The 72,089-nt window shown below is 31.4% G+C and overlaps 2 protein-coding genes and 1 non-coding gene across 4 annotated transcripts in view; 1 reads left to right on the plus strand and 2 right to left on the minus strand.

Annotated features, from left to right (window-relative positions):
- Positions 1-23,680: 23,680 nt before the first annotated feature.
- On the minus strand, positions 23,681-23,753 carry TRNAA-CGC (transfer RNA alanine (anticodon CGC)). The gene has a single exon. It is a non-coding gene; the product is annotated as a tRNA-Ala (tRNA).
- Positions 23,754-25,787: 2,034 nt separating this feature from the next.
- LOC132271623 (protein BOBBER 1-like) lies at positions 25,788-31,300 on the plus strand. 2 transcript variants are annotated; one of them, XM_059773069.1, is made up of 6 exons: positions 25,788-26,407; positions 29,980-30,155; positions 30,238-30,286; positions 30,545-30,711; positions 30,826-30,909; positions 31,022-31,300. In XM_059773069.1, exons 1-6 carry the CDS (start codon positions 25,996-25,998, stop codon positions 31,058-31,060), a joined length of 927 nt encoding a protein of 308 aa, XP_059629052.1. In that variant the 5' UTR covers positions 25,788-25,995; the 3' UTR covers positions 31,061-31,300. The 2 variants fall into 2 exon arrangements, with proteins under 2 accessions (XP_059629052.1, XP_059629053.1); XM_059773070.1 differs by having other exon boundaries at positions 25,791-26,407; positions 29,983-30,155.
- Positions 31,301-72,001: 40,701 nt separating this feature from the next.
- The window catches only part of LOC132270190 (uncharacterized), a 1,020-nt gene continuing 932 nt past the window's right edge, over positions 72,002-72,089 (minus strand). The window contains exon 2 of the mRNA XM_059771388.1: positions 72,002-72,089. This exon is cut by the window's right edge and continues 536 nt beyond it. Within this exon, the coding sequence (XP_059627371.1) occupies positions 72,002-72,089 (88 nt within the window).

The following is a 72,089-nucleotide window of genomic DNA, read 5'->3' on the forward strand; positions in this document are numbered from 1 at the left end:
TTGGAAGACCCTAGGTTATATTTTATTTTTTTTAAATATGTAATTTGTGGTAGAATTTTATAGAAATTATTTTATTTTATTTAGATATATCTTTGTAAAATTAGATTTTCTTTTATTAAAAAACTCATAAAAAATAGATGTGTTCAAGGGTTATATACTTATATGTGATAGAGTTCTCTTTTTGTATTAATTAATAAATATTTTTTATATTACAAAATAAATACTTAAATGTTCAAATTCTTTAACATTTTTATTTTATTTATATGTAGTATTATATTATTATATATTTTCTTTAAATATATCCTTGTCTAATGTAATAGAGTTATAGAAATTGTTTTATTTTTTTTAAATATATCCTTATTTAATTAGATTTTATTTTATTAGAAAACTCATAATAAATAGATAAATACAGGTTATATATGATAGAGTTTTAAAGAAAATAAAATACTTAATTTGTGGTAAAGTTTTGGTAATTTGTGTTAGAGTTTTATAAAAACTATTTAAATATATTTTTATCTAATGTGATAGAATTTCATTCCAAATAAAATATGTAATTTGTGGTACAATTTTATATAAATTATTTATTTTCTTTAAATATATATATACTTATCTAATTAGATTTTTTTATATTAAAAAACTCATAATAAAATATAATTTGTGATAGAGTTTTAAAAAAATTATTTTATTTTTTATACCAATTATTAAATATTTTTTATATTAATAATTCTTGTCTAGTTATATTATATTTTATTAAAAAATTCATAATAAATACATAAATAGGTAATTTTTATTAGAATTTTATATAAACTCTATTTAAAAAGTATTTTATTTTCTTTAAATATATCATTGTCTAATTAGATTTCCTTCATAAAAAAACTCACAGTAAATAGATAAAAACAAGTTATATGTGATAGAGTTTTAAAGAAAATAAAATAGATAATTTGTGGTAGAGTTTTATAAAAATTATTATATTTTCTGAAAATTTATTTATAATAAATAAAAAAATAGGTAATTTGTGTTACAGTTTAATAGAAATTCTTTAAAAAAAACACTTTTTATATCAATTAATAAATATTTTTTTATATTAATAATTCTTGTCTAATTAGATTTCATTTTATTAAAAAAAACTCATAATAAATAGATAAATAGGTAATTTATGTTAGAGTTTTATAGAAACTCTTTTCAAATCTTTTTTTATATTAATTAATAAATATTTTTTTTATCTTAATAATGCTTGTCTAATTAGATTTTCTTTTATTAAAAAAATTCATAATAAATATATAAATAGGTAATTTGTGATATAGTTTTATGAAAACTCTTTTAAAAACTCTTTTTAGACCAATTAATAAATAATTATTTATATTAATAATACTGGTCTAATTATATCTCCTTTTATTAAAAAACACTTAATAAATATATAAATAGAAAATTCGAGTTAAAATTTTTTAGAAACTCTTTAAATATTATATCTTTGTCTACTGTGAGAAAGTTTTATTGAAAATATAATTTGTGATTTGTGATAGAGTTTTATAAAAATTATTTTATTTTCTTTAAATATATCCTTATTTAATTAGATTTAATTTTATTCAGAAACTCATAATAAAAGTTCATTTGTGGTAGAATTTTAGAAAAAATATTTTATTTTATATATCAATTAATAAATATTTTTTATATTAATAATTCTAGTCTAATTAGATTTTCTTTTATTAAAAAATTCATAATAATAAATAGGTTAATTTGAATTTTATTAGGTAGATTTTATAATTTTATAGAAGTTTTTTTTCTATAAAAACTCTTTTCATATCAATTAATGAATATTTTTTTATATAAATAAATAAATACCGAAATACTGAAACTCTTTTCACATTTAATAAATATTTTTTAAATAAATAAATAAATACTGAAACTTAAGATTTACTTTATTAACAAATTCATAATAATAAATAGATAAATAGGTTAATTTGAATTTTATTAGGTAGATTTTAGAGTTTTATTAAGTTTTTTTTTTCTTTTATTTATTTTTTTATATAAAAACTCATTTCATATCAATTAATAAATATTTTTTATATAAATAAATAAATACTGAAATACTGAAACTCTTTGCACATTTAATATTTTATTTTCTTTAAATATATCCTTATCTAATTAAATTTAATTTTATTAAGAAACTCATAATAAAAGTTAATTTGTAGTAGAGTTTTAGAAAAATTATTTTATTTTATATATCAATTAATAAGTATTTTTTATATTAATAATTCTTGTCTAATTCAATTTTCTTTTATTAAAAAATTCAAAATAATAAATAGATAAATAGGTTAATTTAAATTTTATTAGATAGATTTTGGAGTTGATAGATTTTTTTTTTTTAAATACTTTTCATATCAATTAATAAGTATATTTTTTTATAAATAGATACTTAAATACCGAAACTATTTGCACATTTAATAGTAGTATAATAAAATATTTTTTTATATTAATTAATAAATATTTTTTTATATAATTAAATAAATACTGAAACACTTTGGTAGAACTTCTATATTTTACTCTGAAAATTAAATTTTCTTGTATTAAAAAATTTTAATTTGTAATACGTGTTAGAGTATTATAGAAAATATTTTTAAACTCCTTTTACATGAATTAATAAATATTTTTATATTTTAATAATTCCTATCTAATTAGATTATCTTTTATTAAAAAAAAAAAAAAAAAAAAAAAACTCATAATAAAAGGTAATTTGTGGTGGAATTTTAGAAAAATTATTTTATTTTTTATATTCATTAAAAATATTTTTTATATTAGTAATTCTTGTCTACTAAGATTTTCTTTTATTAAAAAACTTATAATAAATAAATAGGTAATTTGTGTTAGTGTTTAATATAAACTCTTTTTATATCAATTAACAAGGATTTTTTATTTTAATAATTATTGTCCAATTACATTTAATTTCATTAAAAAAACTAATAATAAATAAATAAATAGGTAATTTGTGTTAGAGTTTTTTAAAAACTCTTTTAAAATTTCTTTTTGTATCAGTTAATAAATAATTTTTTATATTAATAAAAGTTGTTTAATTAGGTTTCTTTTTATTAAAAAATTTATAATAAATAGATAAACAGGTAATTTGTGTTAAAGTTTATAGAAACTCTGTTGATAGAGTTTTATGGAAAATAAATAAGTAATTTGTAATAAAGTTTTATAGAAATTATTTTATTTCCTTTAAATATATACTTATCTAATTAGATTTAATTTTATTAAGAAACTCATAGTAGAGTTATATAAAAATTATTTTCTTTTATATATCAATTAATAAATATTTTTTATATTAATAATTCTTGTCTAATTAGATTTATTTTATTAAAAAATTGATAATAATAAATAAATAAATAGGTTAATTTAAATTTTATTATGTAGATTTTAGTGTTTTATTATATTATTTAATAAATATTTTTTTACATAAATAAATAAATACTGAAACTCTTTACACAGCTAATAATAGTATAGATAGACAGAGTTTCTGTATTTTACTCTGGAATTCAACAAATAAATAAATACTAGAATTCTGTGGCAGAACTTCTGTATTTTACCCTGGAATTCTAGATTTCTAGAATTCTCAATTTCTGTACCCCTTCCTCCTTCCTCCATGCCACTATTTATAAGCTTATTGGATAAATAGGATAATAACATGTGTCCTTTTCTGATAATGACATAATCATAACTGGGCCGGGCCGGTTATATTGTGATAATTATTCATAAAAAATAACTAAAAATAAGAGTTTTATATAGAATATGATTGATTTTATTAGGTAATTTTTATATTTTTATAAAAACTATAATTATCAATAAAAAAAAACTAAAAATAAGAGTTTTATATATAATGTGATTGGTTTTATTAGGTAAATTAGATTTTCTTTTATTAAAAAACTTGTAATAAATAAATAAATAGGTAATTGTGTTAGAGTTTAATATAAACTCTTTTAAAAACTCTTTTTATATCAATTAATAAATATTTTTTATTTTAATAATTATTGTCTAATTAGATTTACTTTTAGTAAAAAAAAAACTCAAAATAAATAGATAAATAGGTAATTTGTGTTTTAAAACTCTTTAAAAACCTCCTTTTGTATCAGTTAATAAATAATTTTTTATATTAATAATACTTGTCTAATTAGGTTTCATTTTATCATATTTATTTTCTTTAAATATATACTTGTTTAATTAGTTTTAATTTTATTAAGATACTCATAATAAAAGCTAATTTGTGGTAGAGTTTTATAAAAATTATTTTATTTTATATATCAATTAATAAATATTTTTTATATGAATAAACCTTGTCTAATTAGATTTTCTTTTATTAAAAATGGATAATAATGAATAGATAAATAGGTTAATTTAAAATTTATTATGTAGATTTTACTGCTTTATAGATTTTTTTTTTTTTTTGTTTTAGTAAAAACTCTTTTCATATCATTTAATAAATATTTTTTTTTATATAAATAAATAATGAAACTCTTTACACATCTAATAATAATATAGATAAAAACTTTTTTTATATCAATTAATAAATATTTTTTTATATAAATAAATAAATACTGAAAACTCTCGACAGAGCTTTTGTATTTTATTCTGAAATTCAACTCAATTAATAAATATTTTTTATATAAATAAATAAATACTAAAACTCTTTGGCAGAGCTTCTGTATTTTACTCTGGGATTCTGGATTTCTAGAATTCTTAATTTCTGATGATAATATGTGTCATTTTCTGATAATGACATAATCATAATTGGGCTAGGCCGGTTATATTGTGATAATTATCTATAAAAAAATAACTAAAAATAACAGTTTTATATAGAATGTGATTGATTTTTTTAGGTAATTTTTAGAGTTTTATAGAAACTATAATTATCCATAAAAAATAACTAAAAATAAGAGTTTTATATAGAATGTGATTGATTTTATTTGGTAATTTTTAAAGTTTTATAGAAACTATTTTTACAAAAACTATTTTTATATCAATTAATAAATATTTTTTTATATAAATAAATAAATATTGAAATACTGAAACACTGAAACACTTTGCACATTTAATAATAGTATAGATTTTTTTTATAAATAAATAAATACTGAAATACTGAAACTCGCCTCTGTAATTTATTCTGGAATTCTGGATTTCTAGAATTCTCAATTTCTGTACCCCTTCCTACTTCCTCCATGCCTCTATTTATAGGCTTCTTAGATGAATAGGATGATGACATGTGTCCTTTTCTGATAATGACATAATCATAATTGGGCCGGGTTGGTTATATTGTGATAATTATCTATAAAAAATAACTAAAAATAAGAGTTTTATATAAATGTGATTGAATTTTTTTAGGTAATTTTTAGAGTTTTATAGAAATTATAATTATCCATAAAAAATAACTAAAAATAAGAGTTTTATATAGAATGTGATTGATTTTATTAGGTAATTTTTAAAGTTTTATAGAAACTATTTTTACAAAAATTATTTTTATATCAATTAATAAATATTTTTTTTATATAAATAAATAAATACTGAAATACTGGTTTTATAGAAACTATTTTTACAAAAACTATTTTTATATCAGTATGAAGAGCACCAATATGAGGAGGTGCACTTTGTTTGGTTATCCGGAAAATTGCAAATTTGTCATTAAATTTTCATCTCAAATTTAGAATTTATTAATGTGATATGTATTCAGTAAAATAAATTAATATTTTAAAATTAAAATTGAAAAAAAATTATTTAAATTTTACCGAACATAGTTTAAGAGTATATTTTTTCATCATTTCATTGAAATTGCAAAATCGCGTTGAAGGCGAGTCATTAATTTCATTTTAATTAATATTGTGACTTTTAAATTATACACCTAGTTCAAAATAAACAATTCTCTTATATATTCCGGCAAAATAAAAAAAAAAAAAAAAAAAACAATTCTCTTATTCAATCAAACCTGATTTTATTATTATTATTTTTTTTTCACCTTATCAATAAAAATTTGTATTATTGTATTCAACAATTGCCTTACTAACTTAATACAGAGTAACTTTTTAACTACCAAATACGCTAGTTTATTTTTATCTCCTCTTTTTTATTTTTTTGTGAAAGTCTACAATGTTTTTGAGTACTTTATTTATGAAAATTTTAACCGTTGGATGTGATGATAGAACTCACTTAATTAATGATTCAACAGTGATGTGATGATAAAACTCACTTAATGAATGATCCAACAGTAAATAAATCTCGATATACAATTTTCTTGTAATATTGTAAACTTTCTCTTACTTTTTAAAAGAAATGATAAGAATTTGAGTAAGTGCGAAGAAGTAAGAATGCTTAAGTTCTTTTTGTACGTTGAAAAAAATATATATAAACTTTTAAAAAAATATTTATCAAACTTATTAATTTTTTGATTGACTGGAAATTAGGCCCACTTTTCCTGTTTGTAATTTTTTGTCCAAAGTCTGTGTGACCCTGATTTTGCCACGTGTCTTGTCCAAAATAGAACGGAGCCAAGCGTGGGGCTGAGATCGAGTGGGAATAGCTAAGGTTAGGAAAGCTACGAGAAAGGGTGGAGGAAGAAGTACAGGACGATTAATTTACGATTTTGTCCCTATGGAAAAGTCATAGTTACTGGACGACAAAATTGATCTTACAAGTTACACAGAGCATGTCTTCTCTTTGCTTTTATTATTATTCTACCGACAACGAATACGTCTAGCACACACTGATTTGTAATAGATGGTTATAGCAACACTTCAATCAGGGCCGTACAATCCCATGACAAAGTCCCACCAATTTTTCATTGACCCTCCACTCGGGTGTGATTAAGGGTCACTAGATTATCCCAACCTTTTCCAACAAGATGTAAATCATTGGAAAATTAGGAAGTAAGGAAAACAGGAACGAATAAATAAATTTCTCCTTCGGTAGGGAGAAGAGAAAGATGATGAATTGTGGTAATTTTGTGGGCAAGTATGTGTTAGCGTGTGTCGGTGGTATCAGTAAACTATTACACTGGACGAGTTTTAGGTCTACAATACCACATATTATGGGTGTGAATAGAACAAGTGTTATATGTAAATTCAATATCCTTCTATGAACCTACTTGAATTTCAGAATTAAACGAGATTAACTTAAAATAGTACCTGTATGGGTGACTCTGAAAAGTCTCTAGTTTGGGGAGAATCATTCTTTCTTTCATCTAAATATGGATTGAATACAAAAAAATAAAAAAACTATTATAAAAAAAATTAAATTACAAAATTTTTCCTTCATATATATAAAAAAATTTAATTACAAAATTTTTCAATTATATTAACACATTCTCTTCTTTTTTCTCTTATTATCTCATTCTCTTTTCTTTTATTCAACCAAACAAAAAGAAAGAGGGAATGATATAATATTTTCCCTAAAAATATATAATTCATATTTGTTTTTCTCTCCCTTTCATCTAATTTTTTTTCTCCAGATAAGAGTCTTTATCATGAAACTATCCCTCAATCCTTTACAATTAACAGTAACACATTATTCATTTATGAGAATACGATTATTTTATTTATAAGATTTACCACTTGAATTCATAAAAGTGACTCGTTATTCACTTATGAGAACGACTTACTGTCATTTTATCCATAAAATTTACCACTTTAAAGAATTAATAGTGAAAGTAAAATGTGATGAAATTACACTGCGAAAAAAAAAAATTAATTATACTAGAAAATTTTGATTTTATGCTTACTACTGTGTTCTGCCATTAAAAAAAAAAAAAAAAAAAAAAACCATGTATATAAATAATAAAAAAATGTGGGATAAAAATAATAGAGTAAATGAAAATAACTTTTTAATTAATTTTGGCCAAATGATTTGCATTCACATGTTTGGAAATTTACATTTAAATTTTATACTAAAATGATAGGTGAGTGTAGCCCAAAATTATTAAGTAATTTGAATCCCATTACTCGTAGTTTGTAGTCGCTTACTTAGCTTCTGGAAATATATGAAAATGGTAAACTTTAACAAAATGAGAGTCGGTGAGTGAAAGAAATTAAAAAAAAAAAAAAAATTTAATTAGAATACCAATTTATGTAGCTCATATATTTTTAAGAAATGAATTACATATAAAGAACATTATTATCAAAGAGTCCAGTTGTACCGACCCTAAAAAGAAAGTCTAAAGTTCAAACTTTAATAGATGCACTTAGACGTTTTTGTGGTTAAACTTATTGAAAAAACCAAGGTCACAAGGGCAAGGGACCCTTTCACCACACAACACTTTAGATCAGAACATCATCCCTAGGGACAAAAGAAATGTTTGTCGAATTCATTAAATGAAATGGAATAACCAAAAAAATAAATAAATTTTTTGATCAACCAAGGTTAATAAGAATGAAGAAATAGGGTTACATTACAATTATTTTTTTCTTTCTTTTTAATCTTTTTTTGTAGGACAAACACATGAATTGGCAGTCTAACTAACACATAAATTAGCATGTGCACACTTCCAAGGTGGTGGGGAACATTAGACCAGCTAGTCCCAAGGTGATCACATGGTGGGTTCATACATTTTCTCGACATTTTTTCATGTAGGTCTAAAAAATCATGTTGAATTAGCATTTCTCTTTGTTGGTTGCTAGCTAAGACATGGTGGTGTTGTGCAAAACTACAAATGATTTGGTTGTAAGAACCACCACCCCCTTGATGTTGACACGGTGGTCAAGGAGATATTTTTACGTGTTCCGGAAGTATATAGTCTTTGCCGGTCATAACTTGTTATGCAAATAAAAACCTAAATTGAACTGATATATTTATTTGCATATCGAATTGTAATAGGTTAAAATTATGTAATCTCGAATCATGTAATAATTTCTACTCATCAATAATTTATTAAAAGATATACAAACATTATTGTATATGAAAACTTTTTTTTTGTTTTGCTTTCTTGTACTAATTCAATATATGGCCGCTATGTGAATTATTATTGAGAAACCGCTAAAAAAAATAATAATAATAAAAAAAAGCTTTTAAGACTTGATTTTTAAGATACACCCACCTATTTGTGCAAATAATAATAATAATAATAATAATTTTTTATCTATTTTGGGGGTGTGGTACAATGTTAATTTGATTTGGTTTTATGAGCCACCACCACCTTTGGTGTTGACAATGACACCCTCCTTAATAACTTTTTAAAAGATGAACAAACGATTATATATGAAAATTTATACAAATTTCTGTTTTCTTGTACGAATTCAGTACAAAAAAAGAAATTAATAATAATAATAATAATAAAAACACCACTTTTTAAGACCTTGGATTATGAAGACACACCCACCCTATTTGTGGTCATGATGCTATATCTATCTTCAAATTGATAATAATAATAATAAGAAAAATGATAATCTTTACTACTCAAAAACTTCAATAAAAAATCGACTCAATATGCGACTGAATGTTATTAATTACTTAAACACGTTTAATTAATACCAATATATAAGAAAAAAAAAATAGAGTTTCACAATTCCTTCATTACTGGTGGTCCACCTTCTTTAAAAATCACCATGGCCTTATTACTCTGCCACCGGCGACACCTATTCGTTCAAATTTTTTTTTTCTTCTTATTAGTTCATCACCATGGATATAGAGAGATCTACTTTATGGGACAACAAATTTGTTAACGTTTCTCAACCACCAAAAAAAAAAAAAAAAAAAAAAAAAAAACCCCTTTTTAACAAGAATGTTCGTGTCCGGGTGTTATGTATGTGGTTATGATTGAGTACTGCGTTGCGGCTTTGGGAAGAGAAAGTGAGTGTGTATTTGAGATTCTATGATAAATGAATCTGTGTGTATCTGGTATTCTATGAACAAAAGATAGAAATTTGAATGTGTTTGCTTGGGATTGTACGAACAGAAGACGAATTTGAGTAGTGTGTTGGGAGTTCTTCTGTAGGTCTTGTTAGATCACCGATGGTTGGATTAATGAAACGACTACCATGTTTTGTAACCAAAGTTGTTTTTTAAACCCCCATCCGACGCCTTCACAAGATGACGAATGCAAAACTTTGATAACTGTGATATTTGCATGAGTAATGATAAGGGAACCGAAAAGGAATTCTCGAATTAACATCGAATTTGACGTGGTTAGTTATACTTATCACGTGTTAAATAATTATTTTTTGGAAACTGTTTAAGTAGATGAGGTGGACAAAAACACATCAGATTTGAGACTTATTCGGGAAAATCATTCGGTGATCCTATCATTTTTCTATTTGCATACGCAATTCACATATAGAGTCGGTTATAACTTGGTTTTTTTAAATCGGGCTAAATAGCAATACGCTAATAATAATGTTATAACTATCTTCAAATTCACTCAATATCTGAATCCAGACAGTAGATTGAATTTTCAAATTTTTGACTTATTTTTATTTTAGGTTTTTTTTTTCTCTCCAAAATTTGTATCATAGATAGTGTATTATTGCAACTTTCTTTAATTTTGAAACGATAAATTTTGAAGCCACAAAGTTAAGAGATAAATTTTACAGAGAAAATATGATATTGCATTGATAATAGGCATTCTGCAAAATCCTAAATTATAAAGAAATTAACTAACTTTGTAACATAAGGAACCTAATCTCAAAAGAAAACAAATACTAAAAAATACGCACAAAAAGAAAATTTTCTCAAAAATTTCTGAAAAAAATTGACTATAGAACAAAATGAATAAAAACTACTAAATATAATAATTGAGAGCAAGTCCGTTTAGGCCACAAACAAAAAATCGTGAAATAATCAACATGTCTCCGATATGATAAGAAAAACCCCATTTTGAGGTTCTAAACAAAGGAATTCAGACGAAAAATGGCGTACATCATAGCGTAGTAGTGAGTATTACTCATTGGGCCATTTCGGTCACTTCGGCGTTGCCCCAAAAAACCAATCAGCATGCCTATTTGCCCCTCCGACGATCCAAACGAGCCATATAGTGTTCGACAATCAATACATATATATCTTACCTATATATATATATATATATATATATATATCTTACCTTCTGCAATCAAGAAAATAAGCAATTTTGAGACCATGAAAGGTCTCCCTTGCAATAAAAAAATTTGAATCCTTGGCATCATGTGTTGTCCCCTATGTATCAATTGTGTAACACACTACATCATAGTGCAATAATTTTATGATGAAGTATACCACCGTGAAATAAGTTCAGCGGGGGCATCATCTAATGAAATTTTTTGTTATTGTATTTTATACATTTACATTTGTACCTTTTTACGTTTATAGTTATAAAATTTTAAAGTCGCCTCTAATGAAATTATAAAAAAAATCACTCTGTATAAATTAATCCTCCTACTTTTATGAATTTCTAGATCCCGGAGTAAGTGATGGAAAGTTATTACATGCTTACACACAGTGACGGACCCAGAAAATTGGGTGAAGGGAGGCGAATTTTTAATTTGTGGGTACAAAATTATATGATGGGTTCATTTTTGTAATTTTAATAGGGTTTTTTCCATAAATTTTAAAAAAAATTAAGTATAAAATGAAAAAAAAAAAAAATCAGTGGGGCAAATTATAATTATAGCAGGGGCATCTTCATAAATTATCAAAATTTGAAGTATAAAATGCTAAAAAAAAAATAGAGAGAATCCAGTAGGTGCAAATTGTAATTTTAGGGTGGGGGCATTTTCATAAATTTTAAAAACATTAGAATATAAAATGAAAATATTAAAAATCCCCCCCCCCCCCCCCCCCCCCGGATCCATCCCTGCTTACACAAGTGATATGCATGGTTGCATCAAAGTACCAACAATAATTTATCGTTCGAAAAAAAAAAAAGTACCAACAATAATGGTAATTGATTTGTCATAATGTGAATGGTCAATGATGTACTTGAAAAAAGTTATTGGTTTACAGTGGAGCTCATCCCCTGGAGCAGGAAAAAGACAACTCACGGTTCCTTTCAAAACACAGGATGAGTCGGGTGGTAAGTCGGGTCATGCACTTTTGGATGTCTTCCAATTGGTGGTGAGTGGATCAATGTCTTGTGCAGTAATCATGATGACTGCACTCGTGTTCATCGTGCTCCACTTCCATTAACATCAGCTTCAGTAGTCAAGAGATAATATTCTGTCTTAGCACACAACCCTTTTCATACCCACTTGCTTTATCACATGCATTATGCTGTTCCTGCGTACTTATACAACTAGTTATGTATGGGGGAGAAGTTTTTAAGTATTTCGGAATCATTGGCCATGATTAATCATCATTGGAGATGTAAAGGGAGAAAAAAGAATTAAAAAAACAAATACATTTCTAACATATTTGCTTACATGTTTAATGACAATTGTTCCGGACAATTAATTCTAAGATCATGTGATAATTTCTCATATATATAGTCAAATTAATAATTCCTTTTTGAACCTATCATTGATTATGTGGTAGAGTGAGATCTGAGTTGGGAATGTCAATTTAACCCGTCATACCCTATTGGGATATTGGGATGAGTTTGAGTTCATTCTAATTGCCGTAGGTGCGGGTTTAAAAAAATAATTTAAAACTCGCAAAAACTCTGAATCCCGATTAATAATTATTATATAAATAAATATTATTTATTATTAGCTATATATATATATTTTAATTTCTTATGATAATTTTAGATTTTGACAACATTTTTGTTATTATTATTGTTGTTTAATAATGGAATAGACTATAACAAATTTAGAAATTTTATCTTAATTTTTTTCAAGTTTGAACTGTTTTTCTTAAAAATATGTATAACGGGGCACTCCAAACCCACCCGAATCGGGTTTGGGAAAACATTTTTATTGGTGAGACAGGTCTGGAAAAAAGGTACCCTGTCCTGAACACGCCCTGTTGATATCAAAATATAAAATCGTAGCAACTGTGCAAATTCAATCCTTAAATCTTGTGAATTTCATGGTAAAATTCACATATTTAAGAAGTGAGATTGTGCAATTCTTCATTGATCCCAACTCACATTAAAACTATAGAACTTGGGTAGAGAGGGGGTTTAATCCCATAAGTAAATTCTAGAAAACAATTGTAAATATTAGGATATATATAAATGCATTATCAAGAAATTAAATTTTTTTTTTAAAGGTTGAGCCTAAAATAAATCTAAATTTAAAGGAAAAGTATAATTAAAGTTATAAATATATTAAAAATCAAACTAGAAATCAAGTTCGGGCTAGTAATAGAATAAACGTTGAATAAGTTAAATAGAGAAGGGCATTTTGTATATTGTGTGATAAGCGTGTTTTGTTGTGATTGAAAAAGAAAAAAAATATGTGAATGAATGAATATTTTGATAGTTACATGAAAATGAATGAATATTAAACATTTTCGAAGTAACAATCTCGAGAGTAATTGTACTCTAGAGGATCATCTCCCCAAAATTCTAAAAACACCCCTAAATTCTTCACTTTATTTAGTACTTTCTTTTTCTCGAATTCTCTCTCCTTTATCATAAGGTCCTTCTATAACGGTCTTCCACCGTCTTGAAATTTATCTCTCAGCTCGACAAAAGTCTATTTTGGTTTCTATCAATGTCTCTCTTTTTGACTATCTCAATATCTCTCCAAGAAGAAGAAAACATGGAGGGTACAATTCTGCATTTAAAACAATAATCAATGTATGCATATAGGATGTTTTCATCTTACCTACCAAAAAGGCAAAAGCAAAAACCCTAATTATTTTTTTTTCAGTATTATTATTATTATTATTATTTTTGCAAAATAAAAATATTATCAATCAATATTTAGACTCTTGTATATATTATTAATTCTTTTGATTTAGAAATTTTTATATTGTTATTATCCATAATTGAACCCTACTAGAAAAATAATAATAATAATAATAATAATAATAATAATTTTGTGACCATATATGGCCGCAGCATTCCTTAGTCTGGTCCATCACAAAAATAAATAAAAAAATTTAAAGGGTAAAAATTACACTAACCTCCCCGAAGTTTGGACAAATTACACTAGATTGATTGTTTAGCATTTATTATTTTAGCTTCTCCTAAACCTCCATCACAAAGCGACTTTAAATATGAAAAGTCAGTAATGTTTTTTATTATATTAAATATATTATATTGCGTTATATAAAAAGGAATGATAAAATTTTCATTTTATAAAAATAAGTTAATAGGTCCGTCCGAAAGAGAACATAGGGGTATCATTAAGTACACCTTTTCAATTTTTGGCGTTCGGCAAGCGAATTTAGAGGGATTAAAATAATAAACTCTAAACGGTCTTTTCATGTGTAATGTATCCCAACTTAAGAGAAGGTTAATGTAATTTAATTTTTTAAAATGAATGGTCTGAGCATTATAATTAATATTAATCATTAAGAAAATATATAACAATCACCATCAAAATCACAATCATAAAATAATTTCATTACATAAAGCATCAGGCTTTGCCAAATCACTATCGATATACTATTAACGAAAACCATATTATTTTAATGAGAATCCGAGAAAGGTACTGCTTGCGTTGAAAGTGAACCAGACCTCATTATCTTTCACAATAGCAGAGAATATGACTTTATTATTATTATTATTAAAATAAAGCAACATATCAATTCATGCGTAATAAGTCTTAGCTTAGTTCCCATAATGGGGACAGGAAAACAACTTGTTTAGTGGGGGTAATCAACGTAAGAGTAATGACACCGACCTCGAAGAAATTTTCAAATTAACACCTAATTTAATATAGTTGGTTAAATTAATTATTTATTAAATAATTATTTTTTTAAAATTATTTAAGTAAATGAGTTGGACAAAAACATGTCAGATTATGTGTTTATTCAGGGTTAATACTTCGGTCTTTTTATCATTATTCTTAACTTAATTAAGCATCACTTCCTTTTAAAATTTGAGTTTATTTGGACACAACCTCAGTCAACGTACTGTTTAATATAATAATAAACACAATATGTATAGGGAGGCGGTTTTAATTCTCATAGCTTGAATAATTCTCTCTTTGACAAGGAAGATTATTTATTTATTTATTTGATGATAGTGGTATCGGGTCTCTTGGAGTACCTCATAATCTATCATTAGGTCCGTGTAGTCCTCTCATCCCAACATCCCACATGCACCGAGCAAACTACTAAAAATATTTAGCCCATATTAGTGTTTTTTGGGATGTTTCAGTGCACGATATTTCTAAAATTGTAATTTGAAAAGAGTCAAATGTATACGATCTTACCTCTACATGTTGAAGGACAATTTCATGTTTTGAACGAGTGAAGTTGAGAAATTACCATGCATGAGAAATTGAGAATTCATATTAAAAAAAAAAATACCCTTGAGATAATAGAGCTGCTTTCTTGCTTTACATTATATTAAAAAAATAAATAAATAAAATAAAATAATAATAATAATCAAGTACGTTGTACCTATAGTAAAATAATTATTTTGATTGAACACACCATCTTCCATCCTTGACATTATGCATATACCACACTTAAATTATGCAGATTTATGAATATAACCAACCATGCATAATGAGGAGATTAAGAACCTTTTCTTTCTCGCAATACTGTCTTTGGAACATTTATGAACAGGAAAGATATGCATATATGACTAAGACAATATAATTATATATATATATATATATATATATACAGAAAAGAAGAAAAAGAGAAGGCAATAATGTGACGAAACTAAAGTTAAATACTTAAAATAATCATCAAACACAAGTTGGAGAAAAATCTACAGTATTATTGATAAATGATTGAAGATGTTCGACACTACATGCATTATTATTATAGAAAAAATAAGAAAAAACAAGAACAGCCCAAAATGGCATTTATCTGGAAAAGTCAGGAATAAAAAAGAAAAAGAGAGAAGCTAATCACTAAAAATAGATAAATACCAAAAATCAGATCAACTCGAGTCTAGATTAAACACTAACAAAAATTATGAAAATTTGGATCCTAAAAACCAAACAAATGTAATTTGGCTGAAAAACAACTTATCTCACACAACATATGAGTGTTTATAATTGACTTGATTTTCATTGTGAGTCTCTAAAAATTGAAACGGGCTCGTCCAAATTGCCTCGAATTTTCGAGATCTAAATAGTGTTCATATAATTATTGGTAATCCATAGTGCATCAGCATGAATAGGCTCTATTCAAGCAAAGTGGTTCAAACATCTAAAGTGGTCCTAATGCTGATCGAACAACAATCAACAAAACGTGACAGAGTTAGCTGGGAATTCTTTTCAAGCTGGTTATGGCCAAAGCTAATCACTTCATGATTCTATTATAACCATATTTAATACTTAAAATGACATTATTGGATAAAAGTGTCATTCAGTGATGAGATGATTGACACAGAAAGGGACCCACAAAAATAGATTCTGAATTTTTCAAGGTAAAAAGTCTATACCCACAGTTATTATACTGTTTATATATGGTAAAAGATAAAATAAAAAATACTACTAATAAAAAGTACAATAGGAAACATTCCAAGTCTTTAAAGAAAGTTGAGATTATGAATATTGTAAATGAAATCCAGTACTTAGTGGGACATTTTGGATTAAAAAGTTGATAAAGACCCTAAATGAATGTTAATTAAAGAGCTAGGTTGCTATAATGATCACAATTCGTGGCATTCTTGCTTTGGCTGCAATTAAAAAGTGATCCTCATTCAACTTGACTTTTGGTTGCTTTGGCTTTGGATTCTTCTATCTCTTTCTGTTTAGTTTTCTTTTAATTTGCTCCACCCAAAAACAAAAAAAAAAACCTTTACTTGAAGAATGACTTTTCAACAACATTGATAAAATAATTAAACTACAGCTCGAGTAAATATTGGTTGGGTCGGACATTATTGGTATTGTCCACTCAATCAAAATTCACCATTCTAGTTGATTGAGAAAAGGTTTTATAATTGGGTGGAATCAATATTTGGATAATTGGATGGTGTATTTTGATTGGATACTGTATCTAAAGTTATTAATGCACTAATTAGTTACCTCATTTTAACAGTGATAAGTGGTGGGAAACATAAGATATTAATTAAGAACCATAAGTTTATTCATTAATATATATATATATACACACACACATGTTTGGCATAAAATTCTTGGTGTTTGGTCTTGAATATATGCTGGTGTGTCAGGATTTACCGTGAATTCAATGAAGAAATATGAGACAATTTTAGAAGAAAAAATGGAATTTTTATGCCTCGTAACTAGGACTTTAGCAATGAAGGAGAATATGGTAGAAAATACAAACAAAGCTGAAAATCTGAGATTTTATTGACTAATCGAAAACCGGAATCAAACTATGTTGAAAATTACACTATGTTCCAAGAACTGAAATTAAAATGCACTGAAATTACACTATCATATTCAGGTCATGCTGCGAACATCAGCGGTTGGGTTGCTCTTCGTTGTCCTGGGAGCTCGGCTTCAAATATTCTCACTTCTAACTTTTAATCTAATATTCTTGTCCTGAAAACATAAAATAAATAAAAAATAAAAAATCAGGTAGTGCATCAATTGGGAATACACAACTATTGTTAAGGTTTGGTAAGCCATCATTCATCATATTTTGGACATAGCCCACTACCAATTTGTTTTTATGGCATGTATTGACAGGGTACCAATTGCAAATGGATCACAAAGTCAAGCCCATCATAAAAAATACAAAGATGATTTTAAAATAGATGTCCAAGAGGCCCAAAATCAGCTAGAAAGTTGAGTTCTAACAGCGAGTCATTCCCTAAATTCAATTTCTCATGATTGGATTTGGCCTTACTTCTTCCTAACCCAGAGCTGGTGTAGGTTATTATAAAGGGTTAAAACCAGCCATGTGAGAAGAGAACCCAAAAGAAAGAATTAACAAAAAAAAAAAAAAAAAATAGGTCACCATTATATTAGTTGGAGCAGTTGTGATCAAGATTACATAGTAGAATCAATTATCGTATGCGCACAATAAGTGCAAAATGCACTGATACACATAGGGACGGATCCAGAAACATAAAGGGGGGCAATGTGAAATTTTTGACTAATTTTAGGAGGGGGAGGGGGTGATATTAGGGTATAATACTAAAAAAAAATTTAGTTGCCCCCACTGGGCACACAATAGATCTGTGCCTGGATATACATCTTTCTACAACATAATGCAATAAAGATAAATTTTTAGAACTGAACATTCATAATAACATGTAAGAAGAGGTAATATATAATGAACATAATTCAATTTTTTTTTGGTGAATAATTTTTATTGAATTTTCTAAGACCATCTAAGACAAGTAGTGTAATATTTATAAGTAGTTAAAATAAATACGAGTTTTCAGACACGGGAAGCAATCCAACCATTCGAGTAACATGACACTTGCATTGTTACTCTTATATTGTGAATTGGAGGATGGCTTAACAAAAAAAAAAAAAAAAGTGAGAAAGAAAAAGCGAAATTGAGAAGACAAATGGGTTGTTGCGTGTTGGCTGTCAAGACTCATTTTGTCTTAAGGACTGGAGAAGAGGAGATCGTTGAAGAAGAAGAGCAAAGGAAGAGTAATTCATAAGTCCCATTTTGTCTATAGAACTAGAGAAGAGTAAATTGCTGAAGAAAACAAAAGCAAAGAGAGAGAAATTTAAAACAACCATCTTTGCTGATTGTTTTTATTTATTTCTTTTGTAGTAACTAAGATTCCGTTGCCAAATCGGCTAATTCTAAGGGAAAACCGGCCGATTCAAGGCCGCAACGCCATTACAAACATAATATCGATGGATTTCATAAAAACGGACTAATTATGATATGAGTATCAACACTCACCGGTATACTGGTGAGTATCAGTATTAGTGCCCCAAATTCATTATGAACTGATTGATTTGCCGAATTCAAAGTTAGCCCACCTCATTCAGAAATGCTGAATACCCCTTGTGCTGAACCATGTATGTGATTTAAAGTGTCAACATCTATTAAAGAGATTCTAACCTATTAAATGGCACCCACATAAAAAAAATAATAAATAAATAAATAAATATGAAGCCCATGTAACAATCACTAGTATTTCATCATGTTTATATGAAGCCCAAATCTACAGTCCTTAACAATAATTTTCCCATCATTCTTGGTGATAACTGATTAAAAAAAATTTCCTGGCAACTTTCAGTGTGCATTATAGTTACGGTGTTTATTGTAGTATGCATCAAAATATGCAGCATGCTTGATAAAATTTCGTCTACAAGGATAAATTTGCCAAAAGATTAAATTGTTACATATTTACATGAAGTGATGTAGTAGCATAGACCGCAATTAATTAGAATTTCAGTCTCTACCATTGGTGGATTCCACAAGATTGTTTAAAATTGTTGACCAATTAAGTTATTTCCAATGCGATCAATTCTAAGGTTTGGACTCTCCTTGAGCATAAACAATTTTTTAGAATCACGTCTTTGTGTGAAAGGTTGAACTTTACCCAGTCTATGTGGAAGGGGCACTTTGTACGATGTCTTAAATATTTATGCTTAGTATATATAAAGTTATTAATGCACTAATTAGTTACCTCATTTTAACAATGATAAGTGGTGGGAAACATAAGATATTAATTAAGAACCATAAGTTTATTCATTAATACACACACACACACATGTTTGGCATAAAATTCTTGGTGTTTGGTCTTGAATATATGCTGGTGTGTCAGGATTCACTGCGAATTCAATGAAGAAAGATGAGACAATTTTAGAAGAAAAAATGGAATTTTTATGCCTCGTAACTAGGACTTTAACAATGAAGGAGAATAGGGTAGAAAACACAAACAAAGTTGAAAATCTGATATTTTATTGACTTATCGAAAACTAGAATCAAACTGATGTTGCAAATTACACTATGTTCCAAGAACTGAAATTAAAATGCACAAAAATTACACTATCATATTCAGGTCATGCTGCGAACGTCAGTGGTTGGGTTGCTCTTCGTTGTCCTAGGGAGCTCGGCTTCAAATATTCCCACTTCTAACTTTTATATAATATTCTAAAAAATAAAAAAATAAAAAATCAGGTAGTGCATCAATAGGGGATACACAACTATAGTTAAGGTTTGGTAAGCTATCATTCATCATATTTTGGACATAGCCCACTACCACTTTGTTTTTATGGCATGTATTGACAGGGTACCAAATGCAAATGGATCACAAAGTCAAGCCCATCATATAAAAATACAAAGAGGATTTTCAAATAAATGGCCAAGAGGCCCAAAATCAGCTAGAAAGTTGAGTTCTAACAGCAAGTCATTCCCTAAATTCAATTTCTCATGATTGGATTTGGCCTTACTTCTTCCTAACCCAGAGCCTGTGTAGGTTATTATAAAGGGTTAAAACCAGCCATGTAAGAAGAGCACCCAAAAGAAAGAATTTTTTTTTCAAAAAAAAATAGGTCACCATTATATTAGTTGGAGCAATGGTGATCAAGGTTCGCGGTTGTGGTATCAGTCATGGACGCCGTATAATGGAATCAGACATGTATCAACGTTATATAGTAGAATCGATTATCGCATGCGCTCAATAAGTGCAAAATGCACTGATACACACAGGGACGTATCCAGAAACATAAATTAGGGGGGCAATGTGAAATTTTTGACTAATTTCAGGGGGGGCAATAGTATAATTTTATAGATATATATATATATATATATATATATATATATATATATATATATCAAAATTCTAAAAATATTAGTATATAATACTAAAAAAAAAATTTAGTTGCCCCCCCTGGGCACACAAGGGATCTGTGCTTGGATACACATCTTTCTACAACATAATTCAATAAAGATAAATTTTTAGAACTGAACATTCATAATAACATGTAAGAAGAGGTAATATATAATGAACATAATTCAATTTTTTTTTGGTGAATAGTTTTTATTGAATTTTCTAAGACCATCTACGACAAGTGGTGATATATTTATAAGTAGTTAATATAAATATAATAAATACGAGCTTTTAGACACGGGAAGCAACCCAACCATTCGAGTAACACCAGACTTGCATTGTTACTCTTATTAAAAAGTATGATAATAATTTTTAAAATAAATTATATTATATTTAAATATTAAAATTAATTTTTTCATGAGAATTGGAGGATGGTTTAGCCAAAAAAAAAAAAAAAAAAAAAAAAGGGGAGAGAAATTGAGAAGACAAATGGGTTGTTGCTTGTTGGCTGTCAAGACTCATCTTGTCTTAAGGACTGGAGAAGAGGAGATCGTTGAAGAAGAAGAGCAATGGAAGAGTAATTCATAAGTCCCATTTTGTCTATAGAACTAGAGAAGAGTAAATTGCTGAAGAAAACAAAAGCAAAGAAAGAGAAATTTAAAACAACTATCTTTGCTGATTGTTTTTATTTATTTCTTTTGTACTACGTAACTAAGATTCCGTAGCCGAAATGGCTAATTCTGGGAGAAAATCGGCCGGTTCAAGGCCATAATGCCATTACAAGCATAATATCAGTGAATTTCATAAGAACAGGCTAATTAAGATGTGAGTATCAACACTCACCAGTATACTGGTGAGTATCGGCATTGGTGTCCTAAATTCATTATGAACTGAACGATTTGCCAAACCAAAGGCGGATCTAGCCAAATTTATTTTATTTTTTTTACCAAATTAGGAATGGTAGCCCACTCCAAATTAGCTCAATCCAAAGTTAGCCCACCTCATTCAGAAATGCTGAATACCCCTTGTGTCGAACCATGTATGTGATTTATAGTGTCAACATCTATTAAAGAGATTCTAACCTATTAAATGGCACCCACATAAAAATAATAATAAATAAATAATTATGAAGCCCATGTAACAATTACTAGTATTTCATCATGTTTATATGAAGCCCAAATCTACAGAGTCCTTAACAATAATTTTCCCATCATTCTTGGTGATAACTGATTAAAAAAAAATTCCTGGCAACTTTCAGTGTGCATTAAGTTACGGTGTTTATTGAAGTATGCATCAAAATATGCAGCATGCTTGATAAAATTTCGTCCACAAGGATAAATTTGCCAAACGATTAAATTGCTACAAACTTACACGAAGTGTAGTAGCAGCATAGACTGCAATTAATTAGAATTTCAGTCTCTACCATTGGTGGATTCCACAAGATTGTTTAAAATTGTTTTGACCAATTAAGTTATTTCCAAATGAGTAATGTTGTGGGTGACCAATCCTTAAGGTTTGGACTCTCTTTGAGTGTAAACAATTTTTTAGAATCACGCCTGCGTGTGAAAGGTTGAACTTTACCGGGCTTAAGTGGAAGGGGCATTTTGTATGGCGTCTTAAAGATTTATGCTTAGTTTGGTTGAACTAATGGAAAAATAAATCGAAGAGATAGGGGGAGGGGTGGATGAGACATCCCTAAGGAAGGGAAAGTGATTCTCCCATTTTTCGCTTGGTTGAATGAAATTGATAGTCGAAAGGAAGGATGAAGTGATTCTTTTTTTTGTTAGGTTGAATGGAAGGAAAATATATTTTTTTATATATTTTTTACCAATATGCTTTCACTGTATAAAATAATAAAAGATAGATATCAGTTTCTCTCTCCTCTCTTCCTTCAAGAAATGAGAGATGTTTCATCTCTCCAATCATCTATCCCTATCTTCTTTTCCTCCAACCAAACACAAAAAGATTCTTCCATCCTTCCTCAATTATACTCTTCAACCAAACATAGCGTTAGTCAAATCAAATTTAATCGAAAAAGATCAAGAAAAGAAGATTAACACACAAATCTGCCGCATACACAGTAAAAAATGAAAATTTTATGAATCACAATAGCCAAGAAACAGGCTTGCACCATTGGGCTACATGTCCTTTGGTTGAAGTAGTCAAGCCTCAACAATCATTTTATTTGGATGGGGTTGGGCTCATTGATGGGCCTCAATTAGGCCCTTGAAACTCTTATTTTGTTTGTCTTTGGGCTATGGTCTGACTGTCCAAGCCTGTTTGGTAGTCAGGCCCATTACTTATATAAGTTACACTGTACAGCTTTTCTTTCTTTTTATACAATTTTCTGAATATATTACCTCCATCTCATATTAATTGTCAAATTTAAAAATTTTGACTCATCACCATCTTTTATATTTTGGTCATTTGAGGTAATTTTCAGTTATATTCTTTTTATATACTTATATATTACCTATATTTCATATTAGATGTCTACTTCAGTGATTGTGAGTCAAAATTTTTGAAGTGGACAATTAATATGGGAGGGAGGTAGTATATGTGTGTGTGTGTGTGTGTGTATATGTAGCAAGAAGTGACTAATTTACTGGGAAGAAAAACGAAATGACCCAATTAAAGCTGATTTCATCATCCTAAATAAACTCCCAAATAATCCAACTCCAAGCATTGTAGCTTCTTTCTGCAGAGTTTTGACAGATGAGAAGATGATTAATGACCATCAACAAATTGCAAAAAAAAATTGGATGAATCATGAATGAGAATTAGTGTTTTTTATTTATTAAAAAAAAGGGTAAATCCGGTCACTAATTTGATACAAATATAATGTGATATCATTATGTATGGGTATGTTTCTTATTAGAGAGATCTGAGTAATGCCAAAAAAAACAAAAGGTCAGGAATAGTATAAGTGAAGCAAAGCAAAACAAACAGAAGTGGAGGTGCGGGGAATCGAACCCCGTGCCTCTCGCATGCGAAGCGAGCGCTCTACCATATGAGCTACACCCCCCTTGAGTTAGTGTCTCACAAATATATAAAAATTAATTATTATTTTCAAGATATGTCCACGTAAATAGGATTCTATGCTAAGATTTTTTTTTTGACAAGTTAATTTTACATGTCCACCGACTGAATTTTTTTTTTTTTTTTAAGTACCATATAGCAGTGATGTTTCCTTTTTTTTTTTTAAATTATATATGATAATATATCTATGAAAATTTTATATTGTCTGTCCCCTTTGAAATTATAAAAGAAAATTCCTCAATTGCCCCCTCCTCCCACCCAATTCTCTGAGTCCATTATACTCATCATTGTCAAATATCTGCACAGAGATGGAATTCCCTGATGGGATTATTATTTTTTTTCCCCCAATAATTGTCAAGATATGTGCACATAGCTAAATTATACTTGCTATATTTTTTTATAAATAAATTATACATAATAATTCTAAACTTGATTCTCAATAGTACTCTACAATGACAAAAATTTCGTGAACTAAAATTTTTCCTTTTCGGACTTGAATTAAGACATTGGGTTTGACAGGATGATAGTGGAATGTGAAAGCCATAAATCTTATTCCATCCTACTTTTTCCTTGAAATTATGAAAATGTTTAGACAAGTAAAAATTAATCTTCCATTATTGAATGCAATCAAGCAAATTCTGACTTATGCTAAATTCTTGAACTTGATTTTGAGGGGCGTGTGCAGTGAGTGAGATAGCTGAGTCACTCACTATCTCACTCACTAGCTCACTATCTTCACTTGCTGTATGCTCCGAGTGTACTATTCACTCCATTTGAATTCTAACTTGATATTCTTGATTTACAAGCCATATAGTTTCACATATATTTGATTTAGAATATTTGGTTAAGTTTTAAACGCGCCTAATGCTCCTTTTGGCTGATGTGGCATGCTGTCATTCGCTGGATGCATGCTTGTCCTTATGCGCGCGTCGCACAGGATTATCTCACCGCATCTCTATTCGCCTCCTACGATCCATACACAAATCCGATACGCAAATACATCTTATATAACTCAATAATATCTCAAATAGTCCATATATGTATAATTATACACTATAAAACGCTCACTAGTCCAATAGGGATTTAAACATTCTGTACAAACGAATACTTTGTTACACTTTGGGATGTGAAGCCCATTCAAGTTATGTACGGTACCTTTAGATTACGTGTGGAATAATTCCTTTTCCTTTAATCATAATGATTGTAGTACAATTTCATATATATATATATATATATATATATATATAGCTTGGTTGATTAGTTTCACACCACTATTGCCAAGCAGAAGTTGGATCATAATAAATAAAATTCTTTAATTAATAAAATTTAGATTACAAGACAAGATAAAAAATAAAAGAGTATAATGTTTCAACTTTTAAAAATTTTGAGATATAGTCTATTTGATAAAGTGCTTAACTTTCTAATATTCCTATGTTTGAGTCTCTTTTCTCTAATTGGTCAAGATAAAATAAAAAAATAATCAAATATTCTACACATTTTTTTATGAAAACAACTTATAGAGCATGTCATGGTGAAATTAAAGCTATGTATTGAAATTAAAATTGGAGAAAATATAGGTTAAAGTTTAAATTTTTTTTAAGTGTAATGCAAACGTAAATGATAAGTCCTATGGGTGGTAATTTTTTGTTTTGTTTTTATTAACGGGTCAATGTCTAGCGGTACCAGTTTTTTACTTCCCAAAGGAACGTCAGGGATTTAAGTCTCTAAAGAAACAAGTGTGTGTAAGTACCTATTAGGAAAAAAAAAAAAAAATAGTTTTTAATTTTCAATATGCCAGTTAAAATGAAAATAGTTCTAGGCTTCTAGCAAATAATAATATTTGCACTGATTTAAACAATGAAAGGGGGTATTATCGTAATTCTGAAAATAAAATATATATATTTTAAAAAATACTATAAAGTAAGAAATTAAAGAACTTTTTGTTTTTTTTTTGGAAGGTAAGAAATTAAAGAACTTGCTCACAAAGAAACCCAAATGGCCTTTTCTGTAAATGCACACACATAAAGCCTTCTGGAACTCTCTGCTAGCTGTGCCAAGCGTATATAGAAACCAGAGGGACTCTCTTCTTTCCGTGTCTTTATTTAAAGCCTTTACCTCTATCCCTATTATATATAATCCAAAAAATAGAGGCGAAATCGAAACCCTAAATTCAATAGGCGAAATCGAAACCCTAATTTGATTTCGAAGAAGAAAACTTGTCTGAAACTATGGCCATACTCTCTGAATACGAAGAAGAAGATCAGAGGCCTATGGAGTCATCGTCGTCAACGACGACGAAGCCTTTCAATGCCGAGTTCGATCCGTCGAACCCCCTAGGGTTCGTCAAGAACGTGTTCGAATTCGTTTCTCTAGAGTCGAATCTCTTTAGAAGCGAGTCGGTGATTAGAGACGTGACGGCGTTGGCTCGTTCGGTTAAAGAGAAGGTGGATGCGGAGGAGAGGAAGAGGAAGGAGAAGGAGCTGAAGGAGAAGGAGAAGGAGAAGGAGAAGGAGGTGAAGGCGAAGGAGTCTGTGTCCGCGTCTTCGCCGGCGGTGGCCGTCAAGGAAAAACCCAAGAAGGCGTCGGAGGAGGGCGAGAAGACGACCGGCGACAAGGAGGATGGGAAAAGTGGCCCACTAGGTTTGATTCTTGAACCTTGGAACTTTCTCAGCTCTAACATTAGATATATATTCAGTATTATATGCGCATTCCTAGTTTTTATTGTGTTATTACTGAGAAAATCAGATTAGTTTTTATTGTTTTATTACTGAGAAAATCAGATTACTTGAAAGTTGCTTTAGGGTTTATATGAATTGTGTTTATTTGATTTATGTAATTTTTATTTATTTATTTTTTTCTTCTGTCTGGTTAATTTTGAGAGAATAGGATAAGTAGGAGGGAAAGGAGAGAGTGCTATTTGTCGTTTGGGAAAGAAAGTAAAGTAGATGATAGTGTTAATTAAAAGTGAGATAAGCCCTAGTTTAACCGAGTTTTTGTGGTGTTTGCTGTCAAGTTGCGTTAGGGTTTATATATGAATTGTGTTTATTTGACTTATGTAATTTTTTTCCCCATTCTCTCTCGTTAATTTGAGAGAATAGGAGACATACATTGCCTTTCAATAACTAGGAGGGAAAGGAGAGAGTGCTATTAGCTCTTAGGGAAAGAAAGTAAATTAGATTGATTGTTTTAATTAAAAATGAGATAAGCCCTAGCTTAACAGAGTTTAATGGTGTGTGTGAAACTGTTTGTGGTGTTTGCTGTCAAGATAGTATAGTAAAGAAGGGAATTGGAAATTTTCTCTAGTTTTATTTAAATATTCAATGTAAATAAATTTTGTTTTTGGTATTGCTATTATCACACCCCAGAAGTAATAAAAAAAAGTAACCAAACTACACAAAAACACCTTTTCCCTTCCAAAAAAGAATGAAATAACAGAATTGGTTCTCAAAATCAAAACAGGATAAGCTTCTGTAGTAACAACTGGAATGTGAAAGGAAGTATGCTGTGAGAGCACTTATGGGGGACATATGTGCTTTTTGGGGGTTGTGATTATGCATCCCCAAGAAAATATTAGGTAAAGAAAAAATATTCACACCCCAAAAAGTTCTCTCACATTCTAATTCCTTCTTCTTTCCGAAAAGAAAACAAGATAAATGGAGTATTTGTCTAGTAATTCTTTGCATACTAAACAATTGTTCTAAAGGTATACCTACACCCTTTTAAGGGCCAAAATAAGTTGATTGAGAGAGTTTTTTAGGGAGTATTAAATTATTAATAGCCCTACTTTAGGGAAAAAAGAACCTTAATTTTGATCTTGTTTATTTGAATTGAATTAGAGAAGGTCTGACGAGGAAAGAAAGTGATGATATGAAAGTGAGTGCTTTTGGTTTCAAGAGAAGGCAGGATAAAAACATGAGAACTACAGTTTTTGATATTCTCTTGGGGAACTGAAATTCTCACAATTGCCCCTCAGAAACAACCTCACCTCCCACTTGTCTCTACATGCTTATTTGGTTTTGTCCTTTTGGGGCAATTGTAGAATTTTATTGTTTTGAAAGAAATGGAGTGTGAGTATATTTGGGAATGGGTTATAGTTACTTACATTTGTATTTACCATTATAATAATAATAATAATAACTATATTTGATATTGTTATATATGAATTGATTTGTGGAGCTAAGGAGTGATGTTTAAATTATAATATATAATGATAAATTAGCATGTTGTTAAATCACACAAGAGGATCTAAGTCATGTAGACTGTAAGCAAAAGTGAACAAGATGCATAACAGATCCAAGGGGCAGTAATGGATTTGAGAGGTGCATTGACCCTCCACCTTGGAGGGATGAATCTGCTTTGTTGTTGGAGAAATGCGTTAATGCTGCTGTATGATGGAGGCTCGTAGGAAGGTAGATAATGATTATTGTTTTATTTTGTGCTATATGTATTCCTTAGGGTGGGATTTTGGTAATGCAAGTGTTATTCTTGATGCCAGTAAATTGTGCCTAATCGTGGAAGTCATCAAAATTGGGATGATATCCTCAAGAGTGATAAAAATAGAATTATTATTACCTCTACTAGTAATGGAAGCTCGAGGAATTCATGTTAGATTATTTATGACTTGTCCTATGTTGAACCTGAATTAATGTGGAATATAGGAAGTGTAGGAGGTATTCTAATCCCACCTTTGATATGTGATTAGGATTCACAATGATGATAAAATGGACTTCTACTTTTTTTTTTTTTTATTATTCTGATTTGCAAATTGCATTAAATAGGATTTAAATGAATTTATGGAGGATATGATTGTGTAAAAAGAAAGGGATGTTAGTTTTATGTTTTGTGGACCACAGTGGATATGTTAGAGGCTTGAAAAGAGTGTGCAGTGGAGAGCCGAGTTAGAGATGCATGGATGGCCACTCCCTTGTGGGATGTTGCGTGCAATAGAAGAAACAAGAACAATACATATGTCGCTGAAGTGAGCATGCTAAGATTAATATAGTGGGAAAATGCAAGGAACATGATTAAAATTTAATATATTAGGGAGAAAATTGGAGTGAGAGCTTTTGGTAATAATATTAAATGAGAGCATGCTTAGGTGGTATGGACGTGTACAATTAACACTAGTAGATGTATCAATAAAAAGGGATGCTATTTAAAATGAAACGTGAGAAAAAATAGACAGAGGGTCAATAAAAAGAGGAGACAGATATAGAAAGGATTTTCATGTGGCATACCCCGTCCAATTGGTCCTTTGTATACTTGTCAGAAAAAGTGACATCTTGATTTTTTTTTTTTTTTTCTTATCCTTTTTTTTTGTTCTCCCATTGACAAAGAATACCGAACATAACATGCTGCAAAACTATTGCTTTCCGTGAACCTGTTTAGGTGTAGTTATCTTCTTTCCATTGAATCTTCATTTTTTGGTTCATTCATTTATTTGTGTCTAGTTTTAGGTTAGGATTATATCCCATCTGGACATCTTAACATCCTGTTTTAAATGTACAGTCATTGATTTCTTTTGAAGTTAGAAGACAAAATCAGTTGAGCTGCATAATTTTACCGCGCTGCAAATAGTTGAAATGAGAGAGCCAGTATGTGAACATAAATGATCGATGGTGCCTGATAGGTCTAGTTTTCCTTACGAGCGCATCATCATCATCATCCTTGTGAGCACAAGAGTCTTTTAATATGTAGTCTGAGATGGAGATTGCTCCTTCCCATGAGTATGTACATAGCTGATGATACTATTTCCTTGCATAAAACCATTATAAAGTAGGCGTGTTTCAAGTGGACTTGAGATATTGGGCAATCACCAGTTAGTTCTTTTCCATCTCATGGCTTGGCCGCTTGCTTTTTGTAAATCATAGAAGTAACCAAATCTCTAACAGCAGTAAATTAATTGAAATCACATGGCTTGCATGTAACTCAGATGTAACTGATGACTGTTTTCTTTCCCAGCCGAGTGGCAATAACTATCAGTTTCATTTGTGTTGAGATGATATTGTCACACTTGAGATGAGGACTCTTGGTTCAGGATTTTTAGCTATTGAGCTTCAGTTTGTGTGTGTGACTGAAGGAGCTTGTCTTTAATATGAAAAGTTGTTATTTTGCACAATTAACAGCTTTTCTGTTCTTTCTTTCTGTTTTGTATTGTTATCAGTTCCTTTAACAGCTTATCTGTTCTTTCTTTCTGTTTGGATTTTTATTAGCAGTTCCAAATATAGGCAATGGTCTCGATCATGATACATATTCTTGGACTCAGACTTTGCAAGAGGTCACCGTTAATGTTCCAGTCCCTCCTGGAACTAAATCTAGGTTCATTACATGCGACATAAAGAAAAAAGGTCTGAAAGTTGGCCTCAAGGGTCAGCCTCCAATCATTGATGTAAGCCTTCTTATATCCTGATATTTCCGTTGTGTTATCATTTCAAAGTTCGGCTCAATCATCTCTGTTTGTCTACTTGCAGGGGGAACTTTTCCAATCTGTCAAAGTTGATGATTGCTTCTGGAGCTTAGGTATGTTCAAACACTAATAAAGCAATAATACTGCACACAGCACCTATATAGTTGAATAGGCTGTACTTGTATGCATGTTAATAGCTGCTAATGGTTTGAGAAAAATTAAGTGGTATTCCCTGAGTAACACAGTGAACCCTCTTATTTAGTGAATCCATCCAATTGGGTGCTTTGTGCGCATCGATTTTCAGAGACTTGTCAGTGGTAGTGATGCAGATATGTTACCGTTCTACATTTATGAAAAATTGTGTTTTGCAGAGGATCAGAAATCCATCTCTATTCTTCTGACAAAGCATAACCAAATGGAGTGGTGGAAGAGTCTGGTTAAAGGGGGTCCTGAGATTGATACTCAGAAGGTAGAACCCGAAACCAGCAAGCTATCTGATCTGGACCCAGAAACACGGTCAACGGTTGAGAAGATGATGGTAAGATGCTAATGCTTTCCTAATGTTTTCACTCTTGGCCTACCCCACTTAAGCTGCATTGTTGTCTAAAATTTTGTGCATGTGTTTATTGCGTTGATGTGCCTTCCTTTTCAGTTTGATCAGCGACAGAAGTCCATGGGTCTTCCTTCAAGTGATGAGGTGCAGAAACAAGATATTCTCAAGAAATTCATGGCTGAGGTGAGCACTTGAACCCCTGGCGCTCTTGTATATCTATCTCGAGATGACATGTCGATATGTGTCCTTCACCTAAGTCAGTTAACTAATCTTTCTTGTATTTGAATTAATGCAGCACCCGGAGATGGACTTTTCGAGGGCAAAGCTAGCTTGATTGGAGGAGTAGTTTACTTGGAGAATCTACATCTGAAAAGCATGGGAGGAAGTGTGTGTGTGTCGTTTTAAGAGAGCTTTTGTTTGGCCTCCGGACTTCCTTGTCTATCTTAAACATGGTGGTCTGGTGTCTATTATGCTTCCTTGTGGATTTTCTCTCTTTTGGATTTGACATTATTAACTTGGTTGATCCATTTCATATACTAAATGAATTAGGTTTATTTTAGTTTTATTTTGCTTACATTGGCCTCCTGATGAAAATGTTCTAAATTTGCACTGTTTTTGGCATATATTCCTGACTTAACAACCCAATGCATCAAAAATTCCCTTCACCACCCAATAATTAAAAATAATAGAACATTATTGCTATACACTATTGCTTTATGTATTTGCTAAACATTCGTTTTAGTTTTATACATGGACATAGCTAATAATTAAGATGTACTCGGTGTGTGGCCTGTTGAATGTATGTTTGATGTTGAAGTTGAGAGATTAGATTTGGTGCTCAAAATTGGAATCAAATGTGGCAGTAACCAGATTTTTTTTTTTGTTTTGGTACATGAAAATTGAATTATAAGTGTGTTAAAATAGTGAACTCATTGTGTTGTTTGGTAAAGAATAGAAGATTATATAGCAAAATAGATAGTAACACCAGAAACAATTGCTACAACCACAACAATGATTATTTAGCAAAATAAATAATAGGGCGAACTGCATTAAACCACCCTTTTCACTCTACGACTCGCCTCCTCAACTGAAAGTTAGTTGAAAAGGAGACCGCACATACTCTTTTTCTTGCTCAACTTATTTTATTTATCCATTATATATATATATATTATATATCATTATAATATTATATATAATTTGTATCATAATATAATGGTATATATAATATGTACCATTAAATATTATTTATATTATATTTACATTTCCATTTAGCCTTTAGACGTTTATAAATTTGATTTTTCCTTAAAATTTAAAAAATAAAAATAATAATTAAAAAAATAATAATTAATGGGTCCACGGGTCATAACGGATTGATCCTATATATTTTTGATCAATCCATTTTTAGCCTGTTCAAAATGGGTTAAATACGAGTCTTGACTATGTTTGACTCGTCCACTTTCAACCAAGTCCAAACCCGACCCAACTTACCCATTTGTCACCCCTAGTTCTAGGGAATATATTTCATTCAAACACATATCCAGTGTGCTTCAAAAGAGATTCGACATCTTGACCTTTCATAAGAATATAAATCAATTGAGTGATGAACGATTTCTCAATTTGAGCATATGTTACAAATAAATTAATAAAAATAATTAAGTTTAACTTGAAACGGATAGAATTCCATTGGATAACTTAAGATTCAGATGATTATACAAAAGAATTTTTCAATTTATGATCAACACTTAAAATTTGAGCATTTAAAATTCAATTTACTGGGTGAGTGCATGTTTATCCATACGCAATATATGAATTGAGTCCAAATTTTTTTATTTATATCCTAATTTTTTCGAATTTCAAAAATTCATATCTTATAAACCATATAAAAATTTAGAGACTTATTCATTTGCATATGAAGTATAACATATAAAAAATTTTGCACCAACAAAGATCGATTTCATAAGATATCATATTTTGCGTCAAAGTGCTTTCATTTTTTTATAGACTCGCCATTTAAAAAAAAAATTCAAAATGAATATTCAGTCTCTATTGGGGCTAATTTTTTTTATATGTTATGCTCCATATGTAAATGAATAATTTTGAAAATTTTCTTGCAAATAACCCTAATATTTTTATATTACTTATTTCTCTCTGGGTATGACGTTTTGTTAAACAAATCTTATATTTCTAGAATTTTTGTTTTATAAGCTTTCCGTGTTGCAATATTTCGGCTTGTGAGATATGAAATTTTGAAATTCGAAACAATTAGAATTTAAATAAAAGAATATTTTGGTTCAAATATTACTCTTTTATCCCTAGATGATTGACGGGGATTCTTTGATAAAAAAAAAGTAAACAATATATTTATTGAAAAAAATTACAAGTCGATAAGATTTTTTTTGTACTTTATCCTATTAATATTATCTAATGACTGTTATGTAATGCAAATTCACAACATTGTCTTTTTAGTTTTAATCAAGGGACATTTTATTATTATTATTATTATATTTTTTCTTCTAATTTTAGATTGAAACACAATGATAGTAAGATAAGTCCCATCCACTGAATCAATTGACGGGGTTGAAGTAAATTAGAATGGAACCAAACCATCAAACTAATAAAATCAAATCAAACCTTGGAAAAACGGTTGGTTCCATATATAATTATATATATATATATATATATATATATATATATATTCATGATTATATATGTTAATATGTTATAATATATAGTTAGACTAATCTTATTATTCTATTATTTATATTATATAAAATATTTGAATATAATTTATCTAACGAAATGGTTCAGATTGATTGGTCTTATAGGACTCTAAAGTATAAACCAATTCTTTATAAACAGTTTATTTATTATTATTATTATTTTTTATAGAATTGAAACTGAATTGAACCATGAAAACATCGAACGGAACTAACCTATCCAATTCAACTGATTTTTTTATGCACCCAAAAGTAAAATTGCCCATTATTAGATTAGTTAGTTTTAGGAAAATGTATAAAAAAAAATACCAGGACACATATATTATTATTTTATTATCATAATAATAAAATAAAACACACAACTGATAATTCTTGTATCATTCAAAATAAAACGAAAAACTCACCAATATATATATACACACACTTCTGATATCAGTTTTGTCGGTACACATGGTAAATTCGTTGAATAATTTATCATAAAAAAGATCATTGTGATTGAGTTCATCTCAAGTGATAAATAACGTTAAACTTAATTTGTTTAATTTATGATGATATCAAACATAAAATTTGATTGTCCAGCAGAAATTGGACTTCCCGAGGTGTCTAAGTTTTGCCCATTTAATCAATGTTGTTGCAGTCACTTCCATTCCATGGGCTGTTATTTTCGGCTTTGTTAGAGCATCTCTGATGCTCTCTCAAAGCGCTTTTCAAAGTCAAAATACACGTCAATAAGCTCTTAAAAGATCTTTTATATTTTAAGATTGTCAAAAGTATTGCCATATATAAGAGCTCTCCAAATTATTTGAGAGGTCTCTTTTTTCTCATATGGTACCGTTTCTCAAAATATAGTAGGTGGATGAAAATAATGCAATCCAAATAGCATTTTGGATTAAATACACTATTGAAACACAATTGCTAAAATATAACATTTTGATACTGTATCTCCTCTCAAAATATAACTTCAGCTTAAAAAAATAACATTTTGTATTGGAGTTATTGGACATGTTTTGCTCGGACAATTTTTAAACCCTAGACACCAAGCCCCACCACTTCGATCCCTCACATGGTTCTAGTCTCAGTTATTGAATGGGCTAAAACATTGATTATTTTAAATAAATAAATTGAATGATCAATTAAGTGTTTTTATACCACAATTTGACTACTTATTATACCAAAAAAAAAATTGTATAATTTGAAATAAGATAGAATTTCAAATGAGGTGGATTTCAATGAATACTGAGGACTTAAAATTCAAATAAAGTATACTAGTTCGGGGGTGGCAAATTATGATACGATCCGTTAATACGACTCGAACACGATACGAGATAAATGGGTTTTGATTAACCTTAAACGGATTCGGGTCATAAACGGCTTGATACGATTAATCCGTTTACTTAACCATATCGGGTTAGGGTTGATATGTTCAACCCGTGTAACTCGTTTATATACATTTAACTCAATATGTCATAATCGTAAATATGACTTGTTTATCTGTTTAAATCCAATTATTATAGACAGTTAAGTCATTTCAACATAAACCTCGACTAGACCTTATGATTTTTCTTCTTATTTTGAATATTTGGGTTAATTGTGACAAATTTTTTTTTAATATTTATTATTTGATTGAATATTAAATGTCTTATTTTGATAAATAGGTCATTAAATGATTTAACACGCTAACCTGTTTAATAAACAGGTCGGGTTAGTGTTGAAGATTCTTGATACGACTATTAAATGGGTCGAGTTTGAATTTACATATTTAGTAGAATATTCTACATTGATATGACACGCTTATGACCCATGAACACGAATTGTGACTCCTGTACTAGATAAACAACTTCTCAACATACAATTTATGTACTGAAAATTCCAATTTTGCATATGCACACATGCAGATGGACCAATATATAAATGGAGTGCAATGATGAACTTTAAAGGATATTTTGTTGTCATTAAAACATTAATTGAAGTTTTTATTGTAGAAAATGTTTACTCATTAATCAATAAAAAGGAGTTTAGAGAATTCATATTCTTTAAATTCAACCTATTTTTATAACTTAAGGTTTCAATGAAATTAAGCGCCTTAAGGCGAACGCTTCTTGGATGTGAAAAAGTGTCACTACCACTTATAGAGGATTGGGAATGGTTGATTGTTGGAGGTGTTTGGAATGGTTCAGTTGGAGTTGTTGTTTGATAACTGTTTATATGTCTAACAACTCTACTCTGTATTATTAACTAAAGGTGGAATCCACAAAATTGTGTGTATATTTTTTGGGATTTTCTTTGGTATCAATGAGATTACTGTAATGTAATTCAGACAAAGATTTTTTATTATTTTTTTTTTCTTGCAATGTACCCAAGGAACTGTGAGTCTGAAATCAAGTGTAATGAAAGAGGACGAGAAGAAGATCGAATTCGAATTGCCAATCAACCAAGAGATTGAATTGCCACGGGAAGCTGTGATCTTCATATTGGGAGAGAGTGGGGAAGACGCATGCATAGAGATGGTAAGGAGAGGTGAGAATGGTTAAAAAAAAAAGTATCATTCAATTAAAGAATTGTGATAAGGGCAATATTGGAAGGGAAAATGACAAAATTGGAATTTTAAAATTATTTTATGTTTGAAAAGTTTAGAATGGTGTATTTGCACATGTTTTTTAAAGAATGGTTAATTACAGCGACATTCCTTATTGTTTGTTTTATTGATATGAGATTAAACTGATCTATTTTTCAACAATGACACCACCACTTATGAGCTTTTTGCCGTAAAAAAAGCTATAAAATGTCTAAATTGCTTTTATTATTTAATGAATTTTTAATATAAAGTTTCAGACCTTCTAAATTACTTAAATGCCCATCATCATCAAAGTCTTGAAACCATCTCCATATCAATACGGTATTAGAATTTGCAAGCAATTCTGGAACCTAACAGTTGACGCAAATCCAAATATGCATATAATATATATGTGTATATATAAATATATATGAATTTTCAGAACTATATATATAGTTCTTATGAAAAATAGTAAGAAAAATTGAAAATAAATACAATAATTCTTATGAAAAATATATATTTTATATATTAAAAAATAGATCAAAAAACGATAATGTTCTCATATATCAAATCAAGTTTTTACAGGGAATAAAAATTAAAAATTACCTGTAAATAGAGTTTCTTATCTCAAAGAGATTCTTCTTGTTCTATGTATTCTCTTAACTGATTTTTTATCTATATTTGTTAAAAAAATGAGGAATTGGACCCCCTCTCAGATTTCTGCAATTTCCTTACTAGATCTCAAAGAGACCAAACATACCACCCCGTGTTGAGAGGAAGTGGAAGTGGTTGAAGAGTAGTAAAAATTGATTACATATCACATATGGATTGAGCTGATAAGAAGAGGAGGAGTAGTACTATAGATTAGGCTAGATTAGACTGATAGGAAGAAAAAGAGTAATACTAAAAATTAGTTACATATAGATTGGGCTGATAAGAGTAGTAATACTGATTTTTTTAAAAAAAAAATTGGACCTGGGCTATAACTCAAGTTAGTTCAATAAAAGCTTCGTCCATGTTCTGGAGGTATTATTGTAATAATAGCATGATTCCCTCAATATTTTTATAATAGGCCTTTCCCAATTGTTACTAAAGAAAGCAACATGATTAATATAATGAAATTTATACTAATAACCAAATACGTAAATCTTCCTCGAGTCTTCTCATCTTTAGTAGCTTGAGGTGCAAATGTTGTGATATCAGTTCCTGGACGACCTTTGATTTCTTTTCTTGTACAAATGTTGTAATTACGATTTTGTCTTTGACCTTATTGTCACCGGTGAAAAGGCAATTTTTTTTATTTTTATTTTTTATTTGATGTAATGTTGCACTTCTAGCAAAAGGAATTGCTGTCTATCGGTATTATTGTTTATCACGGGCCTGCTTCAGAACAATAGGTCTAAACATCAAAGCTCGTACTTAAGAATTATAGTTCATAAACTGTTTTTTGAAATCAGAATGTTTCAATTTTCATAATTAAATAATTTCAAACTGATTAGTGGTCAGTTTCACATGTGTGACCAATTTCAACAACTCAAAATAGAAATTTTTAACCTTTAGTAAAGATGATTATTAAGGTTAAAATAGTAATTTTAATTTTAAATAGTAAATAAAATGACAAGTCAAAGGGTATTAAAGTCAATTTGCTTTCTGGGGTAGGATGTTATTATTAACTTTACCAGAGGTCATTGTTTGAAAATAGAGTAATTTCTGGGGTAGGATGTTATTATTAACTTTACCAGAGGTCATTGTTTGAAAATAGAGTACATTAAGTTAAATGCTTTTTTACAAAAGGTGTAAAAAGTCGAAGCCTGGCACTCTCAAAATTCACCAGAGACACTAACTACTGGGCTATCGAAACATCTGCAGACTGCTACCATTTATATATGCATTCTCTTTGCTAATGAACTGTTAGGATGAATTTTAATCGATAAAATATAACTCTCCAATAACTACTAAAATATTTTCATAGTTACAAACTTTACATAACTCTATAATCTTTTAAAAATCTTTATTTTATGCAAAATCTCTACAAATTCTTTGATATTTGATATTATACAAATTCACTGCAACTATGCAACGGAAAAATTATTTTCCTTTGTTTTTAACTATATTATAGCATCAATTCTGAAGAACAAAGATAATAAATACTGAAAATCTTAAAGTTGAGTAAGATGGTAGCTCCAAATAGAAGTACCAAGCTGATTATACACTTTCATGCTAGCATTAAGAGAGGATTGTTTCCCTTCATTGATGAACAAGCCACAAGTTCACGAAAACATTGGTTTGAACCTTCATTTACTGTAATGGAAATATTACCAAATATATATATATATATGATAAATTGCGGATGGGACTAGTATTGCTTTCTTAATTAAATGGAATGCACAGTTACTCCTTTTAAGGGTGCTTTTTCTTAATTAAAATAAAAATAAAAATAACAATAAATAAATAATTCCTATAGAATGTGTAAATACCAAATTGAACAAATAACAATATTTTGTCAATTTGAATACTGAAATACATAAAATGCCATAAAGAAAAAATAAAAATAAAAAACACGAACTTTAGTTTAAAGGGTATATTAAGGGTATTTTGAAATTTTTATAAAAAAAAATTAGTCAAAATTGACCATCAACAGATATTAAAACCCAATTTGCACATATTTTTCAATGTTAGAATTTATATACACATACAAAATAGCATAATTATTTTTTACACTTTATTATTATTTATATATATATATATATATATATATAGGAGGAGGATTTTTTGCCCGTTACCTTTACACCAATTGACATCAGTCGTTTATTTATTATTATTATTATTTTTTTTTTTTTTGCCACCTTTTACGTCTAGAGCCTAGAGAACTATTTCGGTGGGAGTGCTCTAAAAAGGAAACCACGGGAGTTCGATCCGGATGGAGTGTTCCATGATATACATATTTGGTATACTCACATACCTATCCACTGTTAATTCAAAAGAGATTTGAAATCACGACATTTCAATAAGAAGAGAGACACCATTTGGACTAAGCATTGGTTGTTTTGAACAAATCAATTTAATGATTAATTAATTGCATTTGGGTAACACTTGCTTCACACTCCATTATGAAATTCCTTCATAGTTATGTGGTGTAATCAAATGTTGATACGTGTTTATAAGAATAAAAAATTACTAATGGATCCACCGGAGTTGAAAGTAGGGTTTTTCCTCTCCCCCATATGTGACTTTGATCGAGATCATCAATCATGACGATGCATCGTCTTCTCAACCATTATTAATGGCATCTCCTCTACTTCAAACACAACTCTTTTCTCTTCCAATTTCTCTTCCAAAAATGGAGGAGTAAATATTAGATGTGCCAAAGACGTTATGTCAGTAGTGTACTTACTCAATAATAATGTGTTATTTCAAAAAAAGTTGATCCACCTACTTATAAAATTACTAATAACAAAATAATAAATTATGTTTTACTGAGTGGGTACACTTATGATACAACGTGCCTGACGCACTTAATATTTACTCAAAATGGGGACCAAGAAATTGTCATCCAATGAAGAATTTCCAATTCTCTCAGTTATACATAATTATTTTCCGATTTGATGGCTTCTTCGTCCCTCTGATTTGCGGCCCACTTATCCCTTTGGAATCCAAACTAGTTTTGAATCGACACTGCCGGATTCTTACACTGTTGACCGTTCAATTTCTTAATTCAGGACTTTCCGACCGGAGTCCAATATCCCCAACAAATCTTCCCAATTGTATATATATATACAAGTTCATATATGCCCAGAGGTAATGATAATTGTACTGTTTGTTCAGGGTTCTATCTGATATCATAGTTGTGGTATAATGATTTACACGTTATAAGATTGAATTTTATTATGAATTTTGGGAATTTTATTATGAATTTTGGGAATTTAAATCAAAATTGATCTTAATTTGGTTAAATTTGAACCTAATTTGGTTGAATTCGTATGGACTTTGCTTCTTTTTTCATTTTTCTTTTTTAATTTAAGAGAGAGATGATTTGTTCGGTATGTGTTAGTGGCTTGTATTTTGTTCCTCACTATAGAGACGAGATAAATATAAAGTTTGTAAAAAGATAGAGAGGAAGATTAGGGTTTCAGAGAGGTAATGGAAATTTTACATGGAGAGAGGGTAGAGAAAGGACAACGCTCTTCTGGACCGGGTTCCCCGCAAAAAGGTATGATTAATTCATCAAGATTTTAAAAAAAATCTTTTAGACATGTCAGGTAAATGATGTGTGTTTTCTTCACTTATAAATCAGAACGAATCATTCTATGATAGGGTTATATTGATGGTGTCGAACTTTAAATTGGGATGGCAATTTACTCTAACTCGGCGGGTTTCCGCCCCGCCCCCGCCCCTAATGGGTGAATTTAGTGCCATTAAATGGGTTTGGGACGAGTATAGTAAAATAATTGAAAATCCGAAGCGGGTTTAAGGCGAGGGCAGATTTAGTGATGACCCCGCCCCGATTATATATGCATCTCTTAAATTTTTATTTTTATTTTTTTTTATATATAAAATATATACTTTATATTTTTAAGACTCTTGTTACTTTACTGGAAGTGTCTGTTAATATATTAATATTTAATACTTAGTAATTTAAAAATTATGTCAACTTATTTATCAGTCCAATTTGAGCACATTGGACTAGTATTTTTTTTACAACATATTAAAAGTAGCATAACCCAACCGACCCCCGCTACACCCTGCAATTAAATGGAGTACGTGGGACAGAGTTGGTATTTTATCCACCGGAGTTTTGGTGGAGATGGTATAAAAATTAAAAACCCATTCCGTAGTAGGGGCGGAGTTGGTATGATAGATTTTCTAACGGGGCGGAGTAGGATTTAGCCAAACCCGCCCCCACTCCGCCCCATTGCCATCCCTAACTTTCAGGACTGTGTGGTATTGCTAAGTGTGAGGCTAATTCCAATTGAATTCGAATGATAAGATTGATTGGTGTTTTTCTACTTCTAAATTGTAAAGAAATTAAAGAAACCTGAAATTAAGCTAAATTAAGAGAGAATCGATATCAAGAGAATGGGGCTTAGGGAATTGATTTCACCATTAACCTACTAACAATGGTCAATCATATTAATTCTGGAAAAATTCATCACATGTGCACTATAGATCATGTGGCTACAAGCTCATGATGATTATGTCAAGAAGTTAAATATATTAATAACTAATAAGCATAACTTATGTTCAGTTTGTACGAATTATGTACCTAACTATTCTAATTTTAGGGTGTAGGTACAACCCGTCTTTCCTAGGCACGAATTATCAAATTACTTGCTAACATAAACAATGAATACTACTGCATAACACTCATTCCCATGATCACAGAAAATAAGAACGATGTGAATTTAATCAAACAAAATAAATTTCTAAGACAAGTCAAAGATTTTATTAAAATCAAGTGTAAACTTTAAAACTCAATTGCAATCGGTACAACTGAAGCAATTCTCATGATTATGCGATTCATACACATATATAAATTTCCCGAAAGTAAATAAAATCAAATCATGTTACTTGACTAAGGTTGCATCAATTCCCTAAGAAGGGGGTTTAGCTACTCATAGAGAAAGAAGATGGCATCATCGTTGAGGAATACACCATCTCCATGACTGCAAATTGATCGAAATCACCTTCTCCAAGCTTCAACAATGGAGTCGAACCCTAAACCGCCAAAACCTTTTCTTTGTGTCTTATCCTCCTCTTTTACAGTGAAGGCCAAGTCATATCCCCCTTCGGATGGGCTTTACAGCTTTCGGGGATCATTAAGCCCATAAGGAAACAAAAAATGAGTGAATTACAGCTCACTTTATGCTCAAGCTCTATAAGTGAAAGCTCAAGCTTTTCTCTCGATGAGTAAAAAAATTACGTTTAAACTATTGGAACTAACTTATGCTCAAGCTCCAATGATTAGAGCTCGAGCTTCTTGCTCAGTGAGAAGAAAGCTTGCTGATAGTCTTCTATGTATAGTTTGTGCTCGAGCTCAGAAGTGATGAGCTCGAGCTCTTCTATCTGTGCTCGAGCTTTGAAGTGATGAGCCCGAGCTTTCTTTGCAGGGATGATACGTCGACTTTTGGAATTCCCTATGAAGTTTGTGCTCGAGCTTTAGGCAACTAAGCTCAAGCTCAAACAACTTTGCTTTCATGTAACAATTGAGCTCGAACTCTAAGTTGTAGCGCTCGAGCTTTCAACTTTATACCTTAAACTCCTCTGTTGTGAATGCTCGAGCACAAGGATACAGTGCTCGAGCTTTTTGGATACAGTGTTCGAGCTTTTTCCTCAGACTCCCACATTCCTCTACTGTCATAAATACTCGAGTACAAAGGATCTATGCTCGAACTCTTCAGCTGATTTTGCATCAATTTACTATGATCAAGCCCTAATTTGACTCAAAAGAACTGGGAATCTTCTCAAACATCAGAAACATCACCATGAGCCTCAAATCCATGGAATTGAACGTGTTTTCGGGGAATGACTTGAAAATAGCTAAAGAACAAAAACTAACATAAAAACCAATATATAAGTATTACTAAGGCATCAACGTATGAAACCTTAAGGGCTTGAATGTGCAACATTCAGGCTTATCCATAACTCATAAGAACGAGCTTCCTACCACCACCGAAACTGTAACGTTCTCAATTTTTAATTTATTATATATCACCTATTATATTAACTATGAATTACACATGTATATATACAATATATATATATATATGGATAAGGGTTGTTAGGCAGATAAGCATTTTAATTTTAAATTTGTGAGATATTTTCTTTGGGGGGGGGGGGGGGGGGGGGGGCTGATAATATAAAGGTTTCTATATAGAAAGAGATTTAGCGAGAAAAGGAAGTTCAATGAGAGGAGGAGAAGGAAGTTCGTGATTAATGAGGAAGAGAGTGGAATTTGAAGGGAGATCTTTTGGAAGAGATACAACCTGTGAAGAAGTAACAGGCAAGTAGATCTCTACTATATTTTAACTCGGCAAGGGTCTTCAGTAAAAGGCTTCAGATCGGGTTGGAAACACGAACTCCGACGAGTTGGTTCATCAAAACACCTCTGGTCACCGGGTCATGGTATTCAAAGCTACTTAGCATACTCCTGAGCTCCGCTTTTGCATCAAGCCTTAACAAGGTGACTCAAACACATCCAAGCCGGGGTATATCAGGAATAAGGAGGAAAAAAAAAACAAAGCAGAACAAAGAAGATAAAAGTTAAAATAAGAATATGGAAAGTTTTACAAAAAACAATGAATGAGGAGCTAAGAGAGAGAGAGAAAAAAAGAGGTAAGATAAAGATATAAATCTTTGAGCCCCTATTAAATCTCTATTGGTTAAGGATCTAATAATCGATACAAATAAAATTTTTAAGGAGGAGGAGGTTATAATATAAGGAAAAAAAAAATGGGCCTTTCTATTGAGTAGAGTTTAATAATAAGAAGGAAATAATATTTTTAGAAAGGTTATAGCATAAACAAATAATTTTTTTTGAAAGTTATAATATAAGGAAATACAAATTTTGAGGCCTTTATATTGACTGGAGTGATAATAGGAAGGAAATAAAAATTTTAAGAAGGATATAATATGAAGAAAAAAAAAAAAAATGTGAGTTCTTCTTATTGGCTAGCCGGCTCTGGTCCACGCGTGAAGAGTGGGGCAACAATGATTTTTTAGTTTCAACTCCAGTGGGTCAAGTATATAGTTTTACAGCTAAATAATTTTATTTATTGAGGTGTGAGAGATAATGGATATATATATATACAGTTATACTTGTTCAAATTATTTCCTTATTGCATATGGTTAGATTTAACTCACACATACATAATCATAATTGTAGCCAGTGCGTGGAGTCAGTCGCAAGGGAATTGTGATTTGGACAATAACATCATCCTTAGTAAATTAGAGTTCTACTTGATTGGTAGCGTCCTGTACTCATCTATATATATATATATAGGTCCTATACTATATAATTGAATTAATTAAATTATATGAGAATGGTTTAGTTGATGATTACATCTCAACTTATGATTGTGGAATGTGGGAGTTGGATTCGAGTGAATGTATGGTACTGATCTAGTGTTGGATCTATGACATGATTAGTATATTTGTCAACGTGGTCGTATATGTGTAGGTACATGAATCTGTTATTAGTTGCCAAGTAGCCTAGTTTCATATTTATATATGTATATATACATATATATATATATATATGGGTGCTTGATTGGTTAAAATCTGAGTATGTTGATAGCTACATAGAATTGGGAAGGTATAATGGATTCATTATACTGCTACTCATGAAATTAGATTTTATAAGCTTGAAGTCAACATTGTAGTAGAACTTGATGAATGTCAGAAATATAACTTGCATGATGATTTTTTTTCTTTTAGGAGATTTTGAATGGTTTGATGTGATGCAAAGTGGGTTTATGAATGAACTACTGCACTTGACTTATCATTATATAAATAATAGCTACAGAGAAGAACTTTTTAGTTTATGAATTTGGTACCTCTTAATTTGTAAATAAATAGTTAAATCATTAGTGTTATAGGCTTCAATTGATCAATGAAGTGATAGTCATGTTAAATGGTCCTTCCTGACCCAAATTATTGGTAGGTGAATGTGACTGGGGGAGTTTTGCGTAAATTGATTGAATTTGTCTTTGGTTTGGGTGTGCTGGATGTTGTGTAAAGTAAAAAAGAATAATATTTGGAATATTCCTAAGATTACTAAGATTCAGTTTATGAATTAAAACATATGGATTACTTTAGAAGAAAGGGTTAGTTGTAGATTTAGGTTCGTTTGGATTACTCTAAGAAGTGTTACTGATTTATTAAGAGGAATGGCTGGAAGTGGTAATTAATTATTATTATTATTATTATTGTTATTATTAGTTGTTAGTTATAAGGAGGTGCATGAGGTTACAATTTAAGGTAACGTATTAATTATGCAATGATATTTATATCATTACTTTTAATAATGGTATAAATATGTTTGGTATTGTTATAATGTGATTAATTTAATTGATATGACTTTGGAAGATGGGATTCGTCCCTTTCCTGTTATTCGATAGTTGGATTCGTTCATTACCACATGCTGAAGGTTGGATACGGTTCATTACCTATTATAGGATGGTTGAATTTGTTCCTTATTACATATTGGAAGGTGGATTTGTTCCTTCATTCCTTAAATGAAATATTGGGATCTGTGCAAGTAATTAAGAATTTAAATGATTAAAGAATTAATCATGAAAGAGTTGGTTGTTACTATTACATGTGAACAACAATATATATATATATATATGTGCTTTCTTTTGCTTATAATATATTGTGCAATTGTTATTAAGGTATAGTAAGAGTTTACTTGTTGAGTTGTGAGCTCACTCTTTATTTAACATTCAGGTAAGGCGCCTATAAAGCAAAATTGATGTTGCTATGATGAGCATCTTTAATATTTGTTTTAATTGATTTCCTTTGTATGCAAGATATTTTTGAGTGGAATAATGTATCTATTGGAATTTGTTACTTGTTATTCATATCAAACACCTTAAATTTTGCTTATATGTACTATTGTTGTTTTAATCCAGTTAATAAAGTCATTTGATTGTTATTTGATAAAAGATGAGATTTACATATGTAGTCATGCCATGCATTGAGAGTTGAGTGAGTGAACCCTTTAATGAAATTGGGGCGTGACAGAGACCACCACCGCCGAGACCGCCGGACTAAGAGGGCGAGGAGGAACTCCATTGTCGACCGGATTGGTAGCTTAACAGCTTCAATTAACGGCTAATTTTAGACCGTTAATTGAAGATATTAGGCATGATCGCTGGGCTGGGCTTTTGCTTTTTGGGTTGTCATGGCCAATGGCCTCTCTGGGATTTGCCTACACGGGCTTGTTTGCGTTATTATTGGGTTGTTCTTGCTAAAGTCGTCCTTTGTAATTTTCAATTATTAATGCATGTTGATTAATCTTTCAAATAAAAATAAAATAAAATAAAAAGTGCACAAATCTAGTTTGTTTTAATTATAAACCTTTCAAAATTTCTTTAATGATAATTTCAAGAAATAAAGTTCAAGCCATCATCGAAGTGTTCTGTCAACTTCCACTAAAAACTTTCTTAATTACTGTGCTAATTTCCTATTAAATTCCTCTAATACTTTTCCTAACTGATACATTCCGCGACTTCCTAATTACAACTTGATCAATTTTATGGGTGAATATGTTCATTATTCAATCCAAGCATAATAACATTGCAATTACTCCAGAAAAGAATACATACGTGTTGTAGTGACATTAGACTCCTACCCTTTATATAAATATGCTCCTTGCTAATATACACGGTGGATGCATTGCAATCAATGAATAAGATAGAATTCTACACTAAAATATCTTACACATTTACAAACACTACTTAACTTCATAATCTTGTAAAAATTTCCAAATTTTTACAAATAATAATTTATAATCTTTCAACTATCTCAACTCTTCATAGTCAAAGTGTTCAAAGTTAAGTTCTTTTTTATTATCGAAAATTTCAGAATTCTCCTAAACGTTGGCATGTCCCTACGTGAATTACCTTCAAATTGGAGGGGGATTGAAACTTGACCAACTTTCTTAATAATTTATTTAATATTTTAAATTTGTTTATGTTAAAGGAGATTATTGGATTGGGATGGTTATGAAACAAACACAATACATGTACGGGGTGGTGGACCCCAACCCCATCCCCACCTTCATTTAGGAGAGCTCTTCCATCCTTCACCCAATAGCATCTAAGTAAACAGATCATGGCTTGGGACGTCGTGTTAGAAGTGTACTTGTGTAATTGCATTACGAATCTAACAAATGAAAATGATAAAATTTTCAATCATAATAATAGTTCCTTTTTTTGTTACACAAATAAGAGCAAAATTTAAATTCTTAATTGGAACTTGAGATTTAATAATATTGTAAGAACATTAAAATAATAGATCAAGCTTCTCGAATAAGAATAATACAAAAAAAAATATCTAGTGATTGGAAAAATATGGCATAGAGTTTGCTTATGACCATATGTTTTTGATATAAAATAAATTAAAATGACAACATTATAATTTATCAATATAAACAGGGTGGGGGTGAATAGGGTAATCTTTCCCTCACCCACCCTGTAATCGTACAGATTTTCAATCCTATCCTCCAAAAAAATATTTATCTTCGTATGTTTTGCCCTATTTCAATATTGTTGTCTTCTCCGGGATGTTATTTTCAACTTTGTTATTGGACAATTCTTAAAACTCGGAAACCAAGCCCACCTAGCCACTTCTTCTTTCTTTTTTATATATTATCATCATTATAATCATTTTGACGATAGTTCAATAATTCACTACCGAGCGTGTGCAATTTCCATTCCACATGCACCATTAGGAAATTTCTTAAAGCTGATTCCAAGCAAATTCGAAATCTTGACATCCAAGCACCTAGCCACAACTTTGATCCCTCGCATGATTAAGGTTTGAACTATAAATCGATAGCCAATGTGGGCAAGGGTGAATGCAAGAATTGTCAAATAGAGTGGGTTAATACTTGGTATGTGGGACTAATTAAATAAACTAATTGAATGATCATTTAAGTGTACTTAATATCACAATTCGAGTGTATGTTAAGAAAAAAAAATAAGTTCAATTTGAAATGGGATTGAATTTTAAGAAGATTTCATTAAATACTGAACATTTAAAATTCTGATAGGATCATAGGTGTAACGACCCACTCCACCACATGGTATGATATTGTTCGCTTTGGACCTGAATTCGCATGGTTTTACTCTTGAGCTTTATTCAAAAGGCCTCATACCAATTGAAGTGACACACCTACATATAAGCACTTCACCTTTCCCTTTCCTAGGCGATGTGGAATTGTGCACCCGTAACTCGCCAGTGTGATAGCCTGTCAGTATTTCGCACCTGCTCACGGCACACCCGTCCACAGTGTCATCACAATCCACCCCCTTAGAGGCCCGACGTTCCCGTCGGCACACTTTTGGCTGGATCTGGCTCATATACCATTTGTAACGACCCACTCCACCGCATGGTATGATATTGTCCGCTTTGGGCCTGAGTCCTTACAGTTTTACTCTTACACTTTATTCCAAAAGACCTCATATCATGTGTGTCACGCACGCGCGTGCACGTAGAAACCAATATGTAAATTGAGCCCAACGATGAACTTTAAAGGTTTTTTTTTCTTCATAAATTTGAATAATAATATGTAAAGCATTAAACTTATTAATGAATAAAAAGGAGTTTAGAGAATTCATATTATGTGAATTCAATCTATTTTTTATAAAACACATCAAAATTTACAAACAGGTTAGACTAAGCTAGCCGAGGCCCACAAAACTATGTGACTGTTAATGGTTGCCATTGGTATCTGGTTCCGGAATCTTTTCAAAAGGGTGGTGGTGGAGCTGAGAGCGGATTCAAAAATTGTCAATAAAATATATTAATTTTTTGGGTGGGCTAATATTTGAATGAGCTGATAATAATAAAAAATTATTTGGGGGTAGACTAAAATTGGACATAGTAATAATATATACATATATATATATATGTTTTGGGTGGGCAAAGCCGATCCCTAGATAAAACACGTCTGACATGAATTTTTGTGTCTTGACACCTCAGAGTTTTTGTTTTATTTATTAGTTATATTTCAATTTCTTTTCTCAGGAGTTGTAAATCAATTTATTTTAGGTGAGAGAAGTTTATTGAGTGGACATGTCCCACTGTATGTCTTTCTATTATCTCTCTTTTATTTATTTATATATATAAAAGAACTTCTAATATTAAATGAATGTGGACGTGAATATGAATAAGAGTGTATAACTAAGGGTTTATAGGTTGATGATATTTACTCGAAAGTCGAGGGTTTAAGTCTTTATAAAAATAAAAGTGAATATGTGAGTATATTTTTTGTCAAAAAAAAAAAAATATATATATATATATATATACACACACACACGATAAAGGATTCAGAAAATTTTGTGAGGGGGGCAGACTTTTAATTTGTAGGGGTAAACTTATATAGTGGGTTCATTTTTATAATTTTAATTGGATTTTTTCATAATTTTCAAAAATGTAAAGTACAAAATGCAAAAAAAAAAAAAAATAATAATAATAAATCAATGGGGCCGAATTGTAATTTTAGTGGGGGAATTTTCATAAATTCTTAAAAATTTAAAGTATAAATGCAAAAAAAAATAATCCAGTGAGTGAAAATTGTAATTTTAGTAGGGAGTATCTTCATAAATTCTAAAAAAAATAAGGTATAAAATAAAAATATAAAAACTTCAATCATTGATCCAGCGTTGGGTCCGTGCCTCTGTTTGTATATATATATATATATATAGTATATGCTTAAGTGAATTTTGGTGCCTTACAAATTGTGAATTTTGAATAATTGGAAGGAAGTGGAGGAGGGAATGAGAGGAAAGTGATATTATGGTTGGCACACTTTTAATACGTAAATCAATATAGGGAAAAAATATATATATATCAATATAGAATGCCTTTCTAATTTTAGCCAACAAATATATTTTTGTCTCTCTTTCTCCTAATTTTGAATCGAAATTGATAATGAGGATAAGAAAGATACTCTCATCATTCAATAAAACTCACTTCACTTGGATAGTTGCAAATATCATTTTAAAATTTTAAATTATCTTTGTGTGTGTGTGTGTGTAATGTAACTGTGTGTAGGGAAGTGAGGGGCTGACATTTTAGGTCATTGCTGAGTTTTATGTGTGATAACACTACTAGGTATCACTTTAGCGTGGAGTTATTTTTATTGCTCTATTTTAATTGTCGTTTCACAATTTTTCGAAAGCAATAATTAAAGTATTATTATTTTTTTTCGTGGTGGGGAGTGTTTGTCTATAGTCAACTCCAATAATAAGTTGTTGAATGGACAAAGCTGGAAAGGGACAGAAACCTTTCACTTGGACTATAATTGTCAAGTGGCTCTAAATGCCACGTGGGTCATTCTAGAGGTCCTTCTCCACAAAAGGAGATGGTTCCCATTAGGACATGGGTCATTCTAGATTGAGTCACACTGCCTTGCCAAAATGCTAAATATATGGTCCCCTCCAAAGATGCCAATTTGATGTGTTCAAAGTTGCCTTATTTAGATGGCTTGTGACTTGTGTTGTGTGGTCCAATGTATTATTTGAAATGTCTTGCAATTCTTGAATATTGCATTTTTGTGCATTAAAGAAAAATATAAAAATATCTCACACCGGACTCAACACTTACATATTTTTGAGTGTCGGTTGAGTCGGGAGTCAAATATTTTTGCATTTTTTTGTGAGTGTCGGTTGAGTCGGGTGGATAAAGGTATCACAATTTGATGTGTTCGAAGTTGCCTTATTTAGATGGCTTGTGACTTGTGTTGTGTGGTCCAATGTATTATTTGAAATGTCTTGCAATTCTTGACATAAAGTATATTGCATTTTTGTGCATTAAAGAACAATGTAAAAATATCTCACACCGGACTCAACCGACACTTAAATATTTTTGAGTGTCGGCTGAGTCGGGAGTCAAATATTTTTGCATTTTTTTGTGAGTGTCGGTTGAGTCGGGTGGATAAAGGTATCACAATTTTTACTGAATATACATAGTTTTAAAAAAAAAAATATATATATATATATATAAAAGAATCATTTAAAATATTAAAAATTATTATAAACTTGAATATCAATGTAATAAACATTAAAATTTGACATTTCTCCAAAAGAGTAAAGTTGCACTTCACTTTGTCAAAGGGCAACTTGGATACCCCTATCCCTCTCCCTCTCCCTCTCCCTCTCTCTCTCACACACACACACACATACGAAAGAATACAAGAAGTGGCATTCAAGTTTTGGCCACATCTAACAGGATCCCACCCCCAACTGTTTTTCATTGTTAAATATTTTTTTATTTTTTAATATCTTATTGTGATAAATATTTACAAAAACAAACAGATATTAAAACTTAATGAAAATAATTTATTCATTATCTTTTAACAAATTATTCTACGTCTCTACTTAATGAACTCTATCTAAATCTTGAACTTGAAATTAAGAAATACCCTTGTATAATTTTTACCCCATTTCGTGTTAAAAAGAGTCACTGGATTTCAGCGACTAATTGGATCAGACAAAAATGGATGTGACATGAAAGAAAATAAGGTGGGAATTTAACGTTGTATGGATTTTCCCACAAAACATCCCAAAATGCGTAGTATGTTCCAATGTTCCATAAGTGGGCATAACACACTCTTTCTTTGTTGGGGTTTACTATTCACTTCAGATTATATCCTTTAAATTACTTTTACTGCCCCACGTGATGGTTTTATATTCCTCCATAAATTGATATCAAACTTAAAATCTATTTGACTTCAATATTAATTTATTAGTTTATACAAGTGAAAAAAAATTAAAAAATCAATTCTTCAGTGGGTCTTACTGTATGACAAGATGATTACATTTATCCGTTTATAATGCTCATTACATTATTTTTTTTTAATTTTTTTTTTACTGTGTGACAAGATGATTACATTTATCCGTTTATAATGCTCATTACATTTTTTTTTTATTTTTTTTATTTTTACTGTATGACAATATGATTACATTTATCCGTTTATAATGCTCGTTACATTAATTTAATTTAATTTTTTTTTAATATTGAAAAAACTTTATACATTCTTTATCTCTTGCAATGTGGATGAACAAGGCTCACACCACATTGAAAGAGAATTTGATTAAATTGGTACAATTAAAAGATAGAATGTTTCTTTCTTCTATCTCATCTAAGAGTTTCTATGTCCTTTGCATTTTATCTTTTAAGAAAATAAAATTAATGCAAAGATATTTTAAATAATGCTTCTCAAATAAAAGTTTATTTTTTATTTTTGAATGCCTAAAAATAAATGTCCCAATGTGCATAATTATGATTTATCCAACGCCAACCAGAAGATAACACATTTATTTACCCCAAAAAAAAAAAAAAAAAGCTAGAAGATAACACACTAGGAGGCAAAAAAGCTATTCTAGATAATTCTCGTCTGAAAATAAATGTTTCTATTACTTTTTTGGAACCTAATAAGCATGCCTATTAAAAAGTAATGTAATTTTTTTAAAATAAAAATAAAAATTTCAAAATTATCCTTAAGTTTTGGAAAATTCTCCAAATTAACAATGTAAATATTTAAAATTTGAGGGTCAATTTTGAACTGTCAAATTGAGATGTGCGTATATGTATATCACTATATTCCTTCTTAAACATAATTCTCAAATGGGATATTCACTTTTGAGATGGAGGTAATAAGATTAACTTTTGAGTTAGCTAGTTTTCAACATGTTATAATATCTTCCTTGATAAATATTGAATGATATTCTAAATTGGCTAGTGGGTAGAAAGCAATAATTAACCTATCAATCCATCAAACCGCGTACAATTCAAATGTTAATAATTTTGGGGGAAAACTACTATCAATGAGGATGCTTTACTAATTATATCTCCAATCTGATAGGAAGTTCCGCCCTAATAAAATATGACGGTGCTGTCTGAGCCAAGAAAAAAAAATGACCCTAGCAATGTTTTTTCTAATCATTAAAGAGACTAAGATTTTATTTAGATAAGCAATTTTTTTTTTTTTTGGGTAAATAAAAGATAATCAATAAGCTCATATTTGGACATAAAAAGGGTCTTCCTTATTCCCAACCATCAATTTTTTTTTTATTTTTTTATTTTTTATTTATTTATTTTTTTTTTTTTTGTCTTCATTATAGGTTATCTAAACTTTATTCAAAATAAAATTTTTTCTTAATTGATGTTCTCTCTCTCCCTCTTTCTCAATAAATTATTTACACCCAACTAACTATGTAAAAGAATACAAAAAGTGCATTCAAGTATAAGGGGGTCCCATAAAGCCGAAGCAATTCCTTTTCTAATTGTCAGAACACTTAGGGTGTGTTTGGTAGGGTTGATTTGGAGGGATAGGGAGAGAAAAGAAAAGAGAGGATAGTGTAGTGTGTGTTTGGGTAAGTTAAGTGGAGGGATAAGGAGAGATAGGAAGGGATAGCTATCCCTCCTTATCTTTCATTTGCTTTCTCCTCAATTTTGAGAAGATAAGGAGAGATAGGGAGAGAAATGATAGTGATTTTAGTGGTATTTTGATAATACCAAAATTAGCCTCCACAAATCAATACACAGATTTATTATTCCATTCAAGTCCCATGGTTATGAAAGGATAAAAAAGTAATTTGTCTATTATCTTTTCTTTTCTTTTCTCTCCTCTATCTTATCCAAACAAGAATAACTATCCTTTCTTTTCTTTTCTCCCCGGTCTATCCAAACACAAATAGAAATTATTACTATCATTTCTTTTCTTTTCTTTTCTCTTCTCACTAAACTATCCTTTCTTTTCTTTTCTTTTCTCTCATAACTAATATTATCCAAACACACCCTTACTCTAATGCTTGTTTGATAGGAAAGAAAAAATTTGAATGAAATGGAGAGAATAAGGAATTAATGATACGACATACGTAGAGGGAAATATTATGTCCTTCTTTTTTTTATTCAATTGGATGAAAGAGAAGATAATAATCTCATAATTTATTATATTCGTTATTAAAAAAAGAAAGATAAAATTTTAAATTATTTTTATTATTATGTCCAATAATATCTATAATGTGAAAAGAAATAGATACTGTAATGTGTGGGCTTGTAACAAAATTTTATAATAGATTGCCAGAATAAAAAAATATTGTTTCTTTGTTATTGTCTCCGTCCTAATATAATTATCCACTTCGTAAACTGTGACTCACAATTTACGAAGTGGACAATCATATTAAAACGGAGGGAGTATAATTGTACACAGAATCACGTCACCATTTGTTCCTCACCTGTTGTTTTGTATCTCCTATTTGGCGATTTATCAAACTCGAATGTAATTTCTTCATTGCAATCACTAACTGGAAGGATCTTATACAAATGATTTCTGTGCAATGGAAAAGGAACTCTCCAGCAAATGCAAGTTATGCTTCTCATATATGGTATATCACACTTGGAAGGAAAGAAATAAAAGGATTTTTAAAGAGAAGAGCTCGTTTCAAAGAATGGTGCTTGCTCGAATCATTGCAACCATTACTACTACTCTCAAATTGGGATTCTTACGCGGCTGCCCTCTTCGAGGAAGATTCTCTCGGAATGGAATCTCTCTCCTGCATGCTGCCGTCCGTCGAGGCCATCGGACTGATAACTGCACCGATCATCTTCTTTAGGATTACAAACCGGACTGCTCACTAACAACCACAATTAACAGCGAAACAACGGTTATTAGGTTTCGAAATCGGTCCCGGGCCTTTCCCATGTTGGGCCTTATTCGGCCTCTGTTTTCCTTCATCTGGATTGTTTTGGGCCAACAGGCCCACCACTTGTAATTATTTCTTTTTATTTATAAATTTGCTTAAAATTTCAAAAAAAAGAAAAAAAAAAAAAAAAAAAAAAGAGTATCACTACGTCCATGCACCAGATTTCAGCAACTATTTTGAACCGACAAAATTGGACATTTGTATAAATGAAACATTTTTCTTGAAATGCTGTCTCTTTTTAGACTTTACGCCTATACTAAAATTTAACTTAGAAGTGTGTGCTATTTTCAATTGTTTTCATCTAGAAGATGTTATATAGAGAGAGAGGTGTTAAAACTTTAATAAACATGATTATTATAATCCAAATTGGAATATAGATGAATAGGGTTCACCGCATTAAAGTAATTAAGATTTTGACATGACTTTTATCTCTCATGAGTTGTACAAATAGTATGATTACTAGAAACAGGAAGGAAGGAGAGAGATAGAGATGTCAAAGTTATTTTCCATAAACTGCAACTTGACCACTAGGGTCACATCCTATGTCTCTATAGGTGCAATAATGTGACATCTGTGCCCGCTTTTCCCTACAATGTTTTTGTCCAAGTGATATAGAAAATGATACTTCCCGTTCCAAAAAACATGTGCTAAAAAATTCAATTTTTTATAATAATAAAGTTTTAATAATTTTTTATTATATTAATAAGAATAAAATTTTAAATATGCTCTTACTAAAAAAACAAAATAATGCTCCGTAATTGATGTAGTTATTTAGATAAAATGATAATTTGAAAATGTTATAAAAAATAATACATTTAATTTTAAAATGGGATATATTTTTTGGAACATTTCAAAATAAAAAATGAACAAGTATTTTAAAATGGAGTAAGTAATAAAACTCTAATTAAAGTCAGTTACGAGTTCTATGTGCCTTATTATTCAATTAAATAAGAAGTTAACTAGTTATGTTCTCCAATCTTGAAGATTGATGAAGAGTTTCACAATTATCAACTATTATGATGGAGATATATTAATTTAGAATTTCTCAATAATCATGTTTGCATATTTTCCAAATTAAAGTGAGTAATTTACCTAGGACTTGTATGACCTCTTTTAGAGGCATATGAAATGAGAGGTTGAATTATCGAGTTTCAAGTGGGACAAATGAGTTATATATATACCATGAAAAAAAATAAAAGAAAAAATAATTAAAAAAAGTTAAGATTTTTGTTTTTAGAATTGAAAATAAAAAATAAAAAAATATTTACAAAATTCAGTTTGGTTCAGTTTTATGAAAAATGTGATATATAAAAACATGTTTTTATTTGTTTGTGCACTTTACCCTTTTCAAAATTATCCTTATGTTTTGAAAAATTCTCCAGATTAACAATGTGTATATTTAAAATTTGAGGGTCAGTTTTAAATTTTCAAATTGAGATATGCATTTAATGTATATTTATATAACCATATCCATTCTTTCTTTCTTTTTTTTGAAATTTTAAGCAAATATATATATAAATATGGATAATTACGGGCCATTTGGCCAAATACAACCCAAAATGGAACCATATCCATTCTTAAAAAGAGATCTCAAACTGGATATTCATTTTTGAATTAACTAGTTTTCTAACATGTTATAATATCTTCCTTGGCTAGTGGGATGGAAAGCAATAATTAATCCATTAAACCGTGTACAAGTCAAATGTTAATAATTGTAGGTGTAAACTACTACCATAAGGAGCCTCGATCTAGTAATTACCACGTCCAATACACATTAGTAAGTCATGAGGAGAAATAAAATAAAATAAAAGGTACAATCCAATTGGTAGAGTAAAGATTTTATTTTGATAAGCAATATTGATTCACCAAGCTCATATTTGGACATAAAAGCTATCCTTATTTTCATTCCATTCTATTCCACCAATTATTTTTTAGTCTCCAATCTCCATGACCCATCATTGTGGGTTATCTAAACCCAATCCAAATCAATCCTTTTGTTTTGTTTTTGTTTTATAAATTTGTTTTTTTCTAGTCTATACTCATTACTCACACACACAATTCTCAAAGAATAAATTATTTATATCAAAAGGAGTAATCATGTTTTCATGACTTACCACTTGGACCAAATATACAATCTTTGAAATTAAAATAATGTTATGTTTAGCTATATATTTCAATCTACTGTTGATTGTATTTTTATTACATTATGAGATATCAAATTTTTTCATGTTTTATAAATAATATTAAGTACGTATCTTCTAAATTATAAAAATAAAATATATATATATATATATTTTTAGAGTACGTGTATCAATCCCATAATACATGCATCATTCAAGTCAAGAATACGGTTCAAAAACGAGGCATCAAGAACTTACCTCCCAAATTAAAGTATGATACAACGAAAGAATAAAAGGTACTAGAAGTTAGAAGAGATTAAAAAAAAAAAAAAAAAAAAAAAAAACTTGCTATAAAAAAAATGTGTAAAAAACATCCTTGCATTTTAGTATGTTAATATAAATTATTAAAATTTGAAAATATGTGCAAATTACCTCTTGATAGTCAATTTTGACTAAATAATTTTATTAAAACACCAAAATACTGTATTTTATGAAATTAGTATTTTATTTTGTTTTAAGAGCATTTTAAGTATTTTAATTTTAAAATTGACAAAATGTCCTTATTTGTTCAATTTTAAAAAATGTGGAATTATTTTTTAATATCACAAAGTATTTGCAAATTTGGTATATTACACAATTATTTATTTATTTATTATTATTATTTTTGCACTTACCCTTAAGAAAATAAGGAAAGATGCGAATATAGAATTATTTAGCAATTTATTTTTTCAAACTCTATTAAGTGTTGTTTATTCAATTAAGTATATTTGATAACACAATTTCAACATCACTGGTAAACGCTACTGAAAATAAGGTAAATTTTTAAGTGATAGGGATATCACCCATCACTAAATGTTGAATCCTCAAAAAAAATATTAAAAAATATATATATATATTTTTTAATTACCATTTAAAATCTTTAACACTTAAAATTCAGCTCTTAAAATTTTTAATACTTAATTTTTTGTTTTATCAAGCACCAAATAAATTAAGCAATGATACTGAGGTATGATGGAGGAAGAGTAGTATTTGGTATGGAAGTCAAGATTTGCCGACTTGGTTGAGTCGATATATTTTTTAATTACCATTTGAAATTTTTAACACTTAAAATTCAGCTCTTAAAATTTTTAATACTTAATTTTTTGTTTTATCAAGCACCAAATAAATTAAGCAATGATACTGAGGTATGATGGAGGAAGAGTGGTATTTGGTATGGAAGTCAGAATTTGCCGACTTGGTTGAGTCGCGGCCTTTTATTATTATTATTTATTTATTTTGTACAATAAATACCTCAATTTATCAAAGTGTAAATTACCCCTTCTCGCATATGGATGTTGAAATAATGGCGTTAAAAACTTAAAAGTGATCACATGCTAATCATGTGACCCATGGCTTATTATTTTGACGAAAATACCTATACATGCACAATAAACATCCTCAACTTTTGTCCATGTATCATGTGGGTTGTATTTGACCATAATACTAATGTTCCAACATTCGTCTGCAAAGGAAGTAATTTGCAACTTTTAGTAAATTAAGTGTATTTGTTGCGATTTTTTATTTTTTATTTAAAAATAAATAAATAAAAGGAAATATTTTGTAACTTATTGATTAGGGGATATAGTGCAGCAGACTCAGGAGTCTCGGGATCAGGACCAACATCAAGGTAGGGATCCAAAGCATCCTCCTCAGATAACTGACATCATTGCTCAGGCTATAGCATCAGGCGTAGTAGTTGCACTTCAGAATCAGCCACATGTTCAGCAGACACATGTACCAGTACCAGTGGTTCAGACTAATCATTGGAAGAAGGCTAAAATTAAGTACACCCCTGGATTAATAGTGAAAAAAAATTCAATGCAAACCCACCCCCGAGTCCGCCAGTGTGTTTACCCAAACTCAGCACGATTATGCTTCAAAGTTGTCTAAGCACCACTTTGTGGCTGATTCTCGTCCCCAAAACATGATGGATACCTCGGACAAAACGGGCATTTTACGTTACCTACATTTTTATATATTAATTTATTCTACTCACATGAGGGCATTACAATTATTTTAAGTCTCGAGGGATATTTGCATCAAATCGATAGTATAGGGGAACTACACAAGGAAACTTTTTTGCACTATAACCATAATACAAAGAAGTTTTTTTGCACTTTATCTTAATGTATAAATCAATATACAAAGCCTTTATAGTTTTAGCCAACAAATATATATATATATATTATTTATCTTTCTCATAATTTTGAATCGAAATTCAAAATGAGGGTAAGAGATATACTCTCATCATGAAATGAGACTCACTTTATTTAGGATGGTTGCAAATATATATATACAAATAAAGTGAGTATATATATATAATGAATTATCAATCTAACCATTAGCCAATTGAATTCTTGAATTATTTTTTAAGGATGAAAATCACTGTTTGTTTTTTTTTTTTCTTCTAGTTGGTACTCACACACACATGTCTCCACCGAGACTCGAATCTCTGATCTCTCTTTGAAAGGTAAGGACTTGGTACCGTTAAACACCTATTGATCAAAGGCGGACAGAGGGGTGGGCAAAGGCGGGTTGTAGCCCACCCCAAAAAATATATATATATTTTTTACCATACTAATATTAACTCAGCCAAATATATATATATACAGAATTGTTCTCTTGCTCCCTGGTGTGCAAGAAAATGCATGCACACCTGAAGTATTAACCGTCAGATTCTATTTGACAGTTAAAAAGTAGTTTGTGTTTTTATATCCAACGGTGATGATTTATTTCTTGTATAAATTCCTTGCACACTAATGAATAGGTGAACAGTCCTTTATATATATATATATATATATATATATATATATATATATATATATATATATATATATATATAATATTAGCCCACCTAAGCCTTCCACCCAAGTATGAAACGTGTTAAAAAGGCGATGCTTAGCAGGGTTAGAGATGAATTTCTTGTTAACTACATGACCATCAACCTTGAACAGGAGCTTGTTTGAAAAATTGACATAGAGTCTATTATTGACGAATTTGAGTCTTTAAAGACTCGTCGAGCACAACTTACATAGATATTTTGTAATCTTTGAATTCAAATATTTATCTATATTATGTTATTTATTTATTTTTTTGCTTAACAAATTTTGTTATGAAATTTATGTTTAATATTAGTCCACCCCAACAAAAAATCCTAGATCCGCCCTTGCTATTGATAGATACGTTTAATATGCAATGTGCCATTGACAAAAAGTCTAATGTTTGGGTTAATCATGGCAATTGCTTCCCAAAAGCTATTCGGTAATCACTATTTGTTCAAATATATTTATGTATCTGTATATATATATATATATATACTAGGAAAAGGCACGTGCGATGCACGTGATCAATGTTTTGTAACTTATTTTATTATTTGATAAATTATGTTATTAAATAATTATTTATTTTTCTTATTTTTTAATTGTTTTAATAATGATTTTAACTTATTTTATTTTAATTCATTTTATATCAATTAAAAAATATTTTTTATATTAATAAATAAATACTGAAATACTAAAAGAAAATAAAATAGCTAATTTGTGATAGAGTTTTATAGAGTATTTTTTATATTAATTATTCTTGTCTAATTAGATTTCCTTTTATTAAAAAAGTCATAATTAAAGGTAATTTGTGGTAGAGTTTTAAAAAAATTATTTAATTTTTTATATCAATTAATAAATGTAAATGCAAGAAAATATCTCTCCAAATTTCTTTAGAGTTTCATTACATTTTTCCTTATTCTCCACTTTCTCTTTCTCTTCTATGCCTATTTATAGGCAATTACAAGTGTTATAACTAATTTCTTATGTTGGGCTCTCAATCCTCAGGCCTTCTTCCTTTTGGGCTTGACCCAATCCGGTGGATCTCCGGTGTTAGGCCTATTGTATTACTCTTTAAGCTTGGGCTAGAACCTGCAGCCCAACCCGATACTCTCCTATTGGGTCAGATCCGGCCCACTCTATCTTTAGTATCCTCAACTGCCCCCATAATTACTCCCTAATAAATTAGGGGGTAATTATTAATGGCTGCGAATCATGATTTTGACGGCTCAAGGAGATCTTATGGGAAAAAAGACGGCTGGACCTAGAAACGATGCTTCGAGATTCAAAAAACTTCTCGTTTTCCTGAAGCTTCGGCCTTCTGGCCCACTTTGTCTTTATAAGTCTCAAAGATATTCCCACAACCCTCTTTACCGTCACCATCCTGCCTTGCTGTTAGTCAAATCCTTGCTTGTCCCTTTCGAATCAAATCAAATCTCTTCTGGTGAACTCTTGCGAAAGCTTCTTTTCCAGCGATCTCGCAGTGCTCTTTGCAGTCTCCAATCTTTGAGGTTAGTTTTGCTTCTATTTCTTCTTTCTAGGGATTTGCTTTACTTTCCCAGAGTTCTTATTCGCTTTCATCATGACAATCGACCTGGATATCCTTCGTATGAAACTTAATCTCCCCAGTGACGTTCAAATTAGGGTATGTCCTAGAGATGTAGATGTCAGAACTGGTACAAGTCTTCTTCCCAGCGAAGTTCTATTTTCCCATCTTCATTTTAACGTCATTAGGTTCCCTCTGCACCTCTTCTTTAACTATGTTTTTAATAGATTAGGGATTTCCCCTCTGCAGGTAAATCCAAATTTTTTTAGAATCTTATCCGTTCTGCTGCTCCTAACCCGTGACAGAGGTCTGGATCTTGATCTCATAGATCTTCTCCTCTGTTACAAGGTTAGCAAAATTCGAACTGATGAACCGTTCTACCACTTCTACCCGTTTGAAAAGAAATCCATTTGTAAGGACACAATCAAATCTGAGAAGGGTTGGAGAAAGAACATAATAGGGGTTAGGGGGGCCTAATCTTCTACGGCTGCAAAGGATTATCCAATCCCGAGCGCCTTTGGCGTGTGCTCTGTTTCTTCGTATACAAAATTCAAAACACACAAGATCGATTGTCCCTGTGAAACTTGTATTCCTCACTTTTGCACTTTCTTATGCCGTTCCCTGGGCATTCCTTGTAATGACTTGAGTTATGGTGTTTGCAAGGATAGGGTTAATTACCTGAAAAAGTATGTTCTGAACAACATTCCTTCCTGCTCATATCTCCTTACTTCAGATAACCTTTTTGCCCTTTCAGTTCTCGGCAATACAATAAGTGAACTCAAGATCCTATCCTTTGGTAGGAAGAATGGACCCTCCAAGGACCACTGCCGCTTCTGCTGTAACCTCTTCTCCAACCTCGGCATCTTCTTCTGCCACTATCTCTGGCACCTCCCCTTCTATAAATCCGACCGTGGTAACTGCCAGCCCGGTCATCAACGTTCCCCCTACCAATCCGAGCACAACTTCTTCAGTTAGCAACCCTCCGAACGCTATCACTATTGCTGCTCGTGAAAGTGAGAGAGGGAAGAGGCCCCTGCCTAATGGTACATCTGGCCCAGAAGGTATCCCTCCGACAAAAAAGGTTCGCACCTCTGGGCCGAGTGTGCCCGTGTCTCCACTAACTAGGCCCCCTGGCCCCTCTGGGTCTGTCACAGCCACTGCTTTTGCCTCCATAATTGCGCCATGGAGTCCTCGGTTCATACGAGCGGATGGGACAATCGTGAAGCCGAGCGAGACCATGTTCAGGGATGGTCCTACTGCCATGGCATATTATAGGAATATGTGGATTCCCAAAGACATTGAGGTGGCTAGAGGTTTATCTCAAAAGAAAGTGTTCAGCTGCTTTCCCTTATCTACCATGGAGGTATCTTTTTCCCCCTTAACCACCAGATCTTTTCATAGTTTTTACACTTGACCTCCTCTGACCATGCGCTTGATTTAACCAGTATTCATGCATATCTCTACAGACTTTGTTCGGTATGATGGCCATGCGAAAGCAAGTGGAATTGGAGAATGCCAAGGCTCGTAAGTTTTCTGATAGCCTTGATGTGGCCAAAAAAAAGAATGAGATCATTAACGTCAAAAATGCCGAGCTAATGATTCAGCTTGACAAAGTTGAAAAAGAGAAAGGTGCTCTGAAAAAGGAGGCAGATTCTCTCTAGGATGAAAAGGACGCTCTGCAAATTGAGAAGAGTGTTTGGCATACTGAGCATGAATCACTTAGGGCTGAGAAAGGAGAACTTCAGCGCCTACTTAGTGATGAGCAGATCGCACGAATGGCTTTCCAGAAAAGGGCCTTGGAAGAACGCGATGCCTTGCTTAACATTATTGGTAAAGTAAATGGCGGTATGATGGCTTTTTATGCTCGTTTTTCCATGGTCGATGCCCTCAGGTATGCACAGGGGTTCCGAGAGGGTTATACCGACCGCGTTCCTGCTGAAGGCCAGACCGGTTCTACTCTGGATGAAGTTGATAAGAAGTTAGAAATTGATCCCCCAGGAGCTTCTTCCAGGGTCACTTCTACTCCTACCACTGATCAGCCTTTGGACGTGCCTCCTCTGTCCACCCTGGTCCCTTCTGCGACCACTGTCGAGGTTGAGACTCAGCAAAACGACTCTGTTATTCAGCTTGATTTTCCTCCTCGTGGAGATGGGGTGACCAATGGTGGCGATGAGATAAGTCAGCTCAACCAGGAGGGTGATGGAACAGAGGCAATCAATTAGGGTTCTTCTGTTGCCACAATTTCTTTCTTTCTATACTCATGTCATCTGTATACTTCATGGGTTGTAACCTCAAAATTCTTATTATAAATGAGATGACAAATTTTTTGGCTGAACTTTGCTCCAAATTTTTTTACATTTTCCCATTGATTACACATGTTCATCAGTAATAACAATTAACTTCATATTCAGCTTCGGCAAGTTTTGGCATTCGGCTCATAGTGCCAGCTGCCACTTACTTTGCTGAGTGGTTGGCACTCGGCTAGAATGCCACTTGCCACTACCACTCTTCATTTTTTAGCAAGTTTTTGGCATTCGGCTCATAATGCCAACTGCCACTTACTTTGCAGAGTGGTTGGCGCTCGGCTAGAATGCCACATGCCACTACCACTCTTCATTTTTTGGCAAGTTTTTGGTATTCGGCTCATAATGTCAGCTGCCACGTACTTTGCAGAGTGGTTGGCGCTTGGCTAGAATGCCACTTATCACTGCCACTCTTCATTTTCTGGCAAGTTTTTGGCTTTCGGCTCATAGTGCCAGTTGCCACTTACTTTCCAGAGTGGCTGGCGCTAGGCAAGAATGCCACTTGCCACTGCCACTCTTCATTTTCTGGCAAGTTTTTGGCGTTCGGCTCATAGTGCCAGCTGCCACTTACTTTGTAGAATGGTTGGCGCTCGGCTAGAATGCCACTTGCCACTGCTACTCTTCATTTTTTGGCAAGTTTTTGGCGTTCGGCTCATAGTGCCAGCTGCCACTTACTTTGCAGAGTGGTTGGTGCTCGACTAGAATGCCACTTGCCACTGCCATTCTTCATTTTTTAGCAAGTTTTTGGCATTCGGCTCATAGTGCCAGCTGCCACTTACTTTGCAGAGTGGTTGGCGCTTGGCTAGAATGCCACTTGCCACTGCCACTCTTCATTTTTTAGCAAGTTTTTGGCGTTCGGCTCATAGTGCCAGCTGCCACTTACTTTGCAGAGTGGTTGGCGCTCGGCTAGAATGCTACTTGCCACTACCACTCTTCATTTTTTGGCAAGTTTTTGGCGTTTGGCTCATAGTGCCAGTTATCACTTACTTTGTAGAGTGGTTGGCGCTCGGCTAGAATGCCATTTGTCACTGCCACTCTTCATTTTCTGGCAAGTTTTTGGCGTTCGGCTCATAGTGCCAGTTGCCACTTACATTGCAGAGTGGTTGGCGCTCAGCTAGAATGCCACTTGCCACTGTCACTTTTCATTTTCTGGCAAGTTTTTGGCGTTCGGCTCATAGTGCCAGCTGCCACTTACTTTGCAGAGTGGTTAGCGCTTGGCTAGAATGCCATTTGCCACTGCCACTCTTCATTTTTTGGCAAGTTTTTGGCGTTTGGCTCATAGTGCCAGCTGCCACTTACTTTGCTGTTTTTCAAACACTCAATTTTTCAGATGAAAATAACTCTTTATAGATTTCAAAATTTCGTACATTCATACGTACACAATTTGAAAATAAACAATGATAAAATTGGAACTCGACTTTCTATTGATAATACATTTTCAGAGATGTAGCATTCCATGGCTTGTTGACTAGCCTTCCAGCCATGGTCTCTAAGGTGTAAGCCCATTTTCCTATGACTTCTGCAATTATATATGGGCCTTCCCAAGGTGACATCATTTTTTTAACCATTCCTACCTTCCTTTTCAAAACCAGATCACTTAGTGCAAAGTCTTTATAATTTACCTTTTTGTTATGGCTGTTCATAAAGGTCTGCTGGTAGGATGCGAGCCTTACTGCCGCTGCATCTCTCTTTTTGTAATACCTCTAAAATTAAAAAGGATAAAATTGGGATTTAAATTTCATTCTATGTGCATTTTTGTCTATTGATTTTGTAATTTTTGTATTTTGTTTGTTTTATTTAATTATTTGTAAATTGTTACTTATGTACCTGTATTTCTTTATTTGGTTAATTATTTTCTTTATTTGAATTATGGTTTGTTTAGTTATCTGAGTTAATTGTATTGTTTGTTTTATTTTAAATTGTATTTTAAATGCCTTGGTTAATTATTTAATTGTCTTTAATAAGTGCTTAAGTAGAAGTAGAATTAACAGTTTTCAGTTAGGGTTTCTTGGAGCCGTCATACAAGTATTTAACGTGTATGTGACTTAAGTTTATGGGCCGACTCTAGTTTAATTAGGGTTCTGCCTTAGCTCTAGTTTAATTAGGGTTTTCTAAAGGCCTATATATATACGTGTATTAGTTTCACTAAGGGTTTTGGAAGAACCCTATTCACGGCACAGTAAAAATAGAATGTAACAGAGAGAGAGTTGAGAGAACAGAGGCAATGGTAAGAGCTACCAAGGACTAGAACAGAGAAGGTCAAAGGAGGGTTGTGGTGGATTAGATCACACCCATAGGAGGCTTGAAGGAAGTTAGTAGTTGCCGGAAACTTAGAGACGACGCGGGGATTTCATTACAGAAATCACAAGCAAGTTATTCTACTTTCTCCTTCCCTTTGGCTTGTGTTCTGTGCACCTAGGTAGTCTCTAGGGTTAAATAAATTATAAACTAAAACTTACATGTTAATTGTATGTTATATTGATAATCTGTTTGGGTTGTAATCGAATCTATTACAGAATTCGTACACATCTGTTTTCAGTTTTATTGGAAAAGCTTGTTAGTCCGGTTGTAATTTTAGACTCTAGGGAATTTGTTGGGTCTTAAATGGCCTTGCATGATTATAATATGTCAAATTTCATTATCTGTTGTCTGAGAAATTGGTCTGAAATAAATTCGTTCTTGTCTGTTCCAGTTTTGCTCTTTAAGCATGCTAGTAAATTGCTTAGTTAAATCTCTGTATTTGATTTCAAATTGTTGTTCTAAAACCATTGGGAGGCTGTTTTGGTATTAATAAGACCCTAGGATAAGTTTTAGAAATCAACTGAAGGGTGGACATAGGCTGGAGAAGAAGCAGAAGGACGAGGACGGAGCAAACGGGGACTGGAAGCTCTCAAAGGATGTGAGAGCCGGCTCCATGGATGTGGGAGCCGGCTCCCATACTCATTGAGCCGGCTCTATATTCTTAGAGCCGGCTCTACATTCTTAGAGCCGGCTCCAGGCTCAAAAAAAAAAGAGCCTGCTCTTGGAATTTAGAGCAGGCTCTTTCAAATAGTAGTTTTCTGAATTTTTTTTTTTTTCTACGAAATGCTTGGATACTGTTGGAGCATGGGAACGTTTCTGTTGACTCTGGGGTTTTACAGAGGGATTAGAGGGTTGGCTTTGAGAGTTATTAAGTCCTTAAATTGAGTAAGGTTGACCTCTAAGTGAATGAAATTAACAGTGTGCTAATTTAATAATTGTGCGTACGGGTAACGGCTGGAAGGAAATTTATTGTCTAATTTTAATTTGACAATTTAAGGGGCTATAATATAGTTCTAATTTAAAGTTTAAATGTGTGATGGAGTCTTTTGAATAAGAATTAGACTTGTAGCTTATTAGGGCTCTGTGCTAACAGATTAAACAGAATATCAGTATACATCTTAGCACGTGGTTACCTAATGGAGAAAATTTAGTTGCTCAAATTAATCTAGCAATTTTATGGGACTATAATGTGATTTAAAAACTTATTTTTAATGCATGATAGAGTCATTGATATATTAGATGTGATCTACGCATGCTATGGATGCTAGTTGTTGAACCTTTAAACCGTTTCCTGCAAATACATGGTTTAACTCTTGGATTTAAATTGCTAAAACTATAAATAGTCTTCTGTAATTATTTGGGATGGTTTTGGATTGTAAATTGCTATACTGTTATTTATAAGTTGTAATTTACATGGTTTGGATGTTAATTGTGGGATCTTAGATATTATCATACAAGTAATTGGATTATGGTTTTGAACTGAAATTGCTGTAGTGTGGTATAAACTATTCTGCAATTACCTGGCTTTTGGTTTTAGTTATTAAATTACTGTACTGTTATTGATAGTCTGTAATTTTTACATGGTTTTGGATTTAAATTGCTGAATAAATATATTCTGTCAATTACATGGATATGGAGGATTGTATGCACCGGTATGGGACGGTGACATACTAGGGGACGGTTTAGCTCAAAACGCCTAAACCTAACCTAATGGATTAAAGGAATGGATTTAAAAATATTGAATCCTAATTGTGTTAAGTCAAATCAACTGCAACTAAGTTGAGTGGCTTCCTGGATTAATGGATGATAGTTAAGTCATATCAACTGAATAAGTTGATAGGCTAACTAGCTTATTTATTGTATGTCAGTTCAATAAATATTTGAACTACATACCCTGGTTTTGGACGGACTTTATATATATGTTTATGGTACCACGAGATGAGCTTGAGCCTCAGACTCGTTGGTTAGGGTGCGTATATGCAGTGGATGCGTAGCTGGCTATAGTAGGTTGAGGTGTACCCTGTTAAGTCTAGGTACTCATGCCCACCTTTGGGTGCGTTTTTGCATGTTGCCTTCTATTCAGGTTGAGACCCCTACTGTAGTCCAGTGAATGTCCCTTAGTGTGGATATATATAGATATGTATGGACTAGATAGCTATTGTTGAGATATCTAGGGTGTATCTGCGTATCGAGTCACTGTTTGGATTGTAGTTAGAGAAGAATTTGCATGTGGGCCTGACCCACTCTTATTTTTACAGGTGTTTGTTAGTTCCAGACTCGGAGCTGGATCGTGCTGAGCAGATACAGTTATTCACTCCACCGATGACCAGGGTTATGTTTCATATTTTAGACTTGGGTTTCATTTCCAATCTTTTGAGTTCAGTGAGATATTTTAGGGGTCCACTAGATGGATTCCCGAGTTGTAATAGAAATAGAGAAGTATGATGTATCAGAATCATTCTTTGTTAATTAAATTTTATTCTGAGGGTTTTTGGATTATTATTCTAGTTTCTTTTCAGTAATTTATTTATTCTTGTTTTTCTTATTTGTATTCTGTGTTCGATTATTGTTAATTGGTTTGATATCCTCGGGTAATCGGGCGTGGGCCTGGCCAACCCGCATCCGGAGATCCGGGGGTATCACAGTTGGTATCAGAGCACTCCAGGTTCTAGTGTCCTTAGGAGTGTTTTCGTTATAAGACTTCCGCGTTGCATCTCTTAAAAACTTAAAGCCATATTAGGATTCGTTGTACTCTTGTTACGGTTTGATAAGAGGAGTTGATGCCAATTATATTCCATAATTATGGAATGGTTGACACTAGGAGGAGGATCGGGTTCAGGGTGAAAGTGATATGGACCCAACGGAGTATAGGAGGATGTTGTCAAGTTCTTTGTCAGAAACAGAACTTGGGGATCAAAGATTTAGTCCTAAGGTTGGCATTACTTAGACAGTATACGCCAAGACTGGATTAAGATGTCGGTGTTAGGTCTGTATATCTGGGCCAACACAAATTTCAGATATTCTCAGAAAGGAGACAGGCGAAGAGTAGGATTCTGAAAAGGGTCCTACGGGACGAAATTTCAGTGTCTCCAAGAAAGGGGATGTTAAAGCTTGAAGATGAAGGATCGCATGGAGGTGATCTCATTCATCAGCAGTATGGTGAATGATACTAGTAGAATTGGTGTAGATCAATCTAGATGTGGATAAATTTTTTTGTTCTCCCTCAAAGAGTCAATTGAAACAGTACTCTTCGGTTGGAAATCGGATAGAGTTCTCATTAGAACAAAGACATGATTTTATATCACATTCTGGAGCGAATGGGGATTAGGTTGTGACGTTCTATGGTACGTTGTAAAACCACGATAGACGGTTTACATTCCGCGTATAAGGAGGATAAGGGGTAAGCCTTTGGTAGTTGCTTAGGCAAAAGAATGTTGCTTCTAAGCTATGGTTACAGACAAGCTTCAAGGTTGGATGATTACCAACGAAACTACGAAATGAACTTTTGTAACATAATTTGGGAACTTAAGTTCAAAGGAGGTTTTCTTCTCTGGAATGGAGGATGTTTTAATTGGGAATTATATTTTGGTTGTTTTTGTTGCATTGTGTGTATCTATGTGTTTGATTTTGTTATTCTGTGTTGCATTTTGATATTATGTGTTTCGTTTTGTTGTTACGTGTTTCATTTTTGTTAATTTGTCCGGATTAGGAGTATGGAGTGGTTGGGGACACAAGTATGTGATCAACCAACTATTATTTTGACATGGATAATAGCGCTATGTACGCTAGGATTTGTAAATAAATGGTTATATGATTGGGTAGAAACATAAACTCCTAGCCAATCTATTGGACTTGGATGTGCATCAATAGGGTATGTTACTTGGGATGGGATAGTTTAACTACCAATAAGAGTCGAATAATCTACAATGAGTAGTTGGATATGCTCTACGCTAGGTTGGGATTTGTTTTTACAACGCCATAAGAAAGGTGGTTATGAATGTTTCGGGGGATTCGTGGGGTTATGGTAGGTAAAGATAACTGTAATGCCACTATGGTTCGGACAAAGGATTTCGGGCTGGTAGGTATTTGTTAGAATGACGCCGAGAAAGGATAATAGACTGATTAAAGTTATATCAGTCTATTCGAAATTTAGACATGATTTTTTGAGGGTGTCATTTGAAGTAGTTACTGGTATTTGGAGGAGGAACCAAAGTTTCTACACTATATAAAATGTGGAAATTGTTTTAATGTCATAATTTGCAACAATTAATTGTTGTTTTGACATTGATGACTATATGGAGGATGGGAAAAGTTTCATAAGCTTTTGAAGTAGGACAAGGAGTCAAATGAACACTATTTATATTACAAAGGTAAGGTGTGTCAAAGATAGGATGGTGAGATTGGTTAGCTATCATAAGGAAGCGGTGCACGGTGCGCGTGAAAAAGTTATACTGCATGGTTAGCTTTTGACGATGCTCCAAATTAAGTATTGGGTGCAGATGGAATTTGGTGGTACCAAACTAATGGTCCTTTTGGTAGACAGATTGGGAGGAGGATATAGGGACTGAGGTTCACAACACTTGGTTCTTTCTTCATTCTGGCAGATAATATGATTTCTAAATTAAATCAGTTCAGATCTTGTTTATTTTGAACTAGTGCAAATCTTCAAGTGGTTAGTGAATCAGTGGTCCGAACCTTTGGCATTTATCACATCTTCTAAAGAATTCTTCTGCATCTCGTGACATGTTCGGCCAAAAATACCCCTGCGTTATTGCTTTGTGCGCTAAAGTCTTCCCCCCTGAATGATTCCCACATACACCTTCATGAATGGTTCGCAATATCTGCCGAGCCTCTGTGGGGGTGACACATTTTAAATATGGCCCAAAAAAAGATCTTCGGTATAACTGGTTATGCACTATGGCATATTTCGCTGAATTTGACTTGATTTTCCGAGCTTCATCCCTTTGTTCAGGCAGAATGCCATCCCGTACATAAGTTATGATCAGATCTATCCGGCTCGGTTCATATGGAATGACATTCACCTGCCAAGGATCTGAGCCTGAAGGTTCTTCGAAGATGGATTGTTGGTTCAATATACCTACTGGGATCACCCTTGCCAATGTCTCCCCAGAACTCGAAGCACTGCATGCCAATCGATCGGTGTCTTCATTTTGCTCCCTCGGTAACTAGACAAACTTGACATTGTCAAAGTTTTTAGCCTCGCGCATGACGGCAGAACGATATGCCTCTATTGTTTCGTCCTTAGTTTCATATTCGCCATTCACTTGCCGAATAACCAACTGTGAGTCACTAAAAGCGGTTAAGTTCCTGACTTTCAGCTCGTTGGGTAACTTAAGTCCCATCAGCAACGCTTCATACTCTGCTTCATTATTAGTGGCTCGGAATTCAAGTCTAAGCGTTTGACTTAGGAATGTGCCTTCTAGCGTCTGTAGTTTGATCCCAATGCCTGCCCCCAGCTAATTTGAGGATCCATCTACGAAGAGTTTCCATGGACAACTGCGAAGGTCTTCCTCCACATCTTCTGAATCACATTATAGCAAGAAATCAACCACTGTTTGCCCTTTAATAGCCGTTCTGGGTTCATACGTTATGTCAAACGAACTTAACTCTATGACCCACTTCATCATTCTCCCCGAGAGGTCTGGCTTATGCAGGATCACTCTGATTGGAAAAGCGGTTATAATGACGATAGGATGGGATTCAAAATAATGCCTTAGCTTCCTTTTTGCATTTACAAGCCAGAGTATCACTCGTTAGGCCTTTGAATATCTCCGTTCGGCATCAGTCATTGTTTTGCTGACATAGAACACTGGGTAATGAGCTCTTTCCTTGTAGCGGATCAGAATAGCACTCGTTGCAATATTAGATACCCCGAGGTACAAAAATAATTTTCTCCCAGTTCGGGAGCAGACAGGATTGGAGGGCTCTGCATATATTCTTTCAAACTAGTTAGCGCTTATCACTGTTCATCCCTCCAGGCCTGTCTCCCATGGCTTCGTATGGTATCAAAGAGTGGCTTGCAGCGATCTGACAGCTTAGAAATAAACCGGCTCAATGCAACTATCCGACCTGTGAGGACTTGTACTTCTTTAATTGTCTTTGGTTTAGCATTCTTAGTTAGAGCCTCTGCTTGGGCTGGGCTAGCCTCGATTCCTCTATGATTAACCATATGTCCTAGGAATTGACCAGAACTTACGTCGAATGAGCATTTGGTTGGATTAAGCTTCATTCTATATTTTCTCAATACCTCAAACACTTCCGGCAGATGCTTCAAATGGTCAACTCCTTTCTTGCTTTTCACTACCATGTCGTCAATATAAGCCTTTACAGTCTTCCCCATCTGATCCTTGAAAATCTTGTTGATCAGCCTCTGATAAGTTGCCCCAGCATTCTTTAATCTGAACGGCATAACTTTGTAGCATTAGGTCCCTCGTTCAGTTACAAAAGAAGTTTTCTCCTTATCAGCCGGGTTCATAGGGATTTGATTGTATGCTGAATAAGTATTTAAG

The sequence above is a fragment of the Cornus florida genome, unplaced genomic scaffold, assembly GCF_030987335.1.
Source record: "Cornus florida cultivar Cherokee Brave unplaced genomic scaffold, ASM3098733v1 CherokeeBrave_3.0.0_Hap2_Chr08, whole genome shotgun sequence".
In the NCBI taxonomy this organism is placed as follows: Eukaryota; Viridiplantae; Streptophyta; class Magnoliopsida; order Cornales; family Cornaceae; genus Cornus; species Cornus florida.

Bases quoted from the DNA above. Each gene is read 5' to 3' on its own strand.
- LOC132271623 (XM_059773069.1), top strand. From the start codon at position 25,996: ATGGCCATACTCTCTGAATACGAAGAAGAAGATCAGAGGCCTATGGAG. The intron at 30,287-30,544 runs GTATGTTCAAAC...TGTGTTTTGCAG, and splicing joins TGATTGCTTCTGGAGCTTAG to AGGATCAGAAATCCATCTCT. The intron at 30,712-30,825 runs GTAAGATGCTAA...CTTCCTTTTCAG, and splicing joins CAACGGTTGAGAAGATGATG to TTTGATCAGCGACAGAAGTC.